General features: G+C 38.4%; 5 protein-coding genes across 5 annotated transcripts in view; 1 reads left to right on the top strand and 4 right to left on the bottom strand.

The window, feature by feature from the left end:
• The window catches only part of LOC117306337 (F-BAR and double SH3 domains protein 2-like), a gene marked incomplete at its 3' end in the record, with an annotated part of 32780 nt that extends 7021 nt beyond the window's left edge, over positions 1 to 25759 (bottom strand). Inside the window, 4 exon segments of the mRNA XM_033790939.1 lie at positions 12296 to 12381; positions 23617 to 23662; positions 24138 to 24235; positions 25417 to 25759. Of these exon segments, the coding sequence (XP_033646830.1) occupies positions 12296 to 12381; positions 23617 to 23662; positions 24138 to 24235; positions 25417 to 25458 (272 nt within the window).
• A 3220-nt stretch (positions 25760 to 28979) lies between these two features.
• On the bottom strand, positions 28980 to 35150 carry LOC117306331 (GDP-Man:Man(3)GlcNAc(2)-PP-Dol alpha-1,2-mannosyltransferase-like). The gene is made up of 4 exons (XM_033790934.1): positions 35041 to 35150; positions 32880 to 33125; positions 30445 to 31376; positions 28980 to 29366 (listed from the first exon to the last, which is right to left on the bottom strand). The coding sequence occupies exons 1-4, from the start codon at positions 35061 to 35063 to the stop codon at positions 29095 to 29097; spliced, it is 1473 nt and encodes a 490-aa protein (XP_033646825.1). The 5' UTR covers positions 35064 to 35150; the 3' UTR covers positions 28980 to 29094.
• Positions 35151 to 44145: 8995 nt separating this feature from the next.
• On the top strand, positions 44146 to 48205 carry LOC117306332. Its single transcript, XM_033790935.1, has 2 exons — positions 44146 to 45024; positions 45253 to 48205. Exons 1-2 carry the CDS (start codon positions 44851 to 44853, stop codon positions 45628 to 45630), a joined length of 552 nt encoding a protein of 183 aa, XP_033646826.1. The 5' UTR covers positions 44146 to 44850; the 3' UTR covers positions 45631 to 48205.
• A 4471-nt stretch (positions 48206 to 52676) lies between these two features.
• LOC117306333 (cysteine-rich hydrophobic domain-containing protein 2-like) lies at positions 52677 to 57719 on the bottom strand. The gene is made up of 5 exons (XM_033790936.1): positions 57573 to 57719; positions 56312 to 56366; positions 55306 to 55461; positions 54749 to 54865; positions 52677 to 54373 (listed from the first exon to the last, which is right to left on the bottom strand). The coding sequence occupies exons 1-5, from the start codon at positions 57707 to 57709 to the stop codon at positions 54323 to 54325; spliced, it is 516 nt and encodes a 171-aa protein (XP_033646827.1). The 5' UTR covers positions 57710 to 57719; the 3' UTR covers positions 52677 to 54322.
• Positions 57720 to 60699: 2980 nt separating this feature from the next.
• LOC117306336 (transmembrane protein 272-like) lies at positions 60700 to 69507 on the bottom strand. Its single transcript, XM_033790938.1, has 6 exons — positions 69321 to 69507; positions 65195 to 65312; positions 63044 to 63151; positions 62463 to 62522; positions 61770 to 61979; positions 60700 to 61074 (listed from the first exon to the last, which is right to left on the bottom strand). The coding sequence occupies exons 1-6, from the start codon at positions 69321 to 69323 to the stop codon at positions 60893 to 60895; spliced, it is 681 nt and encodes a 226-aa protein (XP_033646829.1). The 5' UTR covers positions 69324 to 69507; the 3' UTR covers positions 60700 to 60892.
• Between the last annotated feature and the right edge of the window lie 2582 nt (positions 69508 to 72089).

Raw genomic sequence — 72089 nt, 5'->3', positions numbered from 1 at the left:
TACTAATACGCAACATGTGTCTAAGCTCTTGAAAAAGTCAATACAAACGCTACAGGTAAACAGGTGAATAAAGCAAAACTTTTTTTCATTACGGTTATTTATTTATTTATAAATTCATTCAGGCTTTAAAAATTTTAAAAACACACAGCAACAAAACACTTAAAATGTGTAACAACATTACAAAAACCTTCGGACATACCCAAATACAAAGAACGAACAAAAGCCTAGGGATTGCCCAAAAGCGAACCAAATCACTATCCAAAAGAGCAATCCCTTAACGGTTGCTGCAAATGTCAGTTCTTTCCCCTTTGGCATGTTGATTCTGCTGCTTTTTCAGGGATTGGTTAGTATGGAGAGTGAATAGATTGCTCCAAGAATTATACTTTTTTTTAAAGGCAAAGGACATCTTTGGTAATTGTCAAAGATAAATCTTCTCACTTGGTGTATCTCAACATATGCATAAAAAACCAAACCTATGAAAATGTTAACTCAATTGGTCATCGTAATGACGAGAGAATAAAAGAAGAAAAAAACACCCCTGTAACACATGTAGTGTGCCTTCAGATGCTTGAATTCGAGACCTCAGCGATGGTCTTGAATCAGTACAATTAATTTAGTGAGAAATAAATTACTTCTTTCTCAAAAACTACGTTAATTCAGAGGGAGCCGTTTCTCACAATGTTTTATACTATCAACAGCTCTCCCATTGCTCATTAAAGGAACACGTTGCCTTGGATCGGATGAGTTGGTCTATAAAAAAGAATTTTGTAACCGTTTTTTTATAAAGCATATGGTTAGAAAGACGTTTTAAAAGTAAAATACAAAGATCCACACAAATTTGCCTCTAAATTGCGTGGTTTTCCTTTTACTTTGCAAACTAACACGGTCAGCCATTTATGGGAGTCAAAAATTTGACTCCCATAAATGGCCGACCGTGTTTGTCGACGATGTAAAAGGACAACGGTGCAATTTCGAGGCATGTTTGTGTGGATCATTGTATTCTATCTTTCTCACCATATGCATTTTATAACAAACGGTTACAAATGCTTTTTATAGACCAACCCGACCAAGGCAACGTGTTCCTTTAACAAGTAAGTCTTTATGCTAACAATTATTTTTAGTAATTACCAATAGTGTCCACTACCTTTTATCAATTCACTTTATATCAACATGACTCAGTCATAGGTCAGAGAAAACAACTTTAATTTACAAATGTTTTCAAGGAAGTTATCCCACTAAAATCACAAGTCATCAAACGGAGTTTCAAAAGCCCTCAAAATGAGCTAAACAATAAAAAAAAAATAAGCAAAACAGAATCAAGCACAAGCATGGGTTACTTCCTACAAGGATTGGTCTTTCTAAATACTTCAAATCAACTTTATTAAATTTTATTTGATAAACTTCCACAATGAAGGAGACTGTGTTCCATCAATAAGATAATAATTATTGTAATTTAGCACAAGTTTGTCCAAGATGAACATTTAATCGCATTATGATAAATAATGCAGTCTTTCTCTCTCTCAATACACAGAAAGGCACAAACAGGTATGAAGAGCCAGGATTCAAAAGTCAATAACTGTCTCTGTGTGAGTCACAAAACATACATGTACCATGGAAAATTACTCTCATCAGTAAGGCTGGTATTATGATACAAATGAACAAAACATTGACATACATCATTAGTTAGCTCTCGTAATGTATGTACAGTGTTGTGTAACCATCTGTGTGATAAACTAGTGTGTACATTTTCAAGGCCCTACATTATCTGCATTGAAAATACAATCCAAAGTGGGTCGTGCCAGGTACACAATGTAAACATTGTGAGGCATTGTATGTGTTACCGAGATTGTCATTTTTTGAATTTAAGGTACTATAGCACAGCATTTTAACAATAATTCTAGATCATGTATATTGACAATGAAACAATTATTTTTGCTTAAATTATTACGCACGCAAAAGCAGCTCTGGTGAAATTGGGCCCTGGTGCGAAATCCACTTCAGACCAGAGTCTTGTAAAGTATGTACACTATGTAGATCAGGTTTTCAGTCCCAACCTTAAGTTTGCATTGAGCTTTTCCCAATGAGGTTTTTCCTCCCAGCAGCTAAAGTAAAACTGACCATTTCTTCTTGATAGTTTCCTAATCACAATCCTGCTACATCATTTGATTTCAAGCTGTTATGTTGGAAATTCATAATTGAAGACTGGTTTATTGAGGAAGAAATTGATTTTGTTCTGTGTACATAGGGTAGCATGCCTCTCTTTTAGTCAATGCTTAGCTAATGAATAATCTTGATCCCGTGGTGAATGCATATTAAACAGGTCTCTCTCTCTGTTTTGACATGATCCATGCATTTAATCTGATTAAGGATTAGTTAATCAGTTACACAATGCAGATAAGTAACACAAGTTTATGCCAGTGGCTGATCACTTATTAAACGTACTATTCCGATAAATAAGCCAGTCTTCTTTTAAATAACACTGATTTGCACAATAAAATAAAAAACGTCATTGCATATCATCAACTTGAATGAGGTTCAAAAATACAAAAGCAAAACATTTATGCCAATAACATGTAACTTTCCCCCAACTTCGACTCTTGGTCACCATGAAAAAGTTCCATGTATGAAGAAAGTTTATTGTGGGAGTGTCGTGGCCGAGCAGTTAAGAGCACCGAATTCAAACTCTGGTGTTTCTGATCAGCAGAGTGGGAGGTTCGAATCCCCAGCCGTGACACTTGTGTCCTTAAGCAAGACACATTGCTTCGTCCTTCAGATGGGACGTAAAGCCGTTGGTCCCATGTGTTGTGTAAACGCATGTAAAAGAACCCAGTGCACTTATCGAAAAAGAGAAGGGGTTCGCCCATGTGTTCCTGGCTGGATTGGCAGCATATTGCGCCACAGCACCTTGTAAACCATTACATGGTGCTTAAGGATTAGGTCTTATATCTCAAAAATTCGCCCCACTCCTTGCAGTAATAATACCTGGCGCTTTGTATCCTTTGGCAAAAGGCGCGTTATAAATACGGTTATTATTGCTTAAAAGCCATTATGAATTGAGTGAATTATGTGTATAATATTATTTATTTGTTCATGCACTTTATCACATCCCTATGGCATATCAAAGCTTTCAATATTTGTTTTTCAGGATATATGTTTTTTTTTTATTAGTACAAATTGAAACTATCAAAAAGAATTACTCGAAAATGAAAATGAACAAAACGTTGTCATCGCTCTCTATGGTCACAAAGCCTCTAGTAGGCAAGGGTTCATAACTAGGACGATTCGTATGTACTTGAACCCTGTGTAACTGAACACTGCGTTCAGTGGAAACTTAGTATTATTAGTGCTGTTGGAACAAAGGGAAGCGCCCAGCTTTTTTTACAACCACGGGGAAGGAAGTACTTGAGTATTAACTTCCACAGAGTGAAACAATACCACATTATGCTGACCAAAACAATCAACCTCAGCATGACACGACTGGGTTCAAGGGAAATTGTGATAATTATTCACTTTCCGACCGGTAAATCGAACCCGTCACAGGCCAATTACATGTATGCTTCGTTTTTAAAAGGGCAAGGGCACCAAGACATTTTCTCCTTGGTAAAGGGCACCCTATGAGGAAATTGTTAGTTACTACTGGAGCATTTCAAGGGCACCAAGGCCTAGCTGTGACGTACATTATCAGGCCTGCCATCAGTTTCACATGGAGGTTACCGGGTACAACCATCTAGCTACAATCTCGGCCATATCTCGTTGGGGCCCCCCCTGCCCCCCTTTCAATGTTGGTTCCAATTGCCGATTGTCTTTTGAGTTACAGTCAACATTGAGCAGGGGGCGGGGGAAAAATTTCTTATTGTGAATGGGAAGCGCACATTGAATTGTTTTATATAACTTCAGGAATGGCTGGCCAAAGCATTTTGGCCGGGATTGTAGAATTACTCATGACACAGTGCACTATCATGTAATTCAGTGCCGATGCCAAAATTAGAGAAGTGTTATAAATGTATAAACAAACAAATTAAAAGGGAGATTCCACAGTGATCAACTGTTGCTCCTAAGAATTTCCCCCAACGATGGCATTCGTATCTCACAGGTCACCAGATGGAAACATCATCATGAAGAAAACAAACCGTCGCGTGCAAAAGTTCACACACACCTTTGGTAATGGTCAAAGACCAGTCTTCTCACTTGGTGTTTCTAAACATAAAATAACAAATAGACTGGTCTATGACAATTAACAAAGGTGTATCTTCCCTTTAATTGTAGTAAATACCACTCAAGTAAATCTATTTTACACGCCGTACATTATTGTATAGCACTTATGAAGAGCAAGGACTCATGAACACATTATGAAACTGCAAGGTTTCTCTATGGATTATTTTTGTAAACAATCAACAAGGATAATAAACAAACACAACGTATGTTCATACGACCAACAAAAACAGACGTTGATTTCCTACAAAATCTATTTTGGTAATTAAATGCACTCATTGTCATTGAACCCAACGACTCTATGCCTTGAACCATGTTAAGCTCTTGCTCATGAATGCTAAACAGAAATTTCACTTGAGAAGGTAAACTATGTATATTTAGTTTGTGGTAACACCATGTGTGTATCTACTTGCCAGGCAGAGTTTGTTCTTAGAGGACTGTCTTGCTTTATTCTACTGCCGCGGAGAAGATAATCGGAGGTTCGGGCGACTTCTCAGTTCTGAAAAGAACTGTCCTGCTTTTTAACTATTACGAGGGCGGATGGTATAGAAACTAGACTGGACTACTACTTTAGCTTATAGGATCGTAATTAACTGTACTTCCGCAGAGTCAGTTCTGAAATGGTCTCAACGTTTCGACTAGCTTGCTCTAGTCATCATTAGGAGAACAAACCCTACCTGGCAAGTAGATACACACATGGTGTTACCGCAAACCAAATATACATTGATACGTCACCATGCAATGCCTCAAATCCTAAAAGGTAAACTATGATTTTACAGTCGAATGTACTATATTGGTATTTTGATTTTGACTGTCACCCAAACTATTTGTCAGCGCTTCAAACCCATGACCTTTGCATTGCTGAAGTAGATGTCTTACCACTAGACCACAAAGCTAGCCCAGTGGATAGAGGCATTTGGAATGCAAAGGTTGTGGGTTCAAATCCCCCTCCAGTGATTCGCCTGTGAAATTTTGTTTACAGAACTCGGAACAGGAGGGGTATACAGTTCGGTGTATGGGTAAAAAAACCTATTTAAATTATTTATCCCCGATGCAAAAATTAACATCCATTCTGTATTTTTAAAAAAAGGATTGTACATGCACATTAACATGCGTGTAACCGGCTCATTTCGTATTAAAGGCAGCGGACACTATTGGTTATTACTCGAACAAATGTAATGTAACTGAACAAATTTAGTGCACAGCACGCTTATTTTGAATAGCAAATTATGATGATGTATTTAGTAGCAACTGGCACATTTTGCGTAGCAGTTTGTTCTCCAATACAAGGGAAATTATTCACAGTCCATTCAAATGATAACAATCCTTAGCTATTAATGGCAATAATGATATCTGAATATCAGTCCTAGTATCCTCTGTCAAGACTTCAAATCTCACTTAACCCGAGCGTATAAAAGGAAACAAGACAGGGTTGCCACGGTAACGGCAGCTACGCAGTGTGTAGAGCTACTTATCATCACTTTTTTTTTCCTCAGGTCTTGGGTTGAATGACCCCCCAAGTAAAAAGTTACTACTACAAGAAGACAGTCAAGACAAGATGTGCGGGAAATATCAATGATACAAGATGTTAAATTTGCATCGAGGATAAAGAATATTCGTTTTGGTTTTTACCCATACGCAGCACTGTACACTCTGAACTTTCCCGAGTTCTGTGAAAAAACATCACAGGCATTTAGGGTGCGTTCGTTTAGCTTCCCTGGTCAACCCCGGTGTGTGGCGTTTTTTTTTCCAGGACGAACGTGGGTAATTATCTGGACACGTCTGCCTGGAGAAAAAAACACGCCACACACCGGGGTTCGACCCAGGGGAGCTAAACAAACGCACCCATAAATTACTCGGGTGGGATTTGAACCCATGACCTTTGCAAATCTAGAGCAGTGTCTGTTCCTTGCTCTATGGCCATACTATGAACGTGGTCATACCAACTAGACCACCGGGATTGCCCGGGAGCTAGAGGCAGTTTTCTAATTTAAAGGCACTGGACACATTTGCATGGACTACTCATAAAAACTTATTTGGCAACCAGCAATGGAGAGCTGTTGATAGTATAAAACATTGTGAGAAACGGCTCCCCTGAAGTAACTTAGTTTTTGAGATCGAGGTAATTTCTCACCCAAATAATAAAAGACTTCAGCTGAAGCCTTCAATGTTGACTTTGCATCTGAAAGCCCACAAAGTAATCCAACAAGGATGTTTTTTCTTTCATTATTCTCTTGCAAATTCGATGACCAGTTGAGCCAAAATGTTTACAGGGTTGTTATTTTATGCATGTTGGGACATGTCCCATGCGTTTAAACTGGGGCTGTTAATTATGAGGGGGAAAATTAAACAAATTCTAACCCATTTAATAGAAATAAAGCAAACGATCGTAAAACAGAAAGTAACAATTTGTGAAATTTCACATCCCATGGAAAAGAGTCATCATTTCTGAAAACAAACATCACTTTTGAACAGTTATGATCAATATGATGTCAAAACAATTCTGATAGAAATGATGCACGTGTGCATGCAGGCTTTTTCATGGCTTCTTTGTGAAGCAAGCAGATTCTATCTTTTAGCAGATACTTTTTTATTGATTTTAAATCCGCCCCCAACCAGGCTTAAGGCACGATGATGGTATTGATTTACCCATCATTTAAACAACTAATTAATTAATTTTAAGAATTGTAATCAATAAACGTGCCCATTCATTAGTCTGGTTTAACACGAGTAAACAGGAAGTGTTCATTTTAAAATTAATAATAACAGGAAATCTTTATGGGGATACAAAATAAAATAATTATTTTCATCAAGATTAATGTTGTATTGTGGCTTAACCATACATATGAACCAGCAGAAAAAAATGGTCGGGACTACTGTCAAAGTCAGAGAAATAGCAATTGGTTATTTTGATCATAACATTGAATCAAAATAAGCCTGATATGAAACAAAACGAATCATTTGATGATCATAAAAAGTTTACAGGCCCAATTTCGTGATTTATTTGTCATTTTACACCAGAAATCAGTATTTATTAAGTTGTTTCTCCGTAGAAAGCCATTGCTTGCTGTTCCTACCTAAACAACAACATACTGATAATGTTTATAGTGTACATTCCAAGAAGAGTTTTGATGTATATTTGGTTTGTGGTAACACCATATCTACTTGCCAGGTAGAGTTTATTCTTTAGAGAACTGTCATGCTTTATTCTACTACCGCGGAGCAGATGTTCGGGGTAGTAGAATATTATAGAAAGACAATTCTCTAAAGAACAAACTCTACCTGGCAAGTAGATACACACATAGTTTTAACGCAACACAAATAATACAGTACATTGATTTGTCACCATGCAATGCCTCAAATTTGATAATTTCATTGGTCACATAAAGCCACATAAAAAACAAAAATTTTTGATCGTCCTTTTTTTTTTCTTTTTTTTTAGTTTTGTTGACATGCCAAATATGAAATCAAGAATAAAGAAATCATCACAATCACTATAAAACGGAGGGTTTGTGTGCTTTTGATGTTTTCAATAGTTTTTTCGAACAAATTTAACTCCTCATAGATGTCATTTTCTGTAAATTTTTTCAACAACTAAGCACAGTGTACCCCAGGTAAATATTTGCAGAATTGTTCTTGCTTTGCCAACATGAAAAAAAACCTTCTTTAAACATCTTCTCAAACCTTGAGGAAGTAACCAGCTGAAAAGGTTGTTTTTTATGATTCAAAAAAAAAAAGAAAAAAAAAAAAAAAAGGGGGTCGGGGGGTTTTGAACGGTCGGGCGAGGACGACCAACAATTTTTTTACAATTTTTTTTTTATGTGGCCTAATACACTTTATCTTTCAGAGTAAGCAGTAGACCTAATCTTCCAATCAAACCATAACCTACTCCCAGTTTTTAAATTTGTGCACTGTGCGTTTTGTTAGTGTATATTTGTCAGGTTGATTTAATGAGGCTGGAAGATAAATTCGTTATCACAAGCGCGGTCATGGAATACAGAAAAAAAAAACACATCTCCGTCCCATATCCAACTCAGCATCATTGGATACATGTATATATAGGACGCAGAAGACAGGAAGCACTATATTTTTTCACATTTCACTCGCGCTTGTACATGATAACTTAATTCGCATAATCTGAATGAATCTGTGCTGTTTGTACCTTTAATTTACTTGTTTAGTGAAGTTCCCCTATAAAGTTAAACTTTTTAACATGAACATGCAGCAGAGGCGGATGAGTCACTTCCTGAGATCTTAAACACACTACAATTTTATACTTAAACCTGCAGCTCTAAGTGTCTACGCCCTCATACACTTCACGATGGAAATGACGGTAATAGCACTCCGCACTAATGACGTCACTGTTGCTCAAAATACATGTCTGTCGGATACACCCCACCCTTAACATGAACACCGCATTTAATACTCTTTTTCTAAAATAATTGTTTCTTTACAATTGTCCTGTCTGAATTGTAATTTTGATTTGCTAAAGACCACTTTTCTTTCTTGTTAGTTTCATTTCCATTGTTATATTGTAAGTTTTTTAATGTTTATGTTTTAATTCACCCTCTGGCCACAAACACTTTTTTAATTGTGAATACAAAAACATTTCAACTCATATCAAATCCAAAAATCTTTCAGCGAATTGGCTCTCCATAACTAAGTCACTTATTATTTAAAAAATCATTTTTGATTCAGACAAAATGGCAGGAGGCTGAACACAACAAATTAAACATCTCTAACTGTAAATGTACAGTACACCGTGCATTAAGTTACCACGAAGGGCATGATTTCAGCCAACAATGCATACTTATTTTGTGCCCAGTGAATCCCAATATTGAGTAGCAAAGGGTGGATTTTGAGTAGCAATCGAAACATTTTGTGTATCATTCTGCTCTGCTATACATGGGAAATCATTCTCTGCCCACGCATTGGTAGAGGTAAACGTTGTGGAAATGTACACAGTGTTTTTTATGTAGGGCACGGACTCCTGGGAAATAGTCAGTGTTTTAACATCCTGCTTTATAATTTTTAAAGTCTGATGACATTTCCTCTGTATGTTTATTCAGGTGATTCACAAGTGAGTCCACAGTCATGGTGAAGTGGCAGATTGCATACTGGATGTAATCACTGCAGATCATTGGGCTCTTCAAACAATATTATTTTTACTTATTCGTATTATTCATGTAAGAGAAAGGTGATTTTAATTAAAGGCAGTTGACACTATTGGTAATTACTCAAAATAATTATTGCCATAAAACCTTTCTTGGTGATGAGTAATGAGGAGAGGTTAATGGTATAAAACATTGTGAGAAACGGCTCCCTCTGAAGTGCCATAGTTTTCGAGAAAGAAGTAATTTTCCACAAATTTGATTTCGAGACCTCAGATTTAGAACTTGAGGTCTCGAAATCAACCATCTACGTAAACGCACACAACTTCGTGTGAAAGGGTTATTTTTCTTTCATTATTATGAAACTGTTCGCGCAAACGTTTTTGATCTTTTGAACGATTGGTGCGTATACGCGATGTCAATATGGCGGCGCCCTGAAATGAAGATGGCGCGCACCATACGTAGTTTTTTTAAACTTTATTTTGCTGCAATAGTCCTCTTTTTGACATCATTACATCAACTAATTGACTTTGTTATTCCAAATCTGCATTATCATCCACCGAAAATACAATGTAATTATGTTTGTGACAAAGAAATAGTACCGTATGCTTGTCTGCCATTTTAAAAACCACTCGCCAACACCTCCGAAGTATGTTCGCCTAAAGTTGCCAACGTTCGCCAACGGTGGCAGCGAACAACTCGTTCCACTTGAAATTGTTGGCGAACGTGCGCAACTGTTGGCAACGTTTGCGCGAGTGGAACGCACCCCTGGTACCAGACAACTTGACATTTGTGATAAAGACATGCAATGCTTGAAAGCTGTGGTGCCTTGCCACCATTATATCCCAAAGGTCTGAATACTTGGCACAGAATGTCCATTTACCTCCATGTTACAGTCCCCAGAAACACTTGATACATGAATACCACTTTACAACCTCCATTTGAGTTTCAGGTTTCAAATTGACTTTTCCTTAATTTAAAGACATGAACCCATTTTGGCTACGTGGAATAATACAAATCTGTTCAGGCAAAGCAATTTGAGCAATTTATTTCAATTGAATACACGTTGTTCTAATTTTGGGCCATAAAACCTGCTGTGATATATTTTTCCAGTATCACATTACTTCGAAGTGAAATGTTTCTCAAAATTTGCATTTTGGTCTTCTGACAACAGTGTCATTGTGTTAAAAGAAATCATATTTTTAAAGCACCTTTTACAAAAGTTACAAAGAGCTGTACAGAGTATTACAAATAAACACAAATTCATGTGTAACAACTTGGCTTAGCATATTAATTATTATTTTAAAAGCAAAATGAGTTTTATTATGTCTTTGAATGATTCAAGAGATGATGCCTGACAGATTGGAAGAGGGTTTGTTTGCTTTTCGTTATTTATTATTTTGGGGTACAATAAACTACATTAACTTGAAAATGAGCTGAATTGAATTGAGAAAAACCGAAGCTGCTTCATAAATCTCTGTCTGATGCAAAATTACTTTGAGGTGAAATCTTTCTCAAAATAATCTTGATTTTGGTCTTCTGACTAGTGTCATGTGTAATAAAAAAAATGATAAAGCATTTTTTACAAAAGTTACAAAGAGCTGTACTGTACAGAGTTTCTACGAATAAACATAAATTCATGTGTAATAACTTGGCTTAGCATAAAAGCAAAATGAGTTTTAACTTGGCTGTGAAGGATTCAAGAGATGATGCCTGACGGATTGGAAGAGGATTTGTTTGCTTTTACATATTTATTATTCTTTGGTACAATAAAGCCATGTTGACTTGAAACTGAGCTGAATTGAATTGAATTGAACTGTTGAGAAAACCAAAGCTACTCCATTCCTTCAGCAAATCTGTCTAAAAGTGACTGCACTCTAAAGTGCTCAAAGTACATGGTGAAGAGTTATTATTGGAAATTGCTAGTGGGCGAGAAGCCTGCGTGATAACAACGTCTCCTAATAATGTCTTGTTTTAAAGCCTGAATTGAAAGGGCACCATAACATGATGTGATGTATTCCACTAAGAAGGGTGAAGTGATCCTGACAAAACCATCTAAGACTATCAAGATAAATTCCAAGAATCGCTTGGAAATGTTTGTTAAATTGTTGAACATTACATTTATTCGAATCCTTCTGAGGGATAAATTGAATCAGACAGTAACTTGTGAAAATGTCTAGAGGTGTTTGGGGGAGAACAACATACTCAAGTGTTAATTTAAAGACACTGAACACTATTGGTAACTTAACGAAGACCATTTTTCTCACTTGGTGTTCATCTCAACATTAAATAACAAACCTGTGAAAATTTGAGCTCAATCGGTCGTCGAAGTTGCGAGATAATAACAAAAGAGAAAAACACCCCGTCACACGAAGTTGTGTGCTTTGAGATGCTTGATTTCGAGACCTCAAAATCTAAATCTGAGGTCTCGAAATCAAAATCGTGGAATACTACTTCTTTCTGGAAAACTACTTTACTTCAGAGGGAGCCGTTTCTCACAATGTTTTATACTATCAACAGCTCCCCATACTCATTACCAAGTAAGGTTGAACTATTTATAATTTTGAGTAATTACCAATAGTGTCCACTGCCTTTAATAGATGTTAAATTTTCATCGGGGATAAAGAATATTCATTTTGGTTTTTACCCATATACACCAACGTGTAATAGCACTGAATACTCAGTACTTACCCGAGTTGTGTAAAACAAAATCACAGGCATATTAATCGAGTGGGATTTAAACCCACAACCTTTGCGATTCCAGAGAAGTGTCATACATGTACCAACTAGACCACCGAGATTGCCCGGGGGCTAGCGGCAGTTCGAATCCTATGTTATAGTTATATTGCTATAAAAATGGAGTGATTTAAAAATGAGGTTAAAAACAACTTAACATTTAACAGACCGTCTATAATGATTGTAACAGAACAATATTCATTTAGAGAATTATTTTGTATTCTGTTGGCTCTTACCTTTGTTGTGCATTTCCTGACTGGTCCTCAATCGGTCCTGGGAAATCTCGCTTCTGCTGAAATTGTGTAGCAAGTTTCTGAAGAGACTGCGCAAAGAATACAACAGAAAGGACAATAAATAAACAAATTTAATGGCAAGGCTTTATTGCAAAACTTTTATCCATAAAATGGGCAAACAATGTACATAACTGTAGGCTACACTAGAATGCTAACACAGTACATGAGTAATAGAAAACTACAAAACATTTAGAGGCCTTTCGGTTTTCTTTTAGAATTGCCACCTATTTCCATGTAACAGCAGGGCAAGCCAAGTGTGAAAATACACTAGTAAAGTATTGTCACACACAAAAAAGCTGTCCTAGCCTGTTACGGAAAATAGGGCAACTCTTTCAAATTATCACATAATTAATGATTTTCAAGGGTATTAAAACACCCCACTTTCTAAAAACTATCAATGTTGTTTTGTTTCCACAACCTATAAACACAACCAGGAACCAACTGCTTTGATAAAACCAATCAATAACACCTTCCTGTGTAAACCACAAATTATCCTTTCTAGAATACTATTGATTAACTCTTTCTGTTTGTCAACTTGGTTTACACTGTGGATAGAGAATATTCAGTTATCAACCCGATATGAGACCTGTATGTAAATCCCGACACTGAATACAATTGCAATTAAACTCTCAACGAAAGTATAGTATTTGTATGCAGCATTTTTTTACTGTATTTACCCAGCAACTACAATTTAAGCGCTATCGATCTTGATGGAAGAGCGACTTGTAAATTTTAATTGTTAATTACGTTATGTTTTATGTTATGTAAATTGACAGATCATGAAATTACAGTAAAAGGGGTCAGAGAAAATGCAAAAAAGACTTTTAACATCAAGATAAGCCATCAAAAGACTCTCCCAGAAGAGGTGTCAATAATGCTCTAAGGTCATGTCTGAATCGTCAGCTATGTACAGCTCTCACTAAGGCTGGATTACCAATTTATTAGTATTTGAAATTTAGCACATTCTTAGCTACACCCTTAACAAAAGCTGTAGTTGTAGCTGTAGCCTGCCAATACAGGACCATCAATGGCATTTATCTGTATTTTTGTTTGTTTTTTTAAAATAGTTAATACGACTTCTTTTTCTAGCTGTAAAATTAGATTGTGTAAATCTAGTTTTATCGTTATAACTGTATTTTTTAGCGTTTTGTTTTGAAGCTTTTATCATGTTTAAACCAGTAAATTTGCCATTTTTATTTTTGTATTGGACAACAAATCAATTTAAATATCAATTAATATCTGATACAAAATGTGTTGCCTGAACGATATAACTAACAAAATATTTGATGTCAAATTTTACTTGCTTACTGTACTTCAAGAAGACCAAAATGTTAATGTCAGACGACTGACATAATGTAAACATTCTTTCATGCTCAGAGAGTTCATGCACTGTACATACTTGAACTTGCCATACCCGATACTTTATCAATCCAGCAGTCTTCGTAGGAATGCATCACATAATCACAAACAAACTCCATCAATTCTCTAGTTGAATCTTTTTTCAATCAATCATTGTAAAGCAACAACATGCACATATAAAGGAAAATGTTTTAAATTTATTTGAATGCATTTAATTGTGCCTTGATAAATAAACTTGTACATGTACGCTACCAAAATCTAATCTCCAACCAACACCTACATTTGTACCTTTATGCTTTAACAATTATTTACCCCAACAGACGAGACCCTTAGGTAAATTGCTCTATGGGTAAACATACTGCCCAAATCCTTTTATATCCTTCAATTAAAATTGTCATTTTAAACCTAAAGTGCCCAAATCCTTCTACACCCTGAACTACTTTTGTAAATGCCTACAATGTATTAGCCCAAATCGGTCTAAATCCTTTTATGACAGAAGTGCTGGAGTCAAATTTGTGATTTACTTTAGGTGCTCTGGCACTGGGGTCCCTGGTTTACACGTTTAATATGTTTTGATCAATTATAGTGTTTGTGTTTTTTCTTTGTTGTTGTTGTTGTTGTTTTTTTGCTCAAAGCCCTCAGAATCCTGCACTAAGGCAATGAGGGTATTGAAGGATTTGGAAAAACAAACACAAGACCCTAGAGTATGTCCTCTTATCCCACTTTAACACAATCTGGGTCACAAGAAAGTAGTGGAAAACTTATAACACATTTTGCATGACATCGATGCAAAAAAAAAGGATAAAACTCCCAATATCTAAAGACTAACTCCAAACGCGAAATGAGATTTTTTATTTCTCATCAATTATTACATTTTATACAGAAATATTTCAATGAATGTTTTCTACTATCATCATCATTAGACCCTGTCCGTTTTATGTAAATCTGTGATTAAAAAAAAAAAAGAATCGTTCAAATTCTTCAACGTTCCTTTAACACTATCTATCTAATCTTATCCCTTTACAAGCATCCGTAGGTTATTCATTACCAACATGTCACCACCGGCCTCTGACACATCACCTCGCCTACACTCTGTAAAGAGCATTTTATTTTAAAACCATGGTGACAAATTAAATTGCCCTCCTTTTGGAGAGCACAGCCTTTTTGCTCCTTCCTTCATCTTAAAATAAATGTCAGGAGAATTTGATGACTACAGCAGAGTCCTTCCTGTTTTGTCTCTAGCAGGCAGATGTGTATGTTTCCTCTTTACTTCTTGTTTGAAAACTACGTTACTTCAGAGTGAAATAGGTTTATAAAAGGCAATTTTTTTATTGCAATGCAACGTCAAGCAAATAAAATTGCTTACCGTTTAGCACAGGCCTGATACTTCACGGAGGCAACGGAGGCGATTGCCTCCGTTGCCCCTTGTCATTGCCTTGGTGCCCTTGAAATGCTCCAATAGAAATTTACAATTTCCTCATAGGGTGCCCTTTGTCAAAGAGAAAATGCCTTGGTGCCCTTGCCCTTTCAAAAACGAAGCATACAGCCCTGTTAGCAGCTCTATGAAATGGGGCCCTGGTGATTCTGAGCAGCATAAAGTGGGATCGAGTCCCAGTCGTGACATTTTTGTCCTTCAGCGAGACATTTTAAACCATTAGCCTAATTGCTAAATAGTGTGTACATCCTTTAGATGGGACATTTGTATGTAAAGCCCTTGGTCCTGTGTGATGTGTAGAATGCATGTAAAATTCAACCTAGTGCACTTATCATAAAGGAAAGGGGTTCGTCCCGGTGTTCATGGTTTGATTGGCTAAAGCTCTCATGTGTACTTCAAAAACAGAGCTCTACATACATTGTACCTTGCATTGCATGAAAAAAAACGTGCAACAAGTTTTAGCGCTGATACAACATGTATATTCTAGGCCACTTACTCCAAAAAGCATTCTGTCGTCATACAAATTTGGAGTTTACAATGCTATGAAGAGAAGTCCTGGAACTCATACAGAAAAAATCTGGAGACATTTTAACTGATCTAGATCTCCACACATACTCTGAAGGCTTTAGTTTGTTGTGGTTATCGTTACCGTTATCTGAACCACTTTGAAAGTATTCTAAGATAATCTCATTCTGCCTTGAACAAAATTGATAAAGAAAAGAACACGGTTGTAAGGTAAGAGGAAAAATCCTCTTTCATTCTTACTAATCCCAGCTGAGCTTTCTGTAAATAAAAAAAAAACAATTTAGACCAAGTAACCTTACATGCTTTCTCCTTGATGCAGACATGATATCTGGCCATTTGAAAAAAAATATAAAAAAATTCTGGTTTTTCCCAAGTCAAGTGCAAACAAATCAGAAATCAGACTAAAGTAGGAAGAATATTGAACTGATTGATTGATGAAAACAGTATCGCATACATCAGAAAATATTTCACAAAATGGTCATGGGGTACTGCAGTATGAAATGGCTACTTTAGTTTAAAGGCAGTGGACACTATTGGTAATTGTCAAAGACTTGCCTTCACAGTTGGTGTATCTCAACATATGCATAAAATAACAAACCTGTGAAAATTTGAGCTCAATCGGTCATCAAAGTTGCAAGATAATAATGAAAGAAGAAAAAACCCTTGTCACCCAAAGTTGTGTGCATTAAGATGTTTGATTTCGAGACCTCAAGTTCTAAATCTGAGGTCTCGAAATCAAATTCGTGGAAAATTACTTCTTTCTCGAAAACTATGGCACTTCAGAGGGAGCCGTTTCTCACAATGTTTTATACCACCAACCTCTCCCCATTACTCGTCACCAATAAAGGTTTTATGCCAATAATTATTTTGAGTAATTACCAATAGTGTCCACTGCCTTTAAGGCAAAAGGCATAACACAGGCTAAAGCAGTGAACTGCCAAGAACTACAAGGACTGTCAACATTTATTCATTCTAAAGATCCCTAAATTACAAATACTCAGCTGACCTACATTACATAATAAAGGTACCCCATGTACATGTATTAGCCTTTTATATTGTGATGCACCAAGGTGCGTATCTAGCAAACACAATCCTTGTATTAAAATGGAATTGGGATAATTGCAGACAAATAAATGGCCCAAAACTTTGACTACTGCAGGACCTGAGCCACTGACGACCTCCAGATTAACATGCCGGAGCTCTAGCCCCATTGTACTGTATCTAAAATAGATCGTATCTAAGTTCTAATGCTATTTGTGCTTCTAAGGCTACTACAGTACATGAATATCAGGGAGAATTAAAAGGCAATGGACACTATTGGTAAATACTCAAAATAATTATTAGCATAAAACCTGAATGGGTAACTAGTAATAGGGAGAGGTCGATAGTACAAAACCTTGCAAGAAACGGCTCCCTCTGAAGTGGTGTAGTTTTTGAGAAAGAAGTAATTTTCCACGAATTTGATTTCGAGACCTCAAGTTCTAGACTTGAGGTCTTGAAATCAAGCATCTGAAAGTACACAACTTTGTGTGACAAGGGTGTTTTTTTTCTTTCATAGTTATCTCGCAACTCCGATGACCAATCAAGCTCAAATTTTCACAGGTTTGTGATTCCATGTACATGTTGAGATACACAAAGTGAGAAGACTGGATTTTGACTACTACCATTCGTATCGTGTGCGCATCATTATAGTACAACACGTGTATGTCAATTTACTTGTGAGAAGACGATAGGATAAAGGACAGAGATACTCGTGTTAGTCTAAAATATGTAGATAAAACAAGGCCCTGTACATGGTACTGTACTAGCGTTTAAAAATCACATTTGAAAAATGCATCATTGCAATAACAGCTTCATGTACTTCATCAGATTGGGAGGTTGAGAGGATGAGTAGACCCCCCTATTTTACTGGGTGGGCAGGAATTTAAAGGGTACTTCATAGGGACTTGATAACACTCCCAAATAATGTAATCATTGCAAGGTCAATAAATTTGTCTAAACAGTATAGGTACCTGGAATGGTTTGATGTTGATAACAAAACCACACTCCAAAGTCCAAGCCCTGAGCCTAAATTTCATATAGGGAACTCAGCCTGCGCTTGACATTTTAAAGGATTTGGGTACTTTTTCAAAATGTCCATAGATTTACATTAAACTTACAGGGTTTGAAGATAATGATAGTGGAAAGCTTCCCTTCAAATTTTACTCACTGAGGTGCTGTAGTTTTTGAGAAATGAGTAAAACAATGTCATGAAAATACGTTTGTAAATTATTATATTACTATCATTTTCGTCTCATGAGACAAAAATTATTTTCATGACATTGTTTTACTCATTTCCCAAAAACTACATGTATAGCACCTCAGCACGTAATATTTTCAGGGAAGCTTTCTACTATCATTATCTTCAAACTGTGTAAGTTTAGTGTAAATCTGTGGACATTGTGTTTTTTGTCCTACAAAAGAAAAATACATAGACCCTTTAAACATACGTTTTAAAAGATGACTACTTGAGAAGAATCTGCTTTAACATCTCTTGTTCTGCATAAAGCTCCATTGTTTTAGTCTTGAATACTGGGCGACTAGTGCCATAGTTGTGACTATTAAAGGCAGTGGGAGAGGTTGATGGTATAAAACATTGTGAGAAACGACTCCCTCTGAAGTGCCATAGTTTTCGAGAAAGAAGTAATTTTCCACAAATTTGATTTCGAGACCTCAAGTTTAGAACTTGAGGTCTTGAAATCAACTGTCCAAACGCACACAACTTCGTGTGACAAGGGTATTTTTTTCTTTCATTATTATCTCGCAAGTTCGATGACCGATTGAGCTCAAATTTTCACAGGTTTGTTAGTTTAGGCATATGTTGAGATACACCAACTGTGAAGGCTAGTCTTTGACAGTTACCAACAGTGTCGTGTCCACTGCCTTTAAATAAATTAAGGACAACAACCCTTGATGAAGTCCCATGCTAGATGTTGACATTTTAACAGACCAGTGAAAAGCCTGGCGGCCCAGCTATACATGAGAAGCTAGCTGGACTTGCTGGCTAGTTGCTGGAAAAGTTAAAGGGAAGGTACACTATTGGTAATTGTCAAAGACCAGTGTTCTCACTTGGTGTATCTCAACACATGCATAACATAACAAACCTGTGAAAATTTGAGCTCAATTGGTCATCGGAGTTGGGAGAAAATGATGAAAGAAAAAACACCCTTGTTGGACAAATTTGTGTGCTTTCAGATAGAAATAAAAGACTTCTAGCTATAAAGTCTTTTATTATTTAAGTGAGAAATTACCCCTATTTCAAAATCTATGCTACTTCAGAGGGAGCTGTTTCTCAAAAAGTTTATCAACAGCTCTCCAATGCTTGTTACCAAGTCAGTTTTTAAGTTAATACTGGTTTTGACTAATTACCAAACGTGTACCTTCCCTTTAAGGGCAAACCCCAGGCCGGTTTGCTTAGTTTTTTTTACAGTGCAAGGGCACCAAGGCATTTTCTCCTTGGTAAAAGACACCCTATGAGAAAATTGCAAATTTGAACTGGAGCAGTTCAAGGGCATCAAGGCAATGACCAGGGGGCATGGGGGCAAACGCCTTCGTTGCCTTCGCGAAGTATCAGGCCTGAAACCCTGTACCAACCATACGTGAAATAAAGTAAATGCCCACTTAGCCATTTTATATGTATATTGTACTACATTGTACATTTATAAGGTACAAAAATGTGTCATTCATTCAATAAACAAAAGTTATTGTCTTAGTACAGCCTAGTTCCTTCCTCCATGGTACAGTCACACATGCCTCAATTTTTTAACCTGTAACCTCCCCCCCCCCCCACATCCTGAGAATGACACAAACTGTACCCTCACAAATGTGTCATGGACAAACCACTGCTGCCAAATACAAGGTACTGTAGTGTACCATGAAGGACCAGCCCCTATGACTGTGTGTAGCCTAGATTAAATACAATTTCATATCCATCTGAACATCACTAAACCTTGAATTTGACGGTTTGTGTGTGAAAAAGCCACCTGTGAGAGTTCAATCATAATACAGTGTGTACTGTTGGTTACAAGTCTGGTGAAGCACTTTTCACTTCTCACCAGTTATGGACCGTTCCGGCTTTCCACTAAGCTCCGCCCACCACGCACGTGAGCAAGACACGTGTACGAACACTCCCAATGACATTCTGCCGCGCGTGCCAAACATACACGCACGCATGACCGAGTTTGTCCGACCACAATCATTGCTATGATTGGTCAAATGGGTGAACGCGCACAGTTTGATTGATAGGCCGGATCGGTCCATTAGTGCAGGGAGTACATATGTACCGTAGCCTGTAAGTTTACATACACAGCAATAAACTAAAATCTTCACCAAAATAAAATGAACCTGTCAAATATGAACTACAAACTGTACCTCCCAACCTCCATCATAACAAGTTAAATTAAAAGTTGATGTTTGGAAAAAATCTTCACCACAAATCTCATATTTCACAACTTTCAAGGTCCAGTAACTTGATTGTGTATTTGTTGTTTACATGTACATTTTGATTAGGAATAACTTTTGTCATCATCTGTGATACAACATGCTTGTCTTTTAAAGGCAATACATGATCTTTGTACCAGTGAAGGGTACATTCTGGTTGCATGGAAACTGCAAGGGGTTGGATCATACCGTCTATATGATCATACTATGTACATGTACAACCGTACATGTATGTCACTACAGTGGTTAAAATGATTAGTTTTTTCCAAGAGTCTTCAAATTCATACTACAAATTTATTATTGACATACTATACGTACAGTCTGCATTTGTCATGAAAAAGTAAAATCTTCAATTTTAGAAGGCAAAACCACAAAATTTGAGTTGAATCTGCACAAACACACACTTGGGTACAAATAATAAAGGTTTTTCAGTGGATTAAACACACAAAACAAGCAGACAGGTGTTTGATAATCCAAACTGGTGTTGTAGGCCTAACAACCCTTCACATCACCTTTTTAGGCCTATAGCTCTATGGTCTCACTGAAAACATGGAGGTAGAAAGCAAGCACTTCTGATTACTTCTTTGATGTACCGAACTTTTGACCGAGGACTGGTACATATTTGTTCACTATTTTTGTTTACATCACAAACGAGAATTTAGTTTCTAAAGAATAATTCATCAATCTAGGTCAGGTCAATGCAATCTGGTTGAGTCATGCATTCATAATCCCAGGTACCTAGAATACATGGGAAGAGTGAGTCACATACAAACTGTATCATGGAGCAACAAACTTACTAGTTTATTGCTCCATGACTAGTGTATGGACATCAGATACCAAACCAAACCCCAAACGAAGTATGGGTTTCAGGCTATATTACCTTCATCAGGATTTGTTTAAATACAATTTAGCTGGTCTTGTGTAACACAAGTGTTGACTCTGTTTATCAGAGCTGTGTGTGTTTGTATTTTCATTTGTTAAATATTTTCCATATGTTTTACCCGAGCTATTCTTGCTTCACCAAAATTTAAGTTAGTTATTCTGATAAAAAGGTCCTTTTAAAAGGTTTAACCAAGCAGAATGAAATGCCTTGTTCATTGAGAACACAGAGTGTTGTGAATGTAGGTAATGGGCGTCAGACTTTAAATATAATAATAATTCAAAATTTAGTCTGCGTCCTTTGCATAAAAAAAATCAAAGCGCAACTAGCGTTGGCCTTATTTAAAATAAAGTGGTCATGGCCTTTATTAAACCTTATGAATATGTATCCAATATGCATATTATTAGCATAAATATAAACAAGGAATTTTTCCCTAGAGTTGCAAAGGTCTTTGAGAAATGTTACATGATCATATGTGACCATCCACCACCAATAGGCTGTAAAGTTGCACTTGTACATTGCAGAGCCTATTAAATTGTTTGGGTTTTCAAGAAATCTTTGAGAAATCTGAATAAAAAAGTAGGTGGCCTTGAGAAATCATAACTTCGTCAAGAAAAGTCTGATTTAAATGTGGATGGTATCATTTTGAAGCTGATTACACACTCTCTCCAAAAATGCATTGAGCCCATAACAGTAAAAGTGTCAACTTTACAGCCCATTGGTGGTGGATGGTCACATATTACACCTATATTGCAGGAACATCACTGGCTACCCATTCGACAACGAATTCAATTCAAAATTCTACTTATTGCATTTAAATCCCAGTTTGGCTTGACTCCGTCTTATATTGCAAATCTCCTTGTACCTTATGCCCCCTCTCGCACTCTTCGTTCTTCTGCTAAGTCCCTTTTAACTATTCCTAGAACTTCCTCATCATATGGCGATCGTTCCTTTTCCGCTTGTGCTCCTAAACTTTGGGCGCTGTAGTTCTCTTCCATTGTTTAAAAACTTGCTTAAAACTCATTTATTTAAATCCTCTTACACTTAGCTCGTTACATGTCTTGACAGTAGATTATTCATTGTATAATTTTGTATTATGTTCTACATTTCTTTTTTGTTGTATGTATTGTTTTTTGTTCTGCGCCTCGGAATAGGGTCTTGTACACTAGATAGATGGCGCATTATAAATGCATTTTTATTATTATTATTATGTGGTCCAAAAAATGCATGTAGACTCAGTGCCACTACACATTCTACCATGCCTTAGAAGTGCACAGAACTCAAGTTGGCTTCCCCTCTAGGAATGAAATTCCAAGGGATGTAATTTGATACAGTTTTGTGTCAACATTTCATGTGTCAACTGTAATCTTTATCACAGAAATCTGAAACATGTGCCTGTAGGTTACAGTAGCTCTACATGTTGTTGTGGAGGTAAGCTACCATGAGGCAACAGCTTGCTCCTTAAGCCGTGTTCGCACTGGACTTAATTTGGGCAAACTAACCGAGCCAATGGGTAACTTACCCATTTTAAGTCCAGTGCGAACAGCCTGGGTAGTTTTCCTGACAGGTAACTTACCCACGCCGCGCGGTTAGTTTAACCGAGCCAAAGGTGCCCAGGAAGATTGATCGAGTGCCTAGGAAGATTGACCGAGTCAGTTTAACCGAGCCAGAAAGTCCAGTGCGGACGCGACGTCTCGGTTAAATCTTCCTGACCCGAGGAAGCTGACATGTTTTGTCATGGAAGAATAAGATTTTCGTGATTATCGAACTATTCAATGTAGCACAAATCAGGAATGCAACTCGTAAGCTGAAAAACGCTGAATAATTTTCCCGTACACGTTCGAGAAATGACCCGTTCAGAAGTTGCGATCAAAAGTTTCAATATGCATTGATTTGTACAGCATTAATAGGCAAATGCAGTCAACAACCGCTAGATCGCGTGTACTAAAGCTAGCCGATTATTGGTCCCTATATGTCTCTATGCACAACACAATTACAACGGAGCCAGGCCGTGCAGAAAATAGTGTAGAAGGTATTCCTAGCCGAGTAATGGGCCCTCTGTGTTGGCGCATGCCTCATTGGCAGGCGGCGTTGTTTTCCAAGTTGTAAAAATACAAAAGAGGAGCGGTGAATTTGATATCGAATCGTTTGGATTAACAATATTATTTGCGAAAGATCGAGCCGAAAACCAAAAAGTGCGGTCAAAGGTTACGCCTGGAGCCAGCTCGGTTAGTTTACCCATGGTCTCGGTAAGTTTACCCGAGTCAAATAAATCCAAGTGCGGACGGTGGGAACGTTAACCCGTCGGAATTTTACCCAGCGTCATGGTTAAGTTACCCAAAATATTAATCCAGTGTGCGTGAACATGGCTATAGTCAGCAGGATAATCATGCTTGACTGCTTCAATTATAAGCAATAGGAACACTGGTTGTTTTTCTAGCCTGGCTGTGCAACAACTTTTCATTAGACTGTGTGTAACATCTTGCTCTATGGTCACATCAGTTGCAATGGTTAGTACAGTGGCATATGGATCCTGGAGGGTTTCCCTTATTGATCAATGATATTAAATAGATGAGAGAAACTTACCTGTGCATAAGTTTTTTCGATTGCTGCTCTTTGTTTACAGAAATCCCTGCAACCAAAACAAAATGATAAAACATTGTAAAAGCAATTAGAGTGGCAACGAACTTAGAATGAGAGGGACATGTGCTATGAACAGAACTGCCATCTCGGATTGTACTTAATATAGGGACGGGCTAGAAGTGGTGCAGCCGAGACTCATTTTGAATACATCGTGAATACAGAGATTTTCCATTTGTAGCATGTTTATCCCGTCACAGACAAACCCAACTCATTACCAGAAATTTCCTAAGAATGTCCGGCTTAAACTAAAGCTGAGAAAATAGAAATAGCTGTTGCAAACAACTTACCAACCAAATGGACCGAGGGTATAAATGCAAAAAAAATGTTAATGGCCTGACGTTTCGACCCTAGATACATTACTTTCCATCCTGACCAAACCAGCTGTTTTGAGAACTAGTTTAGTGTGACCGAGCCTTTAATATTAAGTCAGACTTAATTTCAAAATCTTCAAATAAAAACCTCACCTTATTTCTTCCAATAAGTCAGACTCCTGTTGATGTTTGGCATGTAAATTAGAAAGTTGTTCAGTGTGTGTGACTCGCAGTTCTTGGCCAAGTTTCACCTTAGTTAAAAGAAAAATGGTAAAGAGAGATTATTCATCATCATCATCATCTTCGGAAAAGTTTCTGTATCACAATACCACTTTTTCTTTCGATGTGATATAATATAGGGAAAGTATCTAATTTACCTCAATGAGATAGGCCTATCCCTTTTTGTAATGAATGAAAAAGTGGTGGTGTGATACGGAGAGTTATCCACATCTTCCTACATGACGGTCCTACTACTTGCTGTCAACTTGCCGACTTGCCAACAACTCGCCGTCAAATCACTTTCGTGCCGTCAACTCATTAAATTTACTTGAAAGATTTATAAATGGGGCACGGAAGTGTTAAGTCTGGGCTACACTACAAATTTCTCATGGATTTCGGTTAAGTTTCATTCACAAACACGACTTTGTGTTGGAAAAAAAGTGCCAATCATTGACATCTTGGGCCAAGACTAATCCATACGAAAAAGCAAGATGGCGGCCGATGGTTTTGCTGCTTCGAGATAATTTTTTCACAAGAAAAAAACCTCATTTTTGATTCCGAAATATGACCTAAAACTTACGCGAATTCTCTTTTAGCTGATACGTCACCGTTCTATAATTATTTTGTGGATTTAAAATGTATATTGGAGGAGTTGACGGCGAGTTGACGGCACAATTGAGTTGACGGCGAGTTGACGGCAAGTAGTTAGGACCTCTACATGATTACATGTATACTGTGCAGAAACCTCCTCTGGACACACACATTGCATTGGTTGGAGCATTGGAGGACCGGTTGGAGTGCAGAATAGCAAGTGCAGACAAAACTCAAGGCACACAAAAAAATAATTGTTCTTTACTCTTAACAAAAAGATTATTCGCCTTGCCCTTGGCCTTTTATATAATTTAGCATTTTACATCATCATGATCAAGGGATGTTTATTTCCCCATTGACCATTCACATGCTGCTACTCACACTGTGTGGAAGGGGCCGAGCACTGACCGCCGTACCCTTCCGTTTAACCTCGGCTGCTCAGCACAGCTGAGTTTCAGTCAGGCAGGTGTTTACTTTTTTAAACGGATACTTTTTGTTTTGTACGGCAAGCCATGTATGTACGGGTGGATACGATACTTTTTGAAAACATTAAAAAATGTAAACAATGACAAGTTATGATTTATGATACACACTTACATCGAAGCACAATAGTAAAACTTACCTTTCTTGGCGGTGGCTGCATATTTTCAGCTTTTAATGACATTCCAGACGGAGCGAAAAGAGACACCGACTAAAAAAATCACTTTCTGCTGTGCATCGCCATCTTGAATTTACGTTGAATTCCCACACACACAGTTTGCACAAGCCAAGCGCAATCTCAACTCGCGCAAATCATATTCCAGCTATATTCGGAGATTCCTATATTCCTTTCGTACAATCAAGTGTTAAACGATAGCCGATCAACAAATTAATAGCGTGTTCTTGAGTTTTTGTGAATAAGAAGTGAACAATTGTTGGGAAAAAGTTGACTCAACAGATCGAAGTGGGGGATCCGGCAACGAACGTCCGTGTCCTTTCTTTTCTATTGTCTACGTCTGTTTCATGTCTACTTTTGTTTGTTTTACTTTAGAGAGCTAAAAACGTTTACTATTATTTGCGCGAGAGGGCGCTATTTCATATTAGTAGACGACAAACTTCTTCGTGTACACCATAAGCTCCATGGTGTACGCTAAAACAAATATAAAGCCCAAACTCATGATTACATAATGATTATAATTGATGAAAATACTAATAATGCTTCTATCCATTTGAAGTAAAGAATAGTAAACTTTCCCTTATTGCTGTTTTCCTCTACCGGGTATGAGGAAAACACCTTCATGTGATTTGCTATTGTCATTGACTTTTAAAACATCTTGTATTTAATTTCAATATTAAATTAAAAGCTTTTTTGGTTTTGCAAGATAATGAAAAAAGTTTGTATTGATGTAAGTCACCTTACTGGTAATTTTTTAACAGAAATTATTTCTCTATAATTAACTAGTGCCCCTTATGGTCTATAGGACTACCATCATTTGGGCAGGTGTGGAAGGAGATTCTGTCCCCCGGTGATTCGGTCCACCCATATGGCAAAACTATGTACAAACTTCTTCTGATAGCACCTTTTTAAAATCATCCTCCTCAGCCCAGGTTAACTTCCCAGTGGTGGACAGAACTCCCTGGGACAGGCAGTTTAGAAACCAGTTGCAACAATAATTAGCGAAGGACACAGTATAATGTGACTTTAAAGCCATTGGACACTTTCGGTAAACAGTATTGTCCAAGAGACCCACACTTCGTGTATCACAACTTTTATATAAAATAATAAACCTGTGAAAATTTACGCTTAATCGGTCATCGGAGTCGGGAGAAAATAACAGGAAAACCCATACCTTGTATCCGCACGTTTCGCCGTGTCATGGACATTTGTTCAAAATAAATCCGTAAATCTCGTTATTGAGAATTGATAATTGTTTTAATGTTTTCTCAAAAAGTAAAGCAATTCATGGAACAATATTTCAAGAGAAGTCTTTCACCATTACCTTCTATAAACCCTGTAAGTTATTTGTAAATCTGTGAACTTTTATTTTTTTTTCTGTTCCGAAAGTGTCCGCAATAAAACTAAAATCCTTCATTATAGCAACATTTGAGTAATAATTTTATCAATAATTACAAAACTCCCCCCGAAATGAAATGAATTTGTCGCGACAGAAACAATTATTAAGAACCACAATGAAATGCATGGTTGTTTTTGTTTGTTTTAATTCCTTCTTCAAGATGTTACAAGTAGCAATATGGTTTAAACATTATAAAATAAAGGTGTTCCAGTGAAATATTAAATAATATTGATTTTGTGTACAAGCACAATTTGATAAACATTTTAAGTCATTGCCTTTTAAAATGTTGGAAATGGGGCATTGGCGATAATAGTTTTGTAACCAGGGTGATACATATGCCTGGAATTTCACGGAGGCCACTGTTGCCCTGGTGTCTTTAAAAAGTTTCCCATAGAATTTTCCAATGAAAGTACCCACTTCAAAATAAAAATGGCCTTGCCACGCCCTCCCCCCCCCCAGAATGGTTTTCAGGTTTTATACAAAACCCTATTGCATGTCATTTTTTTGAACGTTTTAAAATATCTCATTCTTTCTTGGTTTTAATTGCTACTTTACATATAAAAAGCATACTTTACATGTACTCTAAAGACACTGAACACTACTGTTTTTGTACTTTATCTTTTAATTTTGCTGTTTTCTTAATTATCTTGTCAATGATAATGTCAGTAAATTTTGGGTTTTGAAATGGTCCATATCAGGAAAAGAGGCCACAAAAGAAACAATCTCTCTATAGAATGTGCTACCTGTAGAGAATTGGTGTCGTAAAACCTTGATATATCTGAACTACATATAGAGGAAAGTAAATTCAACAATTTTTGCCTAAAATATTGTGAACAAATACTTTTTCAAAATAACAAAAAATACTTATCCATTTTAAAAGTCAGAAACTGTGAGTTGGAGATGAATTTATAAAAATAAATTTCCTTTAAAGATTCTCATATTTTTGTTTATAATATCAATCTTTTGACAAAATGATAAAATATTGTACTATCTTTATAACTGATACATACTTATCATTATTAATCTACAAAATGCCTTCTGATTCCCATGTTCCTTCAAATCAAGTATATTGAACTCTCCCCTTGATTAAAGGTAGGTTCTGAGATTAGTTAATACTCTAAAACATAAAAACTTATTTGGTAAGAAGCACTGAAAAGTGTTTGAGATAGAATTTCCTTCACATTAAAATTGCTCACACAAAACATTTGAAACTGAGAATCGATTCATGCATGAATTGATTCCAAGATTTCTTAGGGTTTAATGAAAATTTCTGTGGTATCCGTTCATGAATGCTATGGCTACAAGTGCAGATGGAATTGTGTACTCGCTGTCACCTAATTAAATGTGGATGTTCCTTTCACTTAGCGAACTAAAATGGTTGACCATTTTGTGGAGTCAGAAATAATTTGACTGCACAAATTAGAGCGTTGTGTACAGTTCTCGCCGTATAAAGGCAGTGGACACTATTGGTAATTACTCAAAATATTTATTAGCATAAAACCTTTCTTGGTGACGAGTAATTGGGAGAGGTTGACAGTATAAAACATTGTGAGAAACGGCTCCCTCTGAAGTGACATAGTTTTCGAGAAAGAAGTAATTTTCCACGAATTTGATTTCGAGACCTCAGGTTTAGAACTTGAAGTCTCGAAATCAACCATATCTAAACGCACACAACTTCGCGTGACAAATGGGTGGTTTTTTCTTTTATTATTATCTCCCAAGTTCGATGACCGATTGAGCTCAAATTTTCACAGGTTTGTTATTTTATGCATATGTTGAGATACACCAACTGTGAAGGCTAGTCTTTGACAATTACCAATAGTGTCCACTGCTTTTAAACAAAGACATTCCTCAAACTTTCTCAACTTCGTAGCTGATCAAAATTTTACAATAAGATTGATGTAATATATATTTGGTTTGCCGTAACACTACCGTGTATCTACTTGCCAGGTAGAGTTTGTTCTTAGAGAACTGTCTTCTTGCTCTATTCTACTACCGCAGAGTAGATGTTCAGGGGTTCGGGAGACTTCTCAGTTCTGAAAAGAACTCTCCTGCTTTTTAACTATTACCCGGGCGGATGGTATAGAAAATAGGCTGGGACTACTACTTTAGCTTATAGGATTGTGATTAACTGCACTACCGCGGAGTCAGTTCTTAAACTGGTCGCAACGTTTCGACTAGCTTGCTCTAGTCATCGTCAGGGGACTGAATAATGTAACCACCAAGATTGATGTAACCATTTAACTTTATTTAATAAGAATTTCGGTAGCATCAATAAAACCTCTCTTGAATTCCTCCTCGGAGAAACGCCCGACCGAAGCTCTAGCATTCCTTTGGATCTCCATCTGCTCCTCGTCACTCATTCTAAGGATCTTTTCAAAGGCATCAGCGTAGCTCATCACATCGTCAGCAAGGAACCCCGTGGGTTTGCCATCAGAGTCAATGACAATGTCCATCATTGGTCCTCCTGAGTTGTGTGCCACGATAACTGTACCTGCTGCCATGCACTCAACCACACCTGTACAGAAAACAATTAGAAAATATGGCTTTGTTTGCTATCCATGTCAAATAAGCTGAATTTGTGTTGCTACGACCGTATCCTAGTTATAAACCAAACATTTGCCCCAGATTCTTCCGAGACAAAAGCCCTGTGGTGTTGTGGCCCTGCTTCTCCATATCACTCTGAGACTTATTTACACTTCTTCACCTACATTTTGATATGGCTTCTCTTGACTCAGAACAACAACAAGAATTGTTTTCAATGAATTGAGACAATGGTACAGACCCATAGAGATTCGAAGAAGGCACACTCATCTTCTTTTCGCTGACAATGGGGTGTACACGCTTTATTCGGTCAAAATAAATATGGAGGTGGAAAATAAAAAATTTTGATAGACTAGGGGGCCTTTCTCAAACCTTGGCTTGGGCTCTGGCTTATACTTAGGCCCCCCGCGCTGCGTTACACATTGGAAACGCAGCCTGCGTATTGCACGCGGTAGTTTGAACATCAGCAGACAGAGCCTGGAGCCTAATCCGGATCTGAGAAAGGCCCCAAGGGTGGATTTCACATGGAGTTAAGACTAGTCTTATCTCGAGTTAGGACAAGTTTCTCCTCCTAACTTAGGACTAGCCTTAAAGGCAGTGGACACTGTTAATTACTCAAAATAATTGTTAGCATAAAACCTTACTTGGTAACAAGTAATGGGGAGAGGTTGGTAGTATAAAACATTGCGAGAAACGGCTCCCCCTGAAGTGGAGTAGTTTTCGCGAAAGAAGTAATTTTCCACGAATTTGATTTCGAGACCTCAGATTTAGAATTTGCGGTCTCGAAATCAAGCATCTGAAAAGCACACAACTCCGTGTGACAAGGGTGCTTCCATTATTATCTCGCAACTTCGATGACCGACTGAGCTCAAATTTTCATACGTTTGTTATTTTATGCGTATGTTGAGATACAGCAAGTGAGAAGACTAGTCTTTGACAATTACCAATAGTGTCCACTGTCTTTAAGTTTTTAATATCTCCAAGGACTAGTCCCAAGTTCTTTGTAAACCGACCCCAGCAATCATTGGTTTCTTTGCAACGACAATACCTACCAATGCCAAAGTGTTCATTCCACATGGTATGTAGCCCAATGGTGGCAGCAGACAAGTGCTCTTTGAGATCTTCGAATGAGATGTTCAGCAAAAAGTCCACATTGGCGCGTATTTTGTGGTCCTCGCAAAGTTCCCGCAACGCATCCACACGGTCTGAATCATCTTTATTCCGACAGCTCCCAATGAGTTCAAGTTTCAAATTTTGCCTCTCTTCCATCGGGAGCCGTTTTAAGAGCTCAAAGAATGCTTCTACTTGTAATGGGTGGTTTTTCTCAGGACGGAACTGAGCTATGGAAACAATCACCTGTTTCTTCTTTCCAGCTTTTGAGACCAAAGGTTTTTTTAGGAAGGCGTCTGTATCACAGGGTGGATACACTATGCTTGTTAGAGCTGGTATCTTCCAGATGCATTGGATGTGACCGTTTGTCCATGATGAGTTGACCATCACGGCATCACTGCGTGCGCCCATAATTCCATATAGGTATGCAAACATATGGTAGTAGATCACCTTCAAGAAACTAAGGACACGACTTCTGGCAACAAAACCTGGGTTGTTGTACGTGGCTGTGCGCTGGGTCACCCTGGTCAGCATATCAGTGCTGATGGTGGGATAGTGAACATAACAGCCAACCTTACATAGACCGAGATACTTGAAGAGCGGCAATGTAAAGGCATAACCCATGGAGTCAATGTATACATCAGGTACACAGTTCATTAAAGCTTCCCATCCAAGTATCATAGACCCGAGGCTCTGCCCAAGAAGAGTGAAGTAGGGGTATGTCGATGCCTCAACAAGGTGGCGCTTTTTCAGGAACACAAATTCCACAGGTTTAGTGATGCTGATGTTGAAGCGTTGCTTTGCTTTTTGTATAATTTCTTCACCTCTTATGTCACTGTCACCGGTATACACCACACACTTCACAAAGGAATATCTAGAAGAAAAGTCAAATTAATGTGTTAACAATTGCAGTTAATTTCAGAAGGTTGGTAAGAATGACTAGTTAATAATAATAATTATCAGGTTTTATAAAGCGCTTTTCACACCTAAAAAGGGCGTCTCAAAGTGCTTCCAACATTATCACCCCTGGTCACTGGGCCATTTAAGACATTCTTTAAACCATCTCAGCTCCCTGTGGAGTATACAGCCGTGTGCAACAAATATGCGTTACTCGGCTTAATCAATCACAAGAACCATCTCTGCACTCACAGGTACCCATTTGCCCCAGGGTGGAGAGACGCAATTCTAGTCAAGTGTCTTGCTCAGGGACACGAGTCACGACCGTGCTCTGCTGAACAGAAGCCCCACAGCTTCAGTTCAGTACTCTTATCCGCTCGGCCACGACACCCTACAACACCCTAATTACATTAAAAAAATATGCTTTCGTAGCAACAACTACTTTTTCATGCGATGAAAGGGACAAGCCAAGCCAAGCCACACAGATTGATGTAGTGTTTTAAAAAGTAAACAGTATACAATTTCAATATCCTAATGCTGAATTTCAAAACAAAAATTAATCCCTTCATCAAAAATTACATTTTTTAAATATTTTTTTTAAGTAAACTAGGTTAACAAAGATTGTAAGACCTATTGTTTTAAAAACCTATCTGGACAATGCTTAGTATGTCCTGTGTATAACTCATTATAGTTTTGTCCATCACCCCCCTGGGTTCAGCACAATTTTCACAATAAGGTGAATTGAATTGCTTTCAGATGTCTATATAAGGCTTCAGGTCTGAAGTTTATTTATATGTGAGTGAGAAATTACCTCTTTCTCAAAACTTTCTTACTTCAGAGGGAGACGTTTCTCACTATGTTTTAAACTTTCAAAAGCTCTCCATAGTCAAGACCAAGTAAGTTTTAATGCTAAAATTTACTTTAAGTAGTTACCCATAGTGTCCAGTGCTTGTAAGTACAGGTTCAAATATTTTTTTAAAGCTTGTGGTTCCTTCATTCAGGGAAGAAACATCAAATCAGGCATGCCGCATGCTAAACAGGGCCCAATATTACAGAGCTGCTTTCAAAGCAGAAAAAGTATCAAAGTGCAAACAGAATTTTTGCTTACCAGAATAAGTTACAACCCAAAACATGTAGCGTGTACAATTTGTGACTGGCTGGTGTCCTGCTCAACTCTGTTTAGCACAAAATGTTTTTAAAAGCAATGTTTTTTGCTTTTAAAAGCAGCTCTGTGAGTTTGGCCCTGGACCCAATTCCATGGAGCTGTTTTAAAGCACAAAAAGTAGCTGAGCACAACAAAATGTTGCTTACCAGAATAAGGTTACCAGCTGAGCTACCATGTAGTTACAGGTACAGTTTATGACTGATATCCTGCTCATTTCTGATTAGCAATATTCTTGCTTAAATGCAGCTCAATGAAATTGGGCCCTGGTTGGAGCTCATCACCTAGGGTTGGGAGAGATTTGTCAATGTTTAATACCTGTCTTGCAGAGCAGCAATAGCACACCATAAAACCCTCTCGCCACCACCTCCGGCATTACAGTACGGATGGAAAAAACCCACCACAATTGGCTGTTGTCCATCACTGCCTGGCTCCCTCAGGTGGCCAAACTGGAGTCTCCCTTGGTGCTGGACTCTCCGCCTCAAGAAGTAGAAGAGTAAGATCCCCAGGGGGAGGAACGGCAATAACACAAACAGCATTGGTGTAAGTAGACCTAGCATACACCTATTGAATGGTATGGAAAAGAAAACGACAATTATATATCAACAAGCCTATCATTGCACGTTTTCATTGTTTGGCATCAAAGATGTTACCTTTTTGGTAAATTATAACTTTCCATATCCTGCTGCCACCACCACTATTTCACTCATTTTAACAAAAAGGGATATCTCATAGTTGCGATAATCGTAACCCTCCATCCTCCCTACGGTCGGAGACCGGAGGGTTACGACACAAGACTGATATTATCGGTGTAACTAGCAGTTTTGACCAGTTTTTGCCAGACTCGTGATCAGATTCGTCCTTTTTTTCCACTTTCCAAAATCATGACAGACATTCTAAACACATGGAGTTGATCTTTATTGTATGACAACGTCATCTGGAACCCTTAAAACAACATCATGAAAATATTTGGCAGAAAAAACGACAAAAACTTACCAAAAGACTGACCGAATATATCCATAATCCATAGCGGGACCAACTAGTGATTTTGAACGTCGCACTTGCTTGGCAACAACCAATCAGCGTGACCCAACCATCGATGTCGTATGCGTATCGGCCATTCCAGCTTGCAAACTCACCGCCTGTGTGTGTAAGCACTGATCCCCCGCACCGAGTGCGCAGCATGCAGGCATGTACATGTACATGTACATGTACTGTATGAACATCGTGCGTGCACAAACTATACAGCTCGTAAGTACCGTGTGCTGCTCCATACCCCCACATGGCCAAACAAACCCTGACGTTGTGTGTGTGTGTGCAAGTGTACACAATACATGTACATGTACATGCCTGCATGCTGCGCACTCGGTGCGGGGGATCGGTGCTTACACACACAGTGCGGTGAGTTTGCAAGCTGGAATGGCCGATACGCATACGACATCGATGGTTGGGTCACGCTGATTGGTTGTTGCCAAGCAAGTGCGACATCAAAATCACTAGTTGGTCCCGCTATGGATTATGGATATATTCGGTCAGTCTTTTGGTAAGTTTTTGTCGTTTTTTCTGCCAAATATTTTCATGATGTAGTTTTAAGGGTTCCAGATGACGTTGTCATACAATAAAGATCAACTCCATGTGTTTAGAATGTCTGTCATGATTTTGGAAAGTGGAAAAAAAGGACGAATCTGATCACGAGTCTGGCAAAAACTGGTCAAAACTGCTAGTTACACCGATAATATCAGTCTTGTGTCGTAACCCTCCGGTCTCCGACCGTCGGGAGGATGGAGGGTTACGATTATCGCAACTAGATATCTCATTGAGGTAAATTAGATACCATATTACATTCCGTATCTTGCTCCATCCCACAAAGTACTTCTACCTAGAATCTATATAGCCCACCTTGTTGAGCTGTTATTGGCTCCGCTTTTAACATCGGTCTCATCACTGGAGTGTCACCATATTACAGCCCACCTTCGATACATGTCTTAAACGCTAAGTTTTCAAAGGTCGCAAAATGCGAGGTAGTTTGAATGCAAATTTCTCCCATTTAAAAAAGTCCAATACTACTCCAACATACCTCATTTTATTCCTTACATTTGTGGAATTACTATGCACATCACCACAGGCCTTACTATACTAAATGATGACTTCATCCAGATGTGATGATTTGAAAATTGGTCCAAAAAAACGTGTACAAAAATTACATTTAACGTGACATGATATTGGGCGCCGCCATGTTTTAATGATTCTACTGAAATTTTGACATTATCGGTCATTGCTCCATGGTCATCTAGATGACCGATAATGTCGACATTTCAAAAAAGGAACTAGCGCCCCAGTCACTGACACTGGGTCTAGAAAAGCGCACTGAGTGACTGACCTGCTGACGAAAAAGAATGCAAAATTGCTACAGGATACGGTAATTTGTCCACAACATGAATGAGAGAACATAGAATACTATCCTAGAGAACATACATACCTCACAAATGTTTGAGCAGACATTATCCGTCGAATTGCATCATGCTAAAACTACCGGGAAATCACATTCTTCCAAGTTCCAGTCCACACGTCGTATTGACCTTGTCGACTCGCGTGCGTACGTGGTTCTGTTTGAAGTTACATTCGAGCGCATTCTCTACATTTGCTCAATCTTGGTGATAGCATCGAGAGTTTTTACTAAACATATAGCTCAATTAGCGCAACAGCGAGATTGAACAGCGCAATCTCGAGATTGGGAGCAGGCGTGCCAGGCAGCTCTTCCGGCCTTGTTTTGATGTCACAATATTTTGGCCCGCGCCCTCTCGCGGTGAGAGGGCTCAATTTCATAGAGTTGTATAATGCTAAGCAAAATAAAATATGCTAACCAGAATTAGGTTACCTGTCAAAAAAACCCACATGTAATTAACATGGTACAGTTTGTGACTAGTATCCATGGGCTCAATTGGATAAAGCTTGTGAGCACAAAAACTTGCTAAACCTAGAAAAGTATGAATTTGCTAAGCTGGGATTTTTCAACAGTTATTGTTTTCTGTTTGTAAAATTGTTTCTTGAGTTGTTGTTTTTATGGGTTTTATTTTCTTTTGTGCTTGAAAATTATCAGTTGTAGTGAGCCAACAGTTTCAATCTATTTCAGAAAATAATAATAAAAGGGAAATAGAAAGGTGACCAATGTCAACTGGAAAACAAACTGGACAAATATATTTGTATAATTAATTATGTTGATTCCTTTTATCCTTCTTTTTAGCCGCATATAAATTCAATATTGGTAGAACCTTCTATCTCTGAAGGAGAGATAAACTGAAAGTATCTGCACTTTGGTTCTTTCTCGACCAGAGATTGGGATTTCGATTTGAGGGTTAGGGGAGATGGACTAGTGATTATCCGCTGGGGGTGTGGCTTGTTAGATATGGGTATGGGCAATCTGGGTATAGATGACTGGGATTTTGATTTGAGGATGGAGATGTACTATAGGTGATTGTTTTCTTGGGGTGGGGCTGGTTGGACATGGGTATGAGCAATCTGGGTATAGATGACTGGGATTTTGATTTGAGGATGGAGATGTACTATAGGTGATTGTTTTCTTGGGGTGGGGCTGGTTGGACATGGGTATGAGCAATCTGGGTATAGATGACTGGGATTTTGATTTGAGGATGGAGATGTACTATGCGATTGAGATAAACGATGCACTCATCATTTCTTGTTATTTGTGTCATACTACCGCTGTAATATGCCCACCACTCCAGTTCATAACCAAACCGCATACCAGTAGCATTACATTGTAATCTCACTGTGTCATCCTCCTCTACATCACCAGTTGGTGATAATAATTGTACTTCAACAGTCAATTCATTCACACTGATGCAAAAGGTTGGAAATAAACCAAGCCAAATACACAGGAATAGCAGCTGTATGCAACAACACCCTCGATCCATGGTCGCCATAGTGTTGTAGATAGGGAAGCAAGACTCCAGGCTTGAAGCTGATAGCACTCTGCGGGATGAGTTGGGAACGATCCTTGTGGAGTTGTAAAATGAACTCGTTTAGAAGAGAAGTGATGCTTCCAGCTTTTTTATATCAGATTCCAAAGTGCGCAAAACACTTTCTCACGCGCAACTAACTTACAATTCGCACAATTTATAGTTATTATTGTGATCCATATCAGTGAAACAACACTTACATTTTAATAAACTCAGGAAGAGTTCCTCTTTTTACTTCTTAAAAAATAAACTTGGAGCTATCTTAACTTTGATCGTGTTCAAATTGTGGTGCCAAGATAAACATAAATCTTGATAATGCTTACCAAGTGTTTGCTTCTGTAGAAAATAATGTATACCCAACCTGATTAATATCGTCATCCGTGACCGAGATCTATAGTTACATATAAATCAAACAAACAATTCAGTTGGGCATAGTAACCTTTCCTGACTAGCGAATTTGAATTTTGTTGAATTAATATTTTAACTGACATGAACATACGCCATCTAAAACTCAGACGTTTGACTATAACTTATCCATTTACTTTAGTGTTACATTTATTTTGGTGTTCCAAAAAGAAAAGAGGACCTTGATCAGCTCAAACAATATTTTCATACATTGATATAAGAGAAAAGTTCCTTGTTTTCCTTCATACAAAACACAATGCTTGTTGTTTAAATTTGGTGCTGAAAATAGACATTGGCATGACTCAACAAAGTATTGTAAGAGGAACAAAATGTTAGTCATAAGAAGACATAGAGGGCAGCAGACATACCGGGTAAATTTCCATTGTTTACGTAGTTCTGAACATGCGCATAATTCTGAGAACAATGGATTTACCCGGTAAGTCTGCTGCCCTCTATCGTCCCAGAAAGTCTCCCATTGCCATGATTATGCCATGACCTACCTGTATAGTATCAAGCAGGACAGATATTTTCAAAATCAAGTCGGCTCTTGAATTCCAAACTCTACTCACAGTAGTATTAATAGCGTGACAAGTTCTCAAAGAACAAATCTACACACAGCAAAGTAGATTATTAATACAAATGATGCTACCACAAACACACATTGATAATTAATGATAACTCACTATGAAATGCCTCAAATCACTTACACATTGGTAAATAGACATAATAACTATTTCAGTATGGGCCATATTTTTGACCGCGTGAGGGCGCTCTCAATCACTTCCGGGGGTATATTCATTCATACCCAAAACAGTTTTTAAAGATTGGAACACATTATAACCACAGACATCTAATCCATCACAGACAATAAGACTTTTAAAGGAGCCGTTATAATCCACCTCTAAAGCAAATTGAAACTACGGCGCAATAAAAGTGACAGAACGCCTATTAATTTGTGCAGGGCGAATCGCGTGTACCCCCGGAAGTGATCAAAATACTATTTATAGCGCCCTCGCGCGGTCAAAAATAAGGGGCATTGACAAAGGATGACTAAGCCAGGATTTGAACTCCCATTCTTTGTTACAACGGAACTTGATACTCCACAAATAGAGTAGTGTAAAAATCAGAAACAAAAACTAAAGTTGTGACCAAACTATTTTATTCAGCAAGTCATGATATCCGTAGAGCTTTGTAACTATGGCAACTCAAATATTTTAAATAAAGTGGGAGACATTAATATAACCTCCATTAGTCATGTTGTGTACATGTACTTAACAATCTATCAGCTGTTACTTACAATACATAACACTCTAAAAAAAAAATCACAAATATAAACGCTTTTGGGTGAGAAAGAGTTAAATTTTCCCCCCAAAACACGTATTTTGTAAGTGTGCAAAAGCTTCTAGTATTTGAAGAGGCGAGACAAACATTGCCGTGAAATTATCATGTCAATAGTTAGCAACTGTTAATATTATTTTTTAATTTGCAAAGGAAGCAGACTTGGATGTGGAAGTACATCAATGTGAACTCCCTAAAAAAGAAAACTCAGAGGGTCAATAATACTGTTTCGGTTGCTACTGTTTTTCTTTAAGGGTGAATTTTAATAGAGCAGCCGTCGATTTCACAAAACTCTTCCTAATTTAAGATTAATCTTAGGACTTAGGACGAGTCCCAACCCTGCACTGTAGCATACAGACCTTAAGATTAATCCTAACTCTTTGTGAAATCGACGGCAGGATTTAAACCTGGGACGTCTGGATTAACGTGCCATCACTATACCAACTGAGCTATTTAGTCCTTATGTTAAGAAGTATCCCTAAAAGGTCTCGCAACATTAGAGCTACATTAGTGCTCAGTTTCGTACGTTGAGCACTGGCACATTAATCTAGAGGTCGCAGGTTCAAATCCTGCTGTAGTTAATTGTTAAAGTTTTTACCCAATGTTATAATATGCATTTGTTTTTTTTTTGTTTTTTTTTTGGTGGTTTATTTGTGCCTCTTTGGATTCTCTTTTTCTTTGGAGGTGGTTGGGGAATAACTGAGGTGTCTTCTGTTAGTAGCGTATTGAAAGTAATGATTTGTGATAAAATGTAGTTTAAAAGACATCTTTTTAAGAATTCAGATGGTCTTGGGTTCAACTCCAACTTGAGTGAGCCAGTTTAGTGTTTTTCTTTGGTGATGGTGAATGGTTTAGTGTTTTTCTTTGGTGATGGGTGGGGAAAAACCGAGGTGTCTTCTGTTCATACCGTATCCGTGATAAAATGTAGTTGCCATCTTTTCAAGAATTCAGATGGTCTTGGGTTCTACTCCAATTTGAGTGGGCCAGTTTAGTGTTTGTCTGCATGATTCAGACAAAAGCATACAGTGCTTTAAATGCAGTGGACACTATTGGTAATTACTCAAAATAAATGTTAGCATAAAACCTCACCTGGTAACCAGTAATGGGGAGAGGTTGATAGTATAAAACATTGTGAGAAGCGGCTCCCTCTGAAGTGAAGTAGTTTTTGAGAAACAAGTAATTTTACATGAATTTGATTTCAAAACCTCTGATTTCGAATTTGAGGTCTCAAAATCAATCATCTAAAAGCACACAACTTTGTGTGACCATGGTGCGACAAGGATGTTTTTTTCTTTCATTAATATCTCGCAACTTCAACGACCGATAGAGCTAACATTTTCACAGGTTTGTTATTTTATGCATAAGTTGAGATACACAATTACCAATAGTGTCCAGTGTCTTTAACATAAAAGAAATATGACAACAAATTGAATCAACTGTAGACTGTTTTCTTTGACAACTTGAGCACAATTTTCACAGACCTAAAACAAAACTACTCTTTGAAAATATAGCATGTGGCCTGGAAGGGAGGTGGAACATGGTGGTTTGATGGAAGTTAATCAAACTCATTTCTTCCTAAACATTCCTTTATTTTAACCATAAATGGAAAGTACACGGAAAATGTTCTACCATGGAAGTTAACAGCTTAAAAACACTTAAATGCCTAAAAAACAAAACTTCAATGGCCAAGAAGCCAGGTTACATACAACACTAAAATGAGAATGGAAATCATCTGTTGCAAGCTGCATACCAACCAATAGGACCTCTGGTCTTTATGCAAACATTAGTTAGTAGCCTGACGTCTTGACCCTAATGTACATGTAGTAGAGTCTTTCTCCAAAGCTCAGGCTAGACTCTGCTAGGGTCCAAACATCAGGGCCCAATTTCATAAAGTCTACAAGCACACAAATGTGCTAAGCGCAACAAATTATTGCTCAACATAAACAACAGGTTACCAGCCAAAATTAAATTAAGTTAACATCGTTGTGACTGGTGCCCCACTCATTTTTTGCTAAGCAAATAAATTTGTGAAGCAGTATTTTCTGTCTAACAGCTATACAAAATTGGGCCCAGGACACTGACTAATATTTGCCAAATTAAAATGACCTACAATAATTATAAGAGCAGTCTGGTGCCGATTCCTCCCCATCAAACCACACATTGTTAATTCTAATTCAGTAGTACTTACTGAGGTCACTTAGTACACAGACTGAAGTCTTGAGGTATGATTCTATGATGTAGTTAAAAATACACAGAAATGTTGCCTATTTATTGTAGATTTGCATTTACTCAATAACACTTTGTATTTGGTAATATAGTACACTATGTAAGTACATGTAACTTGAGCGATGGACAAAAACACTCAAATTTGACCTGGACCCACTTTCATCAGGCTGGTTACGGAATAGACGCGATCTGATATTATGTTACCAGCCGAAATGCCTATGGTTCCCATTGCTGCCACTGGTGCCCAAATACTTATCTAGCAAGACATAAAACAAGCTTCATAAAATTGGGTTCTGGGGGCCCAATTTCGTAAAGCTGTGTAACTCGCTAGGTAGTATTTGAATTTACTATACATGTGGAAGAACGATCTGGTAACCAAAAGTGTGTTATAAAGAATTGTTTATAAGTGTGCATGTGCATTCTTTATAACTTTCATTGTTTCAGCACTCATCCATACAAGAATCACTGGTAATTTAACATGCTTTGATTTTCAGCGCAGCAGCAGTTATGAGACTCTAGTAACATGTAGTAAGAATAAAACGCCTGCTTACAGGGTCTGGGTACTTTTTGTAGGATTAAAACAAGTCGCGGAGATTATTTTAGCATGTAAAATGAATTTTCGTGTATTTTTTTTACTCATTTCTCAAAAAACTACAGCACCTCAGCTAGTAATATTTTAAGGTAAGCTTATCTACTATCATTATCTTCGAACGGTGTAAATTTAATGTAAATCTGTGTGCATTGTGTTTTGTGTTACAAAAAGTACCCAAATCCTTTAACAAGTTGTACAATATTGGCCCCAGCTGGGATGACTTTGATTAAGATTTTACAAAATACTATTCTGTTACTCATAAAAAATAAATTCTTAAAACCTTTTCAGGCATTTGCAATAATCTTACAACTTTTTATATAATGAACCCTGTTTGCAGTTAAATTACTGTACCACCGAATATAAACATTTAAAAAGAAACTCAAACATAAACACAAAAGGCTGAAGTTACAAGCAAACACAAATAAACATACAGAACATTTTACAAGTGTTCAAGACAATTAAGATACATCTAATGTGGGGCATTTTGTGAGCTAAAACCTGGGTTCAAATATCAAGATCTAAACACCTTTGTACAGAGCTCTTAAAGTGCCCTAGAACTTGTCAAGATCAGAACATATATATGTTGTTTCATTTTATGGGGGAGGGGGGGACGGTGGGGGGGGGGGGGGTTAGTAAACAGGCAGACATGTCACCTGGTAAATTATTCTCTAAAGATGAAGCCATCTTTTCTTTTTCATCTAAGTACAGAGGCTCAAACTGACCATCCATGTTACTTAAGCAATTTCACACATGGACACTTAAACTTGATATGGAAGCTTAAACTGACCATTTGTATTTTTTTTGTTTCTGAGCTAAATTATCGTAATTAAAGAAATTAAGGTATAATCATTTGCTTTGTGCAGCATTTGTGTCAATTCTGGATTTCACGGCGACATAATTGATTCCTCATGCACCAAACCATGCCACAGGCTAAGAACTATCCGTCATTGAATGTGGGCAGTAGACTGAGAAGTGAAGATGCCAGTGTGAAGACGAACAGTGCACAAGGGACACAGACCCGGGATGTACACATCCAATGCACTGGTATTGCTGCGCACTCGCAAAACAAAAATGCAGATTGTCATCACATAATATGGTAGACAATGCGTTCTTGGAGGCTCTTCTTCAGAAAATAAGTGAAAAGAGTGGCGACTATTTCAAAAGATTACACGCTTTCATTCATGCACATTTAAAGTTTCTTACTTCACAAGACACTGCCGATACAGCAAAAGATGATTTAATCGCCTATGCCATGCAACTCGGATATCTGGAGAGAGGTGATACACCGAAGGAAGGCAACTGTTTATTTCACCGTCTGGAAAACCAGTTTGCGACAACAAGGAATAGTGTATTGGATCTGGTGAGGCACAGAGGAGTGATAAGTGTGGCGACGATTTCAAAAGATTGAATGCTTTCATTCATGCATATTTAAAGATACTACTTCACAAGACACTGCCGATACAGCAAAAGATGATTTAATCGCCTATGCCATGACACTTGGATATCTTGAGAGAAATGAAACACCGAAAAGGGCAACTGTGTATTTCACTGTCTGGTCAACCAGTTAGCGAGGACAAGAAATAAAACTTCCCAGTCAAACGGACGATTTGTTCAAGTTCATGAAAATGACGGGCGTAACTTTGACAAAATAAATGAAACTATACTCAGTCAAATCGCAGAGGACGATGAAACCATATAGGAAGTTACTCCGGCCCTACTATACTTGATTCAGGAGGTTCGCTCCTTGAGTGAAGAACTGTTTTGAAACCTATCAATTTATGTTGTTGTTGTTCCATGTGAAGAAAGTGTTGCATTCAGGGCATGCTGCGACGGGGTCAAGGTGTCACAGCTAGATCCATGAAAAATGATTTAAATTGTTATTTTGTATGTTCTGTGTATAACTAACTTAAAGGACCATCGATTTGCTTCTGTAAATAAATGCTGATGCAAGTAGCTAATACTTTATTCTTAGTGGGTTTTTACTGATTATTTTTATCATACGGCTTGTGGGAGCAGAGAGGTTTGGGCAGTTTTTGCTTAAATGTGGTGTTTTTGTTTGGTTCTTTTGTGTTTTTAACTTATCTTTCATCAGTGTTCATGTAAATCCTAGTTTTATAAATATTTCTGTATCTTTTAGTTTTCTGTCCTGGAGCTTTTTATCAATGTTTTGACATGTAATTTTTCCATTTTTATCTTTTTAATGGACAACTAAATTATTGAATAAAGAAATGTCGTCGTGAGCGAAAGTGGATAAAATCTTGCCTTGCTGTGCATGATGAGTTGTACAAAGAACAGTGTATCATATACAGAGACCTTGTTAACAATGCTAAATCAAACTATCGTCGTCATATGTAACTGCCTCATCTGCAGAGGATACCAAAACCATAATCAAAGGTTTCCAACAGAAGTGGGGTTTCCCCAAATGTGGGGGTTCCCCCAAGTCATTCCACAAGGACTACCACAGTCGCAAGGGGTGGTATAGTGTCATTCGGAAAGGACTTGTCGACTTCTGTTATAGGTTTACCGATATCGGCATTGGTTGGCCAGGAAAATGCCATGACAGTTGGGTATTTGAACATTCTTCACTGAAACACAAATTGACAAAAGGGAAGTTTTTCCCCCCAACAAGCTCAGGCCAATAAAAGGTGCAGAAGTTCCAGTCGTCATACTTGGATATTCGGCGTATAAAGAAGACACTTTTTTAATGAAACCCTATCCCTATGGAAACTTGACCTGTCAACAGGTGCACTATAATTATATTCACAGCAGAAGTCGTATGATTGTTGAAAATGCTTTCGGGCATTTAAAAAAACAGATGGCGGTGTCTTTTGAAAATGAACGAGCGTGACATAAAGTAACATACCCCACAATGTTGGTGCTTGTGTGGCATAGACCTTATCGCAAATACCAATGCGCAAGCGCAGACTGTTGAATGAGGTGCATTGTGGGATATATATGGATCAAATTTGGATACCAGCTAGACCACAATGCACCTAATTCCAAGCTTTACGCGCGCGCCCCGGTATTTGCGAAAAGGTCTATTGCTAAGCAATATATGCAAAGTACTCAACCCATACAGTAGGATACAGCAGTCCAATCTGAAGGTTTTGAACAGAAGCTGTGTTTTCCCCAATGTAGGGTTGCAGTTGAAGGAAGCCACTTCCAAATTTCGGCCATCAAGACATTCTACACAGACTATCACAACCACAAGGGGATGGTACAGGATAGTACTGCAGGGACCTGTGGACTTGTCTCTTCGATGTCGCAAGCAACTTCAAATAAAAGAAGCAAACAACCAGACTCTAAAAATTTGTCAAGCTTGCATTCGAAGAAAAGAAACGTAGACGACTAGCCATCCGGAACAACTTCCCAACTAGTGGTGATGAAAGAACACAACTGCTGTGACATTTGTGCAAAAACATGTACATGTGATAAAAACACATGCTCAGCTGAACCATCACATGCTGAACAAAAGATAAAGGATATCCTGCTGCATGGGCTAGGTACAGCTGAATGGAGAGTTGTTACTGTGGAAGACAGCAATGTTTCAGAACTGAAAGAAAGTCTGCAAGAATACAGAGAAACATTACTGACAGACAGTAGTGACCACTTGTATACAAGTCAAGATTTAGCTGGGAAAGTCACTATCATGAACAAACATTTCTGGAGGAAGATTGCATTGGGTTTTAATTGATTAACATCAATACCTTTAATTTTACAGAAAAGTGAAACTAGTTTCAAGTCGAACTTGATGGAGAAGGAGGGTCTCGTGAGATCAGTGAAGTGGGCTGACAAAATGGGAGTCAAGATCGGCACCATCGTGACGGATCGTCACAGACAGATAACCAAGTACATCCGAGATGAGCTTCAACCTCGCGGAACCAGCCACTTTTTTGACATTTGGCACGTTGCTAAGGGTAAATTTGTTAGAACATCTTTATAAACATGACATAAAATTTTTAATAGCGTATTGTCTTTTGTAGCATTTTTGAGAACCACATTAGACAAAGAACATTTAAATTTATGCTGTACTCAAACCTATACTGCATTCCTGCAGGCACACGTTTAATCTTTTTATAAACAACACAAATTGTCTATAAAAGTGATTTTGCTGTACAGTAGTTATTCCTCTGATTAAAAAGTGTAACTCACAAAATGTGTTCTATTTCATATTGCTTTCGCAGGACTCAAGAAAAAGCTGCTGGCTGCTGCAAAACCAAAGGGGTGCGAAACAATAAAGGATTGGGTGAGCTCAATAGTCAACAATCTCTACTGGGTTGCTGCGTCGACGCCAGGTTGTGACCCAGACCTGATGTGGGCTAAGTTTGAGAGCGCCATAAACCATGTACTGGATGTTCATGAGCATGGTAACCCACTGTACCCGAAGTGTATTCATGGTCCCTTGCCACCCCAAAGATGGCTTATCCCTGGTATGATAATTAGTTTGTTTTTACTGAAGTTCCAATTGCTAGGCAAATTTTTGAAAGAAGACGACAACCCAAACCCAAAACTATTTCTTGACAAGTGTTAGTTTCCCTAATCTGTGCATTTTTAACTCCATTTGTAAAATTTATTTACAATGTGTACTATGTCTGTACATTACAATCACATTTAATTTGTTTTTGCACACATGTACATTCTTTTTGTATATTTCCCGGTAGCTTCTAAAGTTACCTTTTTTTTTTTTTTTTCAATTTTTCAGGATCTAAACCTGCTGAGAAAGTTGCAGAACTATTAGATAACCCTTGGCTCATGAAGGATGTGCGGATGCTCTCCTCATCGATGCAGACATCTTCCGTGGAAGCCTTCCACTCGCTGATAAATCAGTTTGCTCCGAAGATGTTTGTATATTCCTACCATGGCATGCTCTGCAGGTGAGCCCCTAGTCAAATATAAAATGGAATTTTAACCTATGGAAAAGCATACTTTTAAAAGCAATGACACTGTGCAAAAATCCCAAAACACATAAAGCCTTTACTGTAACTTGTTTGTTTTATGTTCTTTGCTTGGTCTACAGGGTTTATCTGGCTGCCCTGCATTACAACGAAAACACTGGCAGGGAGCAAGCAAGGAGTACTGATGGAAGATTGGCCTTCACCATCAGTTACCCAAGGGCAAAACAGGATACTGGTGGATACACTGTGCGGAAAAGGCTGGTGCATTGCACTTATAGTAAGTACACATACATTTATAAGCCGTGCCCTGTAGTGACCAGTGCAGTATCTTGCCTTCTAAAAAAGCATTGGAATACACAAGGTTCATCTTTTATTGTTTTTGTCCTAGAATACAACCAGCGCATAATTGACCAGACTCTTAGGCTTTTTCGAGGAAGGCAGCAAAGATGCACGGTCAAGATACAGCCAGCTTATGAAGAACCCTGGGCCTCTCACTCTCAAGCACACCAAGCCGGACAAGGCAACAGCAGTCTCCACTTTTGTGTCGAGATTTTCAAAGTCTGTAGCACCAGTGGGGAAACCAGAAGGAACGGAAGACTTGGTAGTTGAGGATGAAGCGACAAAGAGAAAGAAGAGTAGAAATAAAGACAAAAAGGGGAAGTCAGCAAAAAGACAGAGGGAAAAGGGAATGAACAAAAATAGGACCGAAGATGACAGTGATCAGGGATCAGAAGTGAAAAAGAGAAGCCGAAAAAGAAAGAAAAGCAGCCGAGGAGAGACATCCCAAACAGAGTAGATTTAAGTTCCATCTCGTGTGAGAAAAAAAGAAAAATGGCAGACGGGTGCAATAGATGTGAAAAGGGGAAAAAACACAATGAGCAAGAGAAACGACTTTCAGTAAAGAATTAATTTATTCATCATTTTTCTTTTAATGCGTGTACAACACCAATTAAAGAAAGACTGACAACTTGGGAGACGAATCAAGAGAAACATTATTTTACATCAGTGCTCAATGAATTTGAGCCACTTTGCAACATTGGTGACATGTTTGTCTTTGTATGCACTATGTGTTCTAGGCTTTGGACATTATTGGTGATTACTCAAAACAATTGTCTTGGTGACCAGAAATTGACAGTATAAAACATTGTTAGAATCGACTTGCTCTGATGTAACGTAGTTTCTTAGCAAAAAAAGAAATTTCTCACTCAAATAATGAGACTTCAGCGAAGCCTTTTACTATTGCCATCTGAAAGAACACGGCCTTTTGCAACAAATGTATTAATTTCTTGAAACTTGATGACCAATTAAATCTGAATTTTTACAGGTTTGAAGTGACACTACTTTCTTCCCAAAAATTGGAACCGTCCGTATCTGACATTATGATATGTTTTCCCGATACACACGAGACGACATTGCTGCGTCTCGAGTCTCTCGAGTCCAGTACTACTGTACGTATTGTGTATATTGCTAATGGGAAACCAGGACGTATAACAAAGGTGCCAGACTACACAAGCCAAGCCATGATGGTCAGTCGACCAAATCGCCCCAATAAACTTCTTACACATGTAAATCATGCATGAAAGTCGTCCAAAATGAATCGTGATCATGGATCAAGTACATGTACACGACATACAAGCACGAGTATCTAGTAAATGTATATACACGAGTGTACTTGTATACAACAGTGGGATATTCAAGTTGGTATTATCGTCGCTGCTGCGTGCATCCCTAGCGTAATACACTTCGCGCAGCAACATGTATAGCATGCACTGGTCATCTAATTGTGACGTCACACATTCTAAAGATGTAAACAAAGATGACCTCTCGCTTTTCTTAAAACAGGACTCATGCGGGTTGGACATAAATGACATTTAAAATAAATACCATGCCTCAAGGGCTAACAACCTAATTAAATATAGTGTCTTTATAACATAACCTTCCAGAAATGTGTAAACTTCACTGGTTTAGTAATTCTTAGACGGCCTCTTTAACGACTTGACACTATAAGAAATAGTCAACTAGTGTCACATTGTTTTTCCATTCAGTGAGTTTTGTGAGCGATACACATTTGCACGCAAGGAAATCGCCTTGAAAGTATGGAAGACTGTAAAAATCCATTGTGTATGACCAAAGTTCACTGAAGACATTGCTGTTTTGTTGGACATGTTGGAGTCGGCAGAGGTTGCCTTTCATGGGGAGACGCTGGCTCACCCAAATTTCAGCTACCAAGTCATTCTATACAGACTATCACAACCGCAAGGGGTGGTATAGTGTCATACTGCAGGGACTTGTGGACTCAGACTTTTGATGTCTGCAAGCATCTTCTAGTAAAAGAAGCAAACAACAAGAATCTTAAACTTGTCTAGCTAGCATAAGAAGAAAAGAAACGTAGACGACTAGCCATCCGGAACAACTTCCCATCTAGTGGTGATGAAAGAACACAACTGCTGTGACATTTGTGCAAAAACATGTACATGTGATGAAAACACATGCTCAGCTGAACCATCACATGCTGAACAAAAGATAAAGGATATCCTGCTGCATGGGCTAGGTACAGCTGAATGGAGAGTTGTTACTGAGGAAGACAGCAATGTTTCGGAACCGAAAGAAGATCAGAAGATGAAAATAGAAGATGAAAATAGTTAACAAAATCCAAGATAAAGCAAGCCTGTGTAAATTCCCCAGAATATCTAAAGCAAAAAAGGTCACGATGAGGTTGTTTTACTATAAAAATACACATCGTTACATCATCTGACTTTTTTTCCCTTTTGATTTTCATGATTGAAATACATGTATGAGCCACAAAACTTGTTGTAAAGTTTTTTTAATTATAATTATTACTTTTTGATAATTGTTTTTGAATAGATGCAAGGGTGGTTGCTCTGACAACATTTAAAAAAATCTGGAATGTGGTGGTCTGTCCACTCATGTTTTTCTGCAAACTGATCTCTGACGTTTGCTGGCAGTGTCAACAAAATAACAAGCTAGTATACAAGTCTGCAAACCTTCCCGATGAACAGAAGCAGAAGCGCTGTAGAAAACAACAGGAGCATCTCACCAATGTGGCCATTATTACTTTTTGATCATTTTGTCTGATATTTGCTGGCAGTGTCAACAAAATAACAACCTAGTATACAAGCCTGCAAACCTTTGCGATGAATAAAAGCAGGAGCGCTGTAGAAAACAACAGGAGCATCTCACCAACGTGGCCATGGAGAGGACCTTCTACCGGGATCTGAGGAAGCATATCTAAAGAAACAGCAGAGCAGGAAGGAGTTCATCTGGGACCAAATGACCCATGCAGCAGACCCATCGATATGCATTATTCCTTTGACTCCGCACAGCAGGTGCATTATATCCATCTGCCCCTATGCAGCCTGGCCCAGTCTATTTCCTGACTCCAAGGAACTGGGCATTTTAGGTGTCCACCACTTTCTCAGTGAGTATGGGATGGGAAATCAAATGTTCACCTTCACTGTGACAATGGAAGCGGCAAAAACCAGAACTCTGATAACATTTCAAAAAATCTGGAATGTGGTCTGTCCATTCATTGTTTGCTGCAAACTGATCTCTGATGTTTGCTGGCAGTGTCAAAAAAATAACAATCCAGTCTACAAATCTGCAAATACCTTCCCGATGAAAAAAAGCAGGAGCGCTGCAGAAAACAACAGGACCCGGACCATCTCACCAATCTGGCCGTTATTACCTTTTGATAATTTTTGCCTGATGTTTGCTGGCAGTGTCAGAAAAACAACAACCTAGTCTACAAATCTGCAAACCTTCCCGATGAACAGAAGCAGAAGTGCTGTAGAAAACAACAGGACCATCTTACCAATGTGGCCGTAATTACTTTTTGAAAATTTTTGTCTGATGTTTGCTGGCAGTGTCAGAAAAACAACAACCTAGTCTACAAATCTGCAAACCTTCCCGATGAACAGAAGCAGAAGCGCTGTAGAAAACAACAGGAGCATCTCACCAATCTGGCCATGGAGAGGACATTCTACAGGGATCTGGTGAAGGAGTCTAAGGAATCGGCAGAGGGGGAAGGAGTTCGTCTGGGACCAAACAACCCATGAAGCAAACCCATCAATATGCATTATTCTATTGACTTCACATAGCAGATGCATTATATCCATCTGACCCTTTGCAGCCTGGCCTCGTCTACTTCCCGACTCCAAGGAAACTGGGCACTTTTGGTGTGCACTGTGAAGGGGTGACCAAGCATGTTAAACTACCTGGTTGAACAATCTGTGGTTTCCTCCAAAGGTAGCAGTGCCGTCATAAGCTTCGTCCACCCCTTTCTCGGTCAGTATGGATTGGGTAAATCTAATATTCAACTTCACTTTGACAAATGCAGCGGCCAAAACCAGAACCGCTTCATGCTGATGTACTTGCTTGAGACTGCATTGTGGCCTCCACAAATCCATCCAGCTGTACTTCATGGTTGTTGGCCAAACAAAGTTTGCACTTTGCATTTTGGTTCGTCCTTGGTTAGTTGTTTTAATGTTGTATAGACCCTTTTAAGATGTTTATACATGTTTTTAAATTTTTTTATTCTCTTCATCTTATATTTGTTGTGTTTGCTTTCATGATATTTTGTACATCTTTATTATTTTGAGCTGCTATCTTGTTTCTGTACATTTTGCGTTGTTTGGGTCAAAGATAATAATAATAATAAAAACTTGATTGGTGCTTCGGCCTGTTTAAGCAGCGATATCGGCGAACACAAGTGAGTTGCTTGAATGCCATCAGGAAGGCTGTCACCGATAGTACACCGTGAGGTGTTAACATCCCACAGCATGGGCTAGGATCAGCTGAATGCCAAGGTGTTACTGTGACAGACAGCAAGCTACAAGAATACAAAGAAACATTACTGACAAACAATAGTGACCACTTGTACACAAGTCAAGATTTAGCATGTGGACTTTCCGACTTGACACTATTACAGAAATAGTCAATGAGTGTTACATTGTTTTTCCGTTAAGAGAGTTTTGTGAGCGATATACATCAATTGCATGCATGATAATCGCCTTGGAAGTACGCGTGTATAGCACATTGTAAAAACCATTGTGTATGACCAAGGTGTCCAAAATACAAAGGAACATTACTGACAGACAGTAGTGACCACTTGTATGCAAGTCAAGATTTAGCATGAATGCATGTAGACTTTCCATCTTGACATTTAAAGAAATACTCGATGAGTGTCACACTGTTTTTCCCTTCAGTGAGTTTACACATTTGCACGCCTTGGACATATGGAACACTGTAAAAACCATTGTGTATGACCAAACTGTCCAGTTAATTGAAGATGTTGCTGGTTTATTGGATATGTTGGAGTGCAACATGTACCAAGTTATTTCTAAAGAGGATGCCTTTCATGGGGAGTACGCTGAGCTTTAGGTTGTCATGGGTACCAGTGAAAGCGTAGTAGTGTTTAAATTTGTTATTGTAATTTTCTAATAAATTCGTAATTGATTTGTTGTAAGTGTATTTAGATGCAATTCAATCTTCTGATTGTAATGTCTCTCTTTTTTAAAATTTTTAATAATACACCATTAGGCCTAATCTTCGTGTATCTGTTTATTTATGTAGCTATATATCTATCTATCAAGGGTGATGGCTACTCTTTGACCATTGGAGGAGATGGTCGTGCTGATGGTCCTGGGCAATCAGTTAAATACGGGACGTACACTGCCATAGAGCTAAGCATCAAGAAGATAGTCAAGGGTGTTGGCTACTCTTTGACCATTGGAGGAGATGGTCGTGCTGATAGTCCTGGGCAGTCAGTTAAATACGGGACGTACCCTGCCATAGAGCTAAGCATCAAGAAGATAGTCAAGGGTGTTGGCTACTCTTTGACCATTGGAGGAGATGGTCGCGCTGATAGTCCTGGGCATTCAGTTAAATACAGGACGTACACTGCCATAGCTAAGCATCAAGATGCAATGAATGCCCCTAACCCACGGGAGAAAATGATGTTCTTGCTTGGGAAGTTGTCCACCAGTGGTGTTCAAGCCGGACCAATGACGGAGACCAAGAAACAAAAACAGAAAGAGCGGCAGCACAAAAGATCTACAATGGGCTACCATGTTGATGGGCTTCGAGTCTGTGGAGACTCGTATTGCTTCATTTACAAGTAAGTTGGAAAATACATTTAAAGAATCAACCCAGGTTGTCGGTAAGAATTTTAAATGTGGTGGAAAGGAAAATTACCCCTTCCTATTTCCTGTACAGTTTTAAGACATTTGTTTCGACTCTAGGATTTGGAATCTAAAACCAAAACCATTTATTTATTTCCAAGGGTCAGTGACAAATACATAACTAAGCTGACAAAGCACTATGGTGCCAATGGGATAGAAATTATGGAGAAGCACAGCGGTTGGTTCAGCAAAACACTCGAAAATTCGTCCTTTAAGACATTGAGAGAGCCGTGAGGTTTGTCACGATGTTTGCTGAGGAGAGAGCACTGACCATTCCAGGCTGAGTGCCATCAATAAAGCCATCGGATCCATGGATACGGCTTCTCCCAGCAGTGGAGAATAAAACATCAATTTGGAGGAGGTACCGAAAGAGCTTGCAAGAGCTGAATACAGCTAATGGAACAGGTAAGAAAATATGATTATGTAGAGGTTGGCTATCAATCTCAAATTACTGGAAATAAAACACCGTTCATGTCCCAGAAGACATTCGAAAGACTGGCGAGCAGTTGACAACTTCTGTAGCAGCCAGGTTTGTTGAACTTGCCTCAGTCTCTACCTCACCAATGAAAGCAAGAAGATCACTTATGTCAAGTGGTTAGAGATAACTCCTTAAGGAAGTACATGAATGAGACTAAAAAATAAACTTTATGTTTAATTTCTTGTTTGCTGGAGTGTAATAAAGACCCAAGTGTCACTAAAACAAGGTTTAAAAAAGATTCACTGATGTTTTTAAAAAGTGACCCGAATGCCGTCATCAAGTCATTTACATATCATGCTTGATACATTTCTCTGGTTCTTATGCGTACGGCCAATCAGCCAAGGATGCGTTGTTTGGACCCCTGGGAGTTTAAATTCAGAAAAATTTAGTTGGTCACTTTAAGCTTACATTGTACTGGAGTTTAGGTTCGGGAACACGGAAATGTGGACGGTCAGTTTAAGCTTACATTGTACTGAAGTTTAGATTCGGGAACACAGAAATGTGGATGGTCAGTTTAAGCTTCCATTGTACTGGAGTTTAGATTCGGGAACACAGAAATGTGGATGGTCACTTTAAGCTTCCATTGTACTTTAGATAAGGCTCGGGAACACAGAAATGTGGATGGTCAGTTTAAGCTTAGATTGTACAGATGCTCAAGTCGGGGAACACAGAAATGTGGATGGATTAATTGTAGAGGTGGTTACGATTGGGTGACAAATAAATGCAAATTGTCATTTTAAACTTCTGCAACAGAAATTGTTTTTCATAAGATAACTGTAGCTAAGGGTCCCAAAGAATCAGATGGCACTTCTAGGGCTCTGTACTATGTTTTTTTTATTATGATGGGGGAAATTGTAGGCTTAAAATTTTAGGCTCAAATTCTCCGCTGTGGCTTGAACACCAGGAATCTGCTCAACTATTCAACATGTTCAAATCGAGTCCACTAAGCCACAAACTGTTTTCTGGAATCACAGATGGCTCTGCGGTCAAAATACGCCTGAAGTTCCTATGAGTGGACCATGAGTTGCTGGAATCAAAAACTGTTTCAATTATTGACCAGTGATGTACCAATGGCCACTTCAACCGAAACAGGTATTGGATAACCAGGAATACGCACTCTCGTCAGAGCATACATAGACACACCACTGGTTCCATTCTCTAACATGACGCACTACACACACACAAACTTGGACACTCTAAATATTGCTTAGAAACCAGCAAAGGATTTCTTTAGAGGTACATGTATGACTACTAAAAGGGCGAAAACAGAAGTAGGAGCCTAATTCTAAAGACCTGCTTTGCAGAAGACTTCCCGGATTCAATTTTGTATGACACACTTCGGAAGGGAACCGGTCACTAACCCTATACATTCTATGATAATTTGACTAGTTATCTGAATCTTAACAGTTCAGCAAATTGAAGTATCTCGTTAAATATTAGGTGCTGTTATAGTCAACAGCCTCATTAAAAAATATATATATATGCACAGCATACCTATATATACATACATGTTCATATATGTATCAGTACAATAAGTTGATAAATGGAACTGGAGCGAAATACCTAGGGACCAACTGACTTGTTTATGATGGGAAGCCGTCGACCCCGTTCATAGCGAGAAGATTGTAGAAAAAGAGAACGTCCACTACATCAATCCGGCTTGAGGATGGACACCTTGGGTATAAATTCTATCTTTAAAACCTGTACAGAACAAAGAGAAGAAAACTAGTGATTTATTTGTTGATTTATTCTGCCCGTGAAGCAAATGATTCCCAGAACAGAACTTAATCAATATGGCAAAGGTCCTGGGTTCGAATCCCACCCGAGTAATATGGCTGTGAATTGATGTGGCCTTAGATTGGGCGGTCAGGTTGGTGTAGTGGTGTCTTGCCTCACTTTCCACCCTTGGGACCCCAGTTCGAATCCGGGGGCACTATGTGGGTTGGGTTTTCAGTCCCAACCTGACTGCGTCGGTTTTCCCTGGAATCAATCTCTGGGGTTTTCTAAAATGTCTTCATCGTCTTCTCTTCTCGTTTGGCTTGAGAACATTTATCCAGATCCAGATTAGATACTTACATATTCCATCATATTGCTGGATTCACATTTCTCCTTGGCTAGAGACCAATGTAGTCCCAGTTTATGGTACATCTTACTATTCTCCCAGTCTAGTGCTTTCTGTACCATGTGTCTCGTCTGTACAAATATCAAAAACACAGAAATAAATAGCTATCAATACAGCATGGCAGTTCAAAGGACAATTTCCTTTACGTCTCCCATCCGCAGGAGGCATCAAAGGCCTTATGGTTAAGTGTCACAACCAGGCATCAAAGGCCTTATGGTTAAGTGTCACAACCCGGAATCGAACCCACTCTCTGCTGATCAGAAACACCAGAGCTTGAGTCAGGTGCTCTTATTCGCTCGGCCAAGACATGCTACAATAAATCCTGCACTGAGGCAGGCCTGTACGCTTTGTTTTTGAAAGGGCAAGGGCACCAAGGCATTTTCTCCTTGGTAAAGGGAACTCTATGATGAAATTGTAAATTTCTACCGTAGCATTCCATTCAAGGGCACCAAGGCAGTCGCCTTTGTTGCCTATGTGAAGTATCGGGCCTGCTTAGGTTGATCCAACTTACCCTTTTTGTGAGACAGACTACTGGCCACAGCGAGCATCCAAGGGTACAACAGCAACATAGACAGCCACATACTAGCCACTTTAACGTCATCGGCATCGTCTTGTGTAAGACAGCGTTGATACGCTCTACAGTACCTCGGAATTCCTCAGGGGCAACCTGGGGATAATGGAATCAACAGTCAAGGTATGAGTAAGTATCACGAGCATGGGTGTCTATCCTTTTCAAAACAGAGACCAATATAAGTGATGGTCAATAAATCGAAGTCCACCAAGGGGCCATTATTGCTGAAGTACAATTGCTTCAGGCATGATGCCAGGTTTCCAAACTGTTCATGCTATGGGGCTATGTAATAAGTTATATTGGCCTTTTGACCAGTTTCATTCTCTGTGACATTTAATACTCCTTATCATTAGCTTTGTTCTAGATCAATGCACAGTAGACATATGTTAAAATCTCTGTGGGGCGTAGCACAGTGTTTTTGGGTGGCTACTAGTACTACACCGTTTATGAAAATGTAAACAAGCTTGCTGACTGTATGAAAGTGCCCACAGGAAAATTGCTGTGCCCCTTAAAGAATTAAAGGAACACGTTGCCTTGGATCGGTAGAGTAGGTCTTTGAAAAGCATTTGTAACTGTTTTTTTATAAAATGTATATGGGTAGAAAGATGTTTTAAACGTAGAACACAATGATCAACAAAAACATGCCTCGAAAGTTTTTGACTCCCATAAATGGCCGACCGTGTTAGTTCGCGCAGTAAAAGGAAAACCACGCAATTTCGAGGCAAACTTGTGTGGATCATTGTATTCTACTTTTAAAACACGGTTACAAACGCTTTTTATAGACCAACTCGTCCGATCCAAGGCAACGTGTTCCTTTATTAGTTCAAGGCCTGTGAGTCCAATGTTTACATTCGCTCAGCCATAATACACCACTTGAAATTTCCGCAAGATGCTTTTAACAGGTTATCTGGATGAGAAGCAGACAGCGTATTAGCTATTCACTCACCTTAGCTGCAAGTTCCTGTGGAAAGTCTGTGTTGAATTTATTGCTCAAACCAAATCTGCACACAAGGTAAAACAAGGACCATAGATTATTTCATTGTCAATACATTATTACAAAATTTGAAGATGTTTTCCTATTCCTTGTTACATCAATCAGAAGGAATAATAAAACCCTTTGATCAAGTCCCAACAAATTTAATTTGTTCTTTTAGCCTATACTGTCCTTTACCTGCTCCTTTTTTTATAAATTCAAGTCATGTGAAAAAAGAGTTGGCAAAATTGAGCGTAAATTTGTTCACTCATTTATTAGGGCCACTGTACTGTACACAAAACATTAACTGCAAGCTTTCCAACGAACAAGCCTCGACCAATTAGCAGTCAAAGTCCTGTCTTTCCTATTCTTTTTTTAATGTACTGTACAGGATGTACATGTAAAACCTTTACATGTACATGATGGTAATTTTGATTGATTGTTTTATATATTAATTTTAAATTCAGAGATTTATAAACGCAAGCACAAATTTGGCAGGCAATTTAATCTAAAAGAAATACCGTGCTGCAAAAAGGTGCTGCGCACTTGCAGTGCCCTCTCCCCCATATGTCCCCGGGTTTGGCTCACCACTACTGAAATGTCTTCATTTCTGGGGAGTCCGATAATTGTGACCCAGATGACCCATGTGATGTCGGGAAACACAACCAATTTTGTACCATTTCATTCATGACGATTAATACTATGGTTTGTACAGACTGACACTTGTCTTGACAGGGAACAGCATGCAGAGCCAGCGATAGATAGACATTGGATAACTTTCCGTATGGCGCCACCACTTTTTCACTCATTTTTACAAAAAGGGATATCTCACTGAGGTAAATTAGATACTATATTATTTCATATCGAGTGAAAAAGTAGTGGCGCCATACGGAAACTTTTCCGAGCCAGAGATAGATAGACATTTAAATTTACGGAATGGTTGTTGATTGAATGAATGTGTGGTCATTTTTTAATTTGGGACAAGAAATTTTATGAAAAACCAAACAAGTAATTTCATTATTAAAAGCCAAAGCGAATAATGATTAACCAAATTCATTTTATTTTTCGACTTAATAATAAAATCATGGAGGTTTCCTTCCTCCATGATTGATAAATCAAAGTAATGTCCGGAAACTGGGCAAACAATGGAACAAAGTAACTTGGCGGCATGATAATTCCCACCGTTTCAGGAACAGAACAAAAACAGATAAGTATTGCCTTTTTCCAAACCTACATAGTAACATGACCTGACCCTCTGACGAGAACAGGATCTGGGACATGACTTAGGACCGCACTGTCCGGATAGGAGTCCGGGTCCTCAGCTATCACGTACTCGATTGCATCAAAATCAGCCATGTTTCTGGAGTTCATGGAGGAGTTTGTTGTGACTTTACTTTTTCTGACGAGAGAATTGAGAGAGGGCAATTTAGAGCCCGCCCTCTTGTGATACTATTTGCAGCCTATGCTTCGCTCGGCCCCAGTGGCCAGTCAGCAAGGCACTGGGGACGAGCGAACATGCTGGACGACTTTGGTGTACGGTGTGTACGTTCCCGCGTGATTATTTTGTATTTCTCCGTGAATGAAAAATCGTTGCGGTTCGAAGTAGAAAAAACTCACGTTTCAGTTGTTACAGCAAATCTCAGTATATCATTTCCTTTTCAGTTTCAAGGGCTTAGCTTAGTCAGCAAGTCAGATCAGATTGTGTGACTTATGCCTACTTTTTAATAACAGAAAAGTAGCCGCCTAGCTCCGTGAACCTGTTTTCTTAGTCACAAAGCCTATATAAGACTTTTTTTCTAGTGTGACCCTAAAATATTGTACATTTCTAAACGGTTTCAAACATAACTATGACCCTGTTGTGGTCAAAGTTCTCCCCAATGGCGAAACAGAACGAGAGACCGTCCTCGAGACTCCTCGGCTTCTCAATGAATCAATCATACCACAAAACATCGCAATGAGTACTGCTATATTGAAACACACGCTGTTTAAGTTTTATTGGATTACACATGTTTCATAAAGGTGTGGGTCCAATACCAAGTCATCTCGTTGACATACACAGACAAATCAATTCCGAAAAAAAACACCTTTAATTTTGAATAATGGTTATTTATTTATTTTATTTTATTTTATTTTAATTCTTCGGAAAAAAAAAAAAAAAAGCAAAACAATAAAACAAGCACAGGCCGTCCAGGGAAGGGCAAAAGTCCAAAAACTGTCATCAAAAAAGATGTGCCCTCCCAGACCTAGCTCATAAAAAATACACATTATATACTATACATTAAACATTCTAAAATTGCAGTAAAAGTTTAAACAAAAGATGGCAAGAAAGCTTTAAATGACACCACGTCATGCGAAAACATTACCGAGCATTCTAATTAAATATATATTGACAGGGTGACTGAGCTTTAGAAATAAATAGCTGATCAACAGACAGGGAGAAAGTAGAATAAGACGGAGCTCTGGAAGAGCCACCACACTTAGTGGAATGACGCTCCCCAAGAACCCCATCGACCAAGATAATCGGGATTCGACAAAATGGATGTGATAGTACTTTCAGCTGAAAAACAAAATAGTTTAAACTTTTTTGAGCACCCCATACAGCAAGGGGTCATGTTGTATTCAGTGTATTCAATTTGGATACCCCCACTCGCACCCCATCACCCGATCCCCAAGTATTCCACTCTTCCCAAACCAGTGGCAAGTTATGATTTGCTGAAGTTGTGTAATATTCACGACCAGAAAACCGACACTACTCTGGAGACACACTATACTCTTTTCCCTTGCCCGCTACCCCCCCCCCCCCGCCCCACCCCTCAACACCCCACCCAAAAGCTTATGACAATGGTAGGACGCACAGTTCTACAGCCGATCATCTTTTAAAGATAACTTTTAAAAAGTCCACTATAACATTTAAGTTGTACGAACAAGCAAGTTAAACATTGCATTAAACACTCTTTTTCATAAAACAAAGCTTTTAAAATAATATAGCTTATAAAAAGTCCACGATAACATTACAGGGTGTAGAACAAGCAAATTAATACAGTGCATTTAATACTTTGTTTCGTACAACATAAACAACAACCAACGTGCAACTTATACTTAATATTTGTAAATTAATTTTAAGAAAAGATAAACACTCTCAGGGAAGATGTCCTCACTCTCAGGCCAGATTCCTCTCCTTTCAGGTCGTCTGAGGAAACTCCCCATCCTCAAAAGAAAACCTCCATCTCATTCCAACTCCAACTAAATGACCCGGGTGGATTTCACAAAGAGTTAAGGCTATAGTCTTAAGTAGGATTTGAAACTTTGCATGTTGGAAATACGATATGGAAAGTTTTGCGGTAACACCATGTAGATGAGTCGGGTGGTATTGAAAAGAACCATTGGTTTCAACTCGACGTTTCGTTTCGATGAGTTACTAAAGAGCCTTTAAAGGCCATGGACACCTTTGGTAATTGTCAAAGACCAGTCTTCTCACTTGGTGTATCCCAACATATGCTATAAAATAACAAACCTGTGAAAATTTGAACTCAATTGGTCGTCGAAGTTGCAAGAGAAAAATGGAAGAAAAAACACCCTTGTCACACATAGTTGTGTGCTTTCAGCTGAGGTTTCGAAATCAGTTCAAATATTTGAGTGAGGAATTACTCTTTCTCAAAAAACGATGTTACTTCAGAGGGAGTCGTTTGTGACAATGTTTTATACAATCAACAGCTCTTAATTGCATGTTACTAAGTAAGTTTGCATGCTAACAATTATTTTGAGTAATTACCAATAGTGTCCACTGCCTTTAATGAGCTTTCACGAACTTGGCAGCACAGGCCGTGAACCATATTTTATGAAATCCTTTTTTAATTGCAGGTGAATGATGGGAGCAGTAGTAACGACACCCTCATCGGTACCTACTCTGGAACCACGGCTCCAGCTACCATCGTCTCTTCCCTCAACGTCATCAGAATCAGGTTCCGAAGTGACGCATCCAACCAAGGCACTGGTTTCCAGGCTAGTTGGTCTATAGGTCAGTATCTGTGCATTACACAGGGATGGGATTTCTCTGTTTATTAACTGAAAAGCTCAGGGTTTTTTTCTGACTGCACCCCCCCCCCCCCAAAAAAAAAAGACAAAATTAATTATTTTGTTTTTTTATTATTGTATTTTATAAACTAGATCAAATTCATAATAAAAATGGAGATAAACACATCTATGGAACATCCCAGAGTGCGATTGCAGAGTAGGGTTTTCCTTTAGGGGTTTTGCTCCCAAATCTAAAACTGAACAATCCTTATATATTTGGTTTGCGATATTACACCATGTGTGTATCTAATTGCCAGGTAGAGTTTGTTCTAAGAAAACTATCTTTTTTTATTCTTCTACCGCGGAGTAGATTATTCAAGTGTTTGGGATGCTTCTCAGTTCTGAAAAGAACTGTCCTGCTTTCTGACTTTTACCCGGGTGGACTAGGACTAGCCTCAAGTATTTAATATCTCCTATAGGACTAGTCCTAACCTAACTCTGTGTGTAATCGACCCCTGACCTCCCATCATCCTCGCATCTTTATGAGATCAATCCAATCCCCACAACAGAGACGGTACAGCATGCACAGCAACATCCGAATATCAAGACGATGTAGGTTAGTGTGAGCAGCCAGAAGGAAAAGTAATACACAGTTGGGTGGCAGTAGCTAGGGCTGGTTGGATCCTCGTCGGGTTTGAAGTTGCCGTACACCCAAACGTTACCTGTAAGAGATACGAAGAACATTACGATAGACATGACACAACGTTTCAGTATGGTTTCAAAATCCTAAGTTTCTAACAGTACTGTAACCGACAAAGGCGAGGGCCGTTTGATATAAAACAAATATGTTGTAAACTTTAGGCCTGACTCACTTCTGTCAAACTGCTCACGTTGTCTGTTCATACAGCTCACCCCAGAACCCCAAAATCTGACAGAACAGAGCTACACTCACAAGTGCAACAAACTGTGGTGTTAAAATGCCACATGGGTTTAGACATTTATCATGGTGCAGCCATCTTGAATTTCCCTCATTGATATCAATATTACCAAACCGAGGCTGGAAGAACAAACTAGTTATGTTCCTAATTGCAAAATTATTGTTTAGCATTCATTATTGTTATTCGATACGGGAAACATGACCAAGATGGAGGCAGAATGATAAAGGTCAATATTGTCACATAGGCCTACAGATGCCACCAACAAAGAATAGAAATGTACGCCCCCAAATTCCTGACGAAACAAAGCTGTTTTAAAATTTCGATTCTCTCATCGGTATATAAACACTTGATGTTCCTTTTAATACCGCATTTTTGCAGTGCACTGATGGCTAAAATAGTGTCTGTGCTGAATGTTGATCTCCCTTCCCTCCCTTTTGTTAACCCACACACCAAAATTTACTGATTATGTCTTGTTTTACCCAGGATGAAGAAGACGAGAAGGACACAAGCGAAGACCCTGCTGACGGAGTTGTGTGCGTTGAATGAGAAGTCAGCGTCTTGACCTTCCCGTTGTTTCTTAACCCTGACACACAGATCCAAAAGCGTCTTGATGATGTAGATAGTCCCAGAGACGATCAGAAAGACGGGTATATGGCTCTGGACTGGGCAGTCATTCACGTGAATAGCACCTGGTGGAAAAAAATGAAAGGGGGAGGGGGGGGGGGGAGAAGGGAAGAATAAGGTTAAAACTAGTATTTTGTGTTTTGCACCAGTGTCACTATAATTATAGGGATACCTGTCTCCCGGAGACCACTTTTGTTTCTGTACATAAAAATTTCCACTGTCGTATAGTGTTTTTTAAAGGGGGAATGTTGTTCTTCTAAAATCGATTAAAAAAGGGAACCTTAAAAAAATCAGGAAAATTTTTGAGGATGGAAATTCTATACTATAGCCTCCCGGAGATTCTTCCCCAATTATGCGAAATGAGCTGAAGGAGGATGATGATTCAAAAGAAGAAGTTATATACACAGTATGCGCCGTATTGGAGACAGAATCTCCTGATATCGGCAGCAATCATTTTGTGTAACTTGTCCATGCTGCCACGCTTAAAACTCTCTCAAATTCTTCAATTTGAATCGTGTTTCAATTAACGGTTTCAAGTTCCTACTTACCCACGATAACCATGGCAATCGGTACAGCAAGTACCACAGCCATCAACACCGTGAAAAGTACTGAAAGGTAAACGAAGTAGAACTATTTTAAACAGATAGGCCTTTATCCCCAGGATTAATTCATCATTATCAACCGGCTAGAAATCTCACGTTCAAAGAACAAAAGTCTGCTATCGGCCCCAGGTATCACAAGTACTTCCTATGGTTCTCGCTCCTTCCTGCTGTGCATCTTTGGAACAGCTTACCACGCAATGTCAAACATGCTGAAACTACTGATCAATTTAAATTATGCTACGTGGTAACGTAACACAAAAAAAGTGCTAGCGCAAGGTGTTAATTATTGTTTGTGTTCAAAACCCCAATTCCTGCTAACCGAAACCACCCGTTGTTGCATAGAGCTCGGCGGACAGTTCTGTTTAGAGTGAAAGATGGGTACTTTCAACTCGATTTACGAGTGAAGTTCGTTACAATTTCACTCAAAATAAGTGACACAAATTAAATTTCACTCTCAACAGAGCGAAACTGACCCCCCTCGGTCAAGAGAGTGGATTTTTGCTTGTAGCCTATGAACCTTTTCTTACCCGTATTGATGAGTATAGTCAAGACCTTGGTAGCTAGGTCCACTGAGCCACTCGACGTCTTCTTTGCGTCTCGAAGCTCCTGCATCACCGATTTATAAGACGGAGGATCTGACAACAGAATGAAAACAAGTATTTATATCGTTTTTATTTATGTGTTAGCGATTAAGAAGTTTACCTTTAAACTCAGATCCACAGAGATTATAATGAGTTAAAATATCACGTTTGTGACGCTAGGTGGCAGCAGACTGACCAGGTAAAACCATGGCTCTCGAGAATGTACGCATGCTCAGAACTACACAATCAATGGAAATTTATCTGTTGAGTCTGCTGCCACCTAACATTTCAAGCTCTCCAATTAGCCAACGCATGATACAATGATCAGATGCAATCAGATAATCTCCTTTAACACACCTGGCCAAAACTTTAAACCACTTCACTGCTTCAAATATCGTTTTCTCGGGGAGATTCCTTTGAGATTTTCTTTCTAAAAATGTATTTCTTCATCGTGGGTTTCATCGGGCCTCAAATTGACATGCTTATTACAATATTTTAATACCATAATAAGCACGTCAATTTGAGAGGTTAAAACCTCTGAAGTGTAACGGTCCAATTGCCACAATTTCAATTAATTGTAATGATCTCATGTTATTACTGTCCAACTATATAAGGCAAACTTCCTTCTGGGCAGAAGTGCAACAAAGAGCATTTCAATGATGTTAACATCACTGAGTACCGTTTGCTAATTATAACGTGTACGCATGGCAAGCCATGCATATACACAGAACGATCACTGATCATAAACATCGCCAATATGCTGTAGGCATATAATACATGGTGTCGTCATGTCATTTGAATCAATCACCATTCTCCACACTTCAGAAAAAGAAAAAAACTTTGCTATACTACTTTGTGAGGCAATGTGCAGTCGTCAGGCATCCATTAGCGGTATCATTTCAATTTATCATATATCCATCATTCATTATACAATGTTCGCTAATTTCCCTGGTGTAAAGTGCCTAAAGTGGGTCAAATTACTCTCCACCAGCCACCGGGAGATGTGAGATAAAAAGGCGGCCTGGAAAGCGGTGTCCAAAATAGGAGTATAATATGGGTTTGGAGTTCGTAATGGTTTGCCTCTGAGAGTCTTCAATGTGTGCAAGCAATTAGTCTGCGTAGAAACTACTTAAGAATGGACGATTTTGTTTAAGGCAATATCAGTGCCGTGGTGCTATATGATTTATGAAAAAATGTGTAGGTTCGAAGTCCCCGTTGTTTTGTGAAATTGGCAATTTTCGAATTCTTATGGAAAATCTGTTGAAGTTCTCCGTATTACCAAGATTCTGTCTGAAGTCTACACAGACACTCAGATTGGTTAATGGCCCTTATTGTTCATGCGTAAAAGAAATGTCCAAAGTCCAAGAAGCTTTAGGCATGGGTGCCGAAGTTGCATGATAACAAAATAAGTTATAGCCGCGCTGTTCAATTTTGTGGATTAAATCGAGAGTGTGTTGAATCACTGAAGCTGCTCATTATGCGTAGTCCGACGGAAAGAACCGAGATGCTTTTTAACCTTGACGAAAACTCATCCAGCTATCCTTGGGATTGGATATCCCTGCTAATGTTTTTCCAATCTGAACATGACTTATGCCTATCATGCATATAGCATGTTTTCGGCAAGGACTGCATAAGCAACTTCAGTATAATGTCTTCGTGCCCAAACATTAAATATACACTGGACACCTTTGATAATTGTCAAAGACCAGTCTTCTCACTTTGCGTATCTCAACATGTGCACGAAATAACAAACCTGTGAAAATTTGAACTTAGCTGGTCGTCGAAGTTGAGATATATTATGATGGAAAAAAAAAACTTTGCCACACGAAGTTGTGTGTTTTCAGATGCTTGATTTCGGAACCTCAAAATCTAATTCTGAGGTCTCTAAATCAAGTTCAAATATTAGTGGAAATTACTTTTTTTTTCTTGAAAACTTCAGAGAGAGCCGTTTCTCACAATGTTTTAAACTATCAACAGCTCTCCATTTCTTGTTACCAGGTAAGTTTTTATGCTAACAATTGTTTTGAGTAATTACAAATAGTGTCCTTGTGCCTTTAACACATTGTCGATTTATATTGAACTAAAACATATATTAACCTTCTCCAGGTACAGCGTCAAATGGGGGCGGTTTGTCCGTTGCCCCTGTGTCAGCCGAACCATAGGTCGTGGGTTCATCGCTCGTATCTCCCTTGACAAGTCCTTCTTCAGCGTCGGCCTGAAACAACAAAGGGTCACATCAATAGCCATTAATAATAATCATTGCTGATCCCTGCAGTGCAAAATGACGTGTCATACAACACACTCAACGTGCCCTTTAAAAGTTTAGGTGAATCCTAATACACCCGAGGGTTTGAACAATTTGAACGTTGAAGCCAGATGTGAAATTTCCCGTGTTGAATTGTGTTTTTTTCTCGCGTTTTTTTGCCCTTCTGTGCCCAACAAAGAGCTGTACAAATTAATGCATAGATAACACTGATCAGTGTCCAGTGTCTAAATACGTGTAATCAATTAACTAAGTGGTAATGTTTCCATAGCACCAATGACACACTTGACAAAGAATGTAATAAATGGAACAACAGAAAATGTGTATACGGACCGAAGATAATACACAAAAACAACAAAGTAATTTATGCCCTGCATATTCCCCATTATACACCACCGGCCTTTTATACGTACAGGTTCTAGGTAGGCAGATTGCAATTGCAATAATTGCTCCACGAAGTGGAACTAATTATTAACATTGTACGAGACACCTATATCAAATAATTGTATTTCTGGGGTGCATGTATTGCCGCCATCATGGGCAATTTATGGAGGAAAGGTGTTCTGTAATTTGTGCACACAAAGGACACATTTCCTCTTTTACGATAGCCGCCAACCAAGATGCTCGTGGCATTCCAGATGGTCCCCTCACTATACGCTATTTGGCTTCTTCTGTGTATTATTTGAACATAAATCTAGATAAGTATCTTGGTGAATTGATTCGTAAGATCTAATTAAGATGCATGACGTCAAACATGACGTCAAACAAATTAACATGAATGGAGTTCAGGTCATCAAAGCTGAGATTTGCGGCTATTCGATGAAGCATCGCTTTAAGAAACCTTGTGATGGTTGACTAAAATAAAATGTTAAACATAAAACGCATTGTTGTGAGACTTTGCTGTATATTTATGTGCGTTCATTGTGACACTATACACAAGGCGATGAGTCCTTTGTCTTTTGATGTTGGTCTCTTTCCCCACACGGGTACGGCTTGACAAAAGGCTAATCAACTTTGGGCTCGAGGTGACAACCAAACAGTTCTACATTCTGTTTGGACAATAATGTTTATTTTCTCTCAGCAATTACGGCCCTTTTCGAAACCACGGCGTCGGCTTTGGATTCGGTTTGAGGCTCCGTTTACGTCTGAAAACAGGCGCAATCGTCAAAACAATCGGCGGACCAAGCTAGCCTAAGGCGAATCCAAAGCAGAAGCCGTCGTTTCAAAAAGGGCCTATGATTCGTGGTCATTGACGTTACAGATAGGCCAATAAAGCCCTTTCCACACGACAACAATTAATTAGCAAATGTCCATTGCTTTAATTTGAGCGTGGTTCTGAAATTTTACAAATTTACACGGGGCGTTGTGTAAAATTTCGCAACCATGCTGTCATGTGAAGGAGACTTACAAATACAATTATTAAAGGAACACGTTGCCTTGTATCGGTCGAGTTGGTCTTTGAAAAGCGTTTTGTAACCGTTTGTTATAAAAAATGCATATGGGTAGAAAGATATTGTAAAAGTAGAATACAATGATCAACACAAATAATATGCCTCGAAATTGCGTGGTTTTTCTTTTTACCTCGTCGAATGACACGGTCGGTCATTTATGGGAGTAAATGTTTTGACTCCCATAATAATGGCCGACCGTGTTAGTTCGCGACGTAAAGGAAAACCGTGCAATTTTGAGTGATACTTGTGTGGATCATTATATTCTACTTTTAAAACATCTTTCTAACCCTATGCGTTTCATAACAAACGGTTTCAAACTCTTTTAATAAACCAACTCGTCTTGATGCAAGGCATCGTGTTCCTTTAATATCAATTGCTTCCAAATTGTGACAATGTTGACATTTCAGTCAGTCCTTTGGTATTTTGCTTCGACATAATTGATGTTTTATATATAGCAGAACGCATTTCGAAAGCTTTGTAATTGAGTAAATCGATGCGGATCAGCCACAAAATCCATTTCAATGTTGTTTTATTTTCTGTTCGACAACAATGCAATCTAGCATATTTTGGAATACTGTCATTAAACGCATCTGAATGGATTTCTCGCACAAAAGACTGTAAAGCGTTAAATAATCCAGTGAGTGCATTATTTCAAAATGTATTTCAATGCTGTGGACAATTAACTGAAGTCCATCCAGTCATCCATTAGGCTTTGATTATGTTATTATTTATTCCTTTGAAAAAAATAATGGACGACATACAACATAGAACTCGGCTTTGAAATCACAACTTCAACAGTCCATGACGGCCATCAACCGCAAGACACCATTTCACACCATCTGGTGTGATTTGAATATGTATATAGACGCCTATTGCAGTTGTGTTTAAGGGCAACGGACATTATTATTGGTAATTACTCAAAATAATTGTTAGCAAACAAAGTTACTTGGTAACAGGCAATGCAGAGCTGTTGATAGTATCAAACATTGCGAGAAACGGCTCCCTCCTCTGAAGTAACGTAGTTTTCGAGAAAGAGGTAATTTCTCACCAAGGTAATAATATAAGAAACTTAAGGCCTTAAGTCTTTTTAGGCATATAAAAGCACAAAAGTGTGCAACAAGGGTGTTTTTCTTTCATTATTCTCTCGCAACTTCGATAACCAACTTGAGTCTAAATTTTCACAGATTTGTTATTTTGTACAAATGTTGGCAAAAATTAAGTTAGATTGCTGGTCTTTGACAATGACCCAAGGTGTCGTGCCTTTAAACTAATGCCAAACGAAAAAGACGTATGTGTCTGAGATTGTTGCTCTGCGTGGTTTTAAGACATAACTAACATCGATTCCCATGGCATTATATTCCACGCGGTTGAATCAAAAAATAATATTTAACACTCTTCATAGACAAAAGCAGGCCTTGGCCAAAAAGAGGGATTGATATAATGCGATGCATGGAAACGATGCGCCTCATTAATCATAATGACACCGTAGACAGAACACATACCTGCTATCATGAACCACATCGTATCTAGGCCTATTAAAAATTATAGTAAATTTAAAGGCAGCGGACACTATTGGTAATTACTCAAAATATTTATCAGCTTAAATGGGAAGAGGTTGATAGTAAAAAACAGTGTGAGAAACGGCTCCCTCTGAAGTGATGTAGTTTTCGAGAAAGAAGTAATTTTCCACGAATTTGATTTCGAGACCTCATATTTAGAATTTGAGGTCTCGAAATCAAGCATCTGAAAGCACACAACTTCGTGTGACAAGGATGTTTTTTTCTTTCATAGTTTACTCGCAACTTTTACGACCAATTGAGCTCAATATGTTATTTTATGCATATGTTGAGATACACCAAGTGAGAAGACTGGTCTTTGACAATTATCAATAGTGTCCATGTCTTTAATGAGTAGGCCTCTTGTGTTAATTTACAAGGCATCTGGCACATGGATTTCCACCTCCCTAAAATATAGTTTTGTGTTTGCAATACCTGCCAGTATTTGCATCCTTTGGCTGAGGGCTGACATTTTATTGGTCCGAGTTGGTGTGTTTGGCAAGTTTGGATTTGATTTGAAATTATACCGGGCTTCGTACATGGACGATAGTCGTATGGCTCACTGAACTCTAATTTACCTGGAATCAATGATGCATATCTTCATAATCAGCTCGGATAAAGCAAAATTAATAAATTAATTGCAAAACAAATAAAATAGGCCTAAGACAAATAAATAACCAATTGTGCATAAAAAGTCAACACAAAATACCAGTATGAGATACCATATAAATACTATGAAAATAATCTGAAATGAAATAAGGACAGAAATCCAGCAGAAAAAACACCATATAATATTGCAAAAAAAAATGTTTTGGACAGAACAGGCATAACAGAATAATAACAGGCATTGTTTGAGTTATAAAGTCAACACTGAAGTAAAAACATATCAGCAGCTGTATTGTCTTTGTTTAAACAAACACCGTATACAAAAACCACAAACACCAAAATCTTACCATATTATTTGCCCGTGATTGCAACTGACCCGCCTTTTCCCACAATCACCTGATGCATCAACCACAAGCTCACTATACCCTTCGATCTCGGGGTCTCAATTGCCCGCGCTGACAACCGACTACCCTGGTCGTCTGGTTGATAAGCACAGTGGTTTCAGTCTATGGATCTCTGCATTTTTTTGAAAACGGTCTGCTGCTTATACGTCTGGCCACACCTCATTTGCATAAACAGCAGAACTAGCCAATGGTAGTGATTGTTTACAGCTATTTATCAACATAAAAATCCAGGGGAGAAAAAGATAACTATTATATTTTTGTAGAATCTTTAATGCAATTTGGAAAAGGTTTGGATTTTAAATCCCCTCGCGACGAGGAACTGGATTTATAATGGGGGGGGGGGGGGGGGGTGAAATCATTACCAATGCAATCCAGAGAAATAGGGTCTAAAATTAATCAAAGATCAGAAAATTGATTGCCAAAATAGATAGGCCCAATCTTACTAATGTTGTGCACACCTTTAATTTTTATAGATGTTGATTTTACATCGGGGATAAACAAAATTTACATTTTATGTGAACTTTGGTTTGTCTGACTATTTTGTGTTTATACCACCTGGGCCCAATTTCATAGATCTGCTTGTAAGCACACAATGCTGCTTTAACCATTTTCTGCCGAGCAGATATGAGCAGGTAAACATGTGACAAGGCTGGCACTTCGCTGGTAACCTTACTATGTTTAACATTATTTGGCTGTGCTTAGACATTTTGTGATTAATAAGCAGCTCTGTGAAATTTGGCCCAGGTCCCATCATCGACTGTGTGTGCTTTTACAATCCACTGTAAGATAAGCGCAGAATTCTGCTGTACACCGTGGCATTTATTCGGGCCCTTATTTCTGTTATAGCCATGTGACTGTTTTTCAGTGAGTGTATTTTATGAATGCGTGCCTCATTATAATAATGCACCATATGGACCGTCAAAACAAGGTTACCATAGTAATATTTTAAAGAATTATCATCAGAATGTCATTGTAGATATTATTAAATAGGAAATACTTCCGTATCCTGCCACCACCACTCTTTCACACGTGTATACCAAAAGGAATATCTCACCATTTGAGTAAATTAGTTACTAATTTATTTCATAAATATAACGAATGAAAAAAGGTGGTGGGCAGGGTACGGAAATTTGTCCAATACAATATTATATGGTGAATGTGGTTCTAGCATTTGATAAACTTACCATATCCTTTTTTTAATATATCATATATTCTCATCTTCTCTTTTTGACGTGGATAGAGTATCTTAGTCGGAGTTGGCTGCTGGAGGTGTGGGGCTGTGTTAACACTTGGATGGCTGTGAACCACAACCAACAACTTGTTGAACAAACACATTCCATTTTTTGCATTCCTGTGGAGACATTGTTATTTCCTTTGTTCCCGTTCTTAAGATTTTCCCATAGACTTTTTTTTTTTTTTTTTTTTTTTTTTTTGGGGGGGGGGGGGCAACCAGCAGCGCTCACAACTTGGTCTCCTGCCTAATTGCATGGCAATACCTGCACATTTAGATGCTGTGGGATATCCAGGTGTAAATTTTAATCAAGGCTCTTCACTACACTATGGACATGAGGCAGTCATCGTAAAATATTGCTTAATGATAAAAATACAGTCATTACACATTGTAGATACTTATTGTTTGGGAGAAATAATTGAACTTGGAACAAGCGTTACTGTAGTAACGCTTATCAGATTGTGTATACCCCAGAGATTATTATTCGCGCTGGATAGGTTTTCCAGCAATATCTCAAAAGTGCGAACATCTTTTGAAATAGATGGTTCACAGTTTTATTGCATACATCACGTTTTAGGCCTTTATGACAACACTTGAACGATTCCAAAAACCAAAGGAATACTTTACCTTCAAAGACACTGGGCAATATTGGTAATCGTCAAAAACCAGTCTTCTCACTTTGTTTATCTCAATATATGCATAAAATAACAAACTGTGAAAATTTGAGCTCATTCGGTCGACAAAGTTGCGAGATAATAATGAAAGAAAAAAAACAACCTTGTCACACGAAGTTGTGTGCTTTCAGATGCTTGATTTTGAGACCTCAAATTCTAAATCTGAGGTCTCGAAATCAAATTCGTGGAAAATTACTTCTTTCTCGAAAACAACGTTTTTTCAGAGGGAGCCGTTTCTCAGTGTTTTATACCATCAACAACTCCCCATTACTCATAAGGTTTTATGCTAAACCTATTTTGAGTAATTACCAATAGTGTCCACTGCCTTTAAACAAGATCGTCGTTCAGTTGTACATTTTTTAACAGTTGTCAGATGAGCACCTTTTTCTACCCAAGATGAATCTTTTATTTCTCAAACAAGAATCGTTCAATCCAACACACCACAAACAAAGAACCATAGAGCAGAGTTCGTACGTAACTAATGACCATTGTATTTATTACGCGAACAACAGAAAGGGATAAGAATAATAACAGGTTCATTAAAAATAAATAAAGGACCAAATCGCGTCAACGCATGATAACATGAGAGAGGGGAAGCACATGCCTATGGTAAGATATTCAAACAATTTATAGTTAGGCTACATGAAGTTGGTTCCTGCTTCTTTCTAAAATGACTTCTTCGTAAACCTCACATAATACAAGGATAGTATTCACCAATTACAGTGAGCCACTTTTTTATTTGGCTTGAATGGTTCCAAAACTACAATAAAATAATGATTATTTTTTTCCACCCAGCCCCGCTTTGGT

Source organism: Asterias rubens, unplaced genomic scaffold (assembly GCF_902459465.1).
Source record: "Asterias rubens unplaced genomic scaffold, eAstRub1.3, whole genome shotgun sequence".
Lineage (NCBI taxonomy): Eukaryota > Metazoa > Echinodermata > Asteroidea > Forcipulatida > Asteriidae > Asterias > Asterias rubens.
This window is presented reverse-complemented; position numbering and strand designations above follow the sequence as displayed.

Coding starts and splice junctions, on each gene's coding strand:
- LOC117306331 (XM_033790934.1), bottom strand. CDS start 35,063: ATGTCTGCTCAAACATTTGTGAG. Junction 31,377..32,879: donor ATTGCTGCTCTGCAAGACAG/GTATTAAACATT, acceptor CTTTTCTTCTAG/ATATTCCTTTGTGAAGTGTG. Junction 29,367..30,444: donor GAATGAACACTTTGGCATTG/GTAGGTATTGTC, acceptor TTTTCTGTACAG/GTGTGGTTGAGTGCATGGCA.
- LOC117306332 (XM_033790935.1), top strand. CDS start 44,851: ATGGAGAAGGAGGGTCTCGTGAGATCAGTGAAGTGGGCTGACAAAATG. Junction 45,025..45,252: donor ACGTTGCTAAGGGTAAATTT/GTTAGAACATCT, acceptor GTGTAACTCACA/AAATGTGTTCTATTTCATAT.
- LOC117306333 (XM_033790936.1), bottom strand. CDS start 57,709: ATGAACTCCAGAAACATGGCTGATTTTGATGCAATCGAGTACGTGATA. Junction 56,367..57,572: donor GGGTCAGGTCATGTTACTAT/GTAGGTTTGGAA, acceptor CCTTGTGTGCAG/ATTTGGTTTGAGCAATAAAT. Junction 54,374..54,748: donor CCAGCAATATGATGGAATAT/GTAAGTATCTAA, acceptor TGTTCTGTACAG/GTTTTAAAGATAGAATTTAT.
- LOC117306336 (XM_033790938.1), bottom strand. Junction 63,152..65,194: donor TGACGCTGTACCTGGAGAAG/GTTAATATATGT, acceptor TTCTGTTGTCAG/ATCCTCCGTCTTATAAATCG. Junction 62,523..63,043: donor GACTATACTCATCAATACGG/GTAAGAAAAGGT, acceptor TTTACCTTTCAG/TACTTTTCACGGTGTTGATG.